This window comes from Ylistrum balloti, unplaced genomic scaffold, assembly GCF_031769215.1.
Source record: "Ylistrum balloti isolate Yb309-2 unplaced genomic scaffold, AGI_CSIRO_Ybal_v1 Utg369840, whole genome shotgun sequence".
Lineage (NCBI taxonomy): Eukaryota > Metazoa > Mollusca > Bivalvia > Pectinida > Pectinidae > Ylistrum > Ylistrum balloti.
This window is the reverse complement of record NW_026781998.1, coordinates 273652-334599: the sequence shown is the minus strand read 5'-3', so window position 1 is coordinate 334599 and position 60948 is coordinate 273652. Positions and strand designations below refer to the sequence as shown.

Genomic DNA, 60948 nt, shown 5'->3' with positions numbered 1-60948 from the left:
CCTTATGTTCACGAAATTGAAATAATGAGAGTTTTCGGACCGGTCCCCAATCAATCAGAACGATGTTCTGGATACAGGAGAGTTACTACAAAATCTTGCAACATGTCGCTTAGCGTTATCATACTGAAAGGTCAAATGGTAAGGAAAGACACAACATGAGGCCCGGGTCTCATCTCGATAGCGTTCAGCCGTTAAATTCCCGTTTATGATCACTACAGGTGTCTTTAAACCGTGAGCCACCACCAGATCTGTGCTCCAAAACACAAGCGTTTACAAGACGCTCTTCTCGACGCCTGTACACACGTTGATGGCCATCTGATCGAAATAACGTGAACCAAGATTCATTCGTGAAGAGCATGGACCTCCAACGTCTCAATGAGAAACTTCTTGGCATATGTGCCATCAACCATCGCATACGACGTGCTCGACGTTGAGGTGTCGTTGGCAAACCAACTCCTTAGCGACATGGGCGTTAATTTGACTCTCGTAGTTTATTTTTTGGATGGATTCGATGGTTTCAATCACCAATCGTTTTTCAAACTAACCGACTTGTAGTCGACTTGTGAACTCCGAAGTTAGTAGCGACCTGCTATTGAGCATTGCGGTAGCCCGTCCTCCATCAAGTTTGGATAGCCGTGGCATATTAAAAAAAAACATTAAATGAACGTAAATATATTGGCTGTCACGAGTCTTTTTGATATTCAGAAATCTACACGGTATATTGGTAATTTAGGCGCACGGATGTGGATAAGTTTCTTTTTTGTCACAAATGACGAATTTTAACATTTATTTAGGGATTAGGTAAGATGCCTTAACATTTTTCATATGGCTATGTACATTCAATAGAAACTATTTTACAATAAACAAGTTGCGTTATCGTTTCAGTATAATAATGGTTTATAGCAGTAATTTTTTAAGAACTACTAAATTATCATTTTTTCGAAAATTTTGGAGAAATAAGCAAGACATAACAAAAGGCAGACATTGTAAGGTTAGGGTGTTGAGGCCATTCGGATACGGAGATGGTACCTGTAATCTCTACATATGTTCTTCAATCCTCCTAGAATCATTAGTCATTCAGTAGCGGGGATTTTTTTTGTTTTTTTTTTTTTGTTTTTGTTTTTTTTTAGTAATTAACTTGGAAAGTGATGCGGGTTCATATAAACGATGTCATTGAGTAGGAGTAAGCGGAACTTCGATTGCCGAAGGTATAGTTTTGCTGGCCATCATGGAGTCGGATGCAATGTGACGTCACCAAAGAAACACATATCACTTGATAATTTTTTTATATGTCTCGGTATCGGCAGTAAAGTTTAATCTTTCCAAAGGTTTGTAAAATATATAACTTATGTGATGAATAGAATCTTTCATTCGTTTTTATTTCATGTGAGATGTACTAAACTCGTCACAAAGTTTTCATTTTACTTTGCCTCTGTCTTTATTTCATAAAACTCACTTGAATGGAAACTCATTTAAGGCTGCCAAATTAGATATTAAATCAATGGCTGCTGGGATGTATAACTTTGACTGGCCCTCTGTATGTAAGTCGGAAACTGTAAAAATCTAAATGTCTATTTTTTTTGCTAGATGAAAGGGTAGACAAATTGTAAAGACCAAAATGTTTAAACCTACAAACATCAGAAATAAAACAAGCTGATATGTAACTTAAATCCACTTTATTACCAATAATAACATAACAGTAAGGAAATAAAACAAATAACAATAAAACATGAACAATTACACACAACATTACTCATTGGTTGGAGTTGGCAGGTTTTCCGCGACTTCTACCGTTGCCGGGTATTGTCTTCCCGACGGACGTCAGTGTTCTAGTGACATGTATAAGTGGTTACCATTTCACATATGTTATTCGCTACTTGCATTGAATGTGTTGATTTACTATAAGGTGGTGTATTCACATTTTGACTTTCTCCACAACCCTTGTCATTGAATAGGTTTCACACAGTATCTATGATTATGGCTGTAATAAAACAAAGGTCTAGATAATAAATATTGAAACATTTGTGCAGGTGACTTCATTATGTCTCAAGGAAGTTCAAAGAATATAGAGCGACTGTATGATGTATGATATCGTATCCATTAACGTGCATGTATTAATTAATTAATGTAGGACATGAAAAGATCGTATGTCAGTGTCCATGAAATTTGAAGAGAAACAGAAAGAAAAGGATACAATGAGAATGGTAAGATTTTGCCAAATGAAAGAAAAGGTAAGACAATAAGCTTTTAAACTAACACAAATAAAGCACGATCAGGCAAACGGACAAAAATATTATATCAATTTGAAAATACATAAGAACTTTGTTGAGAGCACTCTCTGGATTAACGATTCTGGATTTTATATGTAATTTAGAGCTTCTTATGTTGAGTTTGTCGATGATATTATCTTTTTTATTAACATCAGCTATTGTCAGTTAAATCATATCATCACTCATCAGAAGACATCTGTTTTTCTTCCCACAGAGTATGAATTGTCTGCAATGTAGTCTCAGTCTTCCTCTTCGCTATCTCTCTCGTCGTCAGATACACTACGTGGTAGTGTACCTCTCGTGTCTTCACCTGTTTCTCTACTCTCACTATCCTCATCATTTCTCGTGGTCTCCTCTGTGTAGTTAGTGATTTTACTGATTGCTCCATCAGCCTCATCGTTTGCTTGCTTTGTTCTTTGTTCATTGCCGAAAAATACCGTCTTACTTGTTCTTTTGTCGTTATGAACACGTATGCCTTTGTCGGCCTTAGTTACCGGAGTATTAATTGTGACTTCAGTGTCCTGTCTTAGTGTATCTGTAGTCACTAAATGCTTTTGATCAATGCCGTGAAACACCTTTTTCATATTAAATTTTGATGAGTCATTATCATTTTTTTCAGAAGAATTATCATTGTTGAATTCACTAATATCGTTCTCATAAATCTTCAGTCTCTTTTGTGAAAGCATAGTTTCTTCACGTGGATAGTGTCCTGAAAGATATAAAATTATCTAATCCTGTGAATGACATGTTTAACGTACATTTCTCTCTTAATAAATTGATGGTTAACCAAGGGCCAGATCAACACAAACATATTTTGTGAACATGGTAGAACAGAAAAACTAAGAAACTAATGCTGAAGAGAGAGAGAGAGAGAGAGAGAGAGAGAGAGAGAGTTGAATGAATTATTATATATCTATACTTTTAGCTGAATACTGTATTTCAAAGTTATATTCAGAGAATATCTTCATAATAAAGACATTATATTTCATATTTTGTTTCCTTGTTATTCCTTTCTTGGTTATTAACATTCAATGCACTGTATAATCAACATTATTGAATTCTAATTTACAAGTTTGGTAAAATGAAAGTTACCATAATATAAGCAATGTAACATTGGTGCGGATGTATGAGGTTGAGTATAGCTCTTACCTTGATTAGGATTCATCTGAGGAGGGACAAGGGGAGGATTTCCATGTCCTACCTTGTTGATCCCTCTCGTGTTGGGATGTTTTGTAGTTTTCGTTAACTCTGTATCTATGGGGTTAGTTGTCCTTCTGTCATTGGCATTTGTCATTGCATGAACATTTGATAAGTGATTCATTTCCACATTTTTACCCGTAGGTGGGATGTAAACGATAACTCTCACTTGGTGGACAGCACTTTGTCCATGGTCATTTGTCTTTACTATGTTGACTTTACCTGACACAGCATGGTTCATTTCGTCTGTAATGTTTGATGAACGGTGATTTGTCCAGATGTTGTCCAGCGTATTTAATGTTTCTTGTTTTGTCCGCACCTTGTCTGTAATGTTTGATGAACGGTGATTTGTCCAGATGTTGTCCAGCGTATTTAATGTTTCTTGTTTTGTCCGCACCTTGTCTGTAATGTTTGATGAATGGTGATTTGTCCAGACGTTGTCCAGCGTATTTAATGTTTCTTGTTTTGCCCGCACATTGTCTGTAATGTTTGATGAATGGTGATTTGTCCAGATGTTGTCCAGCGTATTTAATGTTTCTTGTTTTGTCCGCACCTTGTCTGTAATGTTTGATGAATGGTGATTTGTCCAGATGTTGTCCAGCGTATTTAATGTTTCTTGTTTTGTCCGCACCTTGTCTGTAATGTTTGATGAACGGTGATTTGTCCAGATGTTGTCCAGCGTATTTAATGTTTCTTGTTTTGTCCGCACCTTATCTGTAATGTTGGATGGATGGTGATTTGTCCAGATATTGTCCAGCGTTTCTAATATTTCCTGTTTTGTCAGTATTTTGTCTGTAATATTGAATAGATTTGTCCAGATGTTGTCCAGTGTATTTAATAAATCTTGTTTTGGCCGCACTTTGTCTGAAATGTTCGGTTGCTGTTGCTTTGTCCAGAATTTGTCCTCTCGAGCTTTGTTGGATGTTTTTGTTACATAGTCATCAACGGTTTGACTTGCGTTCCCTTCGGAATTATGGTGTATTTGTGGTTTTAGTATTGTTTTCTTTTCTATACTCGATTTATCTACTGAACTTTGTAAGAGGTATTTTGTCCCAATTTTGTCGACATTATTTCTTACGCGAAAAATAGGTTTGACTTTGTCGAACAAATTTGTTCCATGTTTATGTATATTTAATTGATCGCCTTGATTTGACATGTCAGGGTGTGTCATTTTTTCCCCTGCGATAAGAGGTACATTCTTATGTTTACTAGTTCTGTTCATAATTCTTGGTACATTATGTTGTGCTCTCAGTGTTTTTATATGATTTTGTACATTATATGGTTTCACTTCGTCAAATTTAATCCGTAATAGATTTTTATTTCTGTCTTCTAGAATACTGTCCCTAAATAAATTAGACATCAGTCTTACGTCTCCTTTATGGCGCTTTGTCTTCACTCTGTTAGAAACGATTGTGTGGGTTTGAGACAACGTGGTTGAGGTAGAAGGCTTGCCTGTAACACTGGATGTGATAGTAACAGGCGGAAATGTGGATTTTGATGAGGTTGTGATGGACGGTACTAATGAGGATGTAGTCTCAGTGGTCATATTTCTTATGACTGAGAAAGTGTACATAGTCTTTGTAGATTTGGTAGTGACCATGGGTATATCTCCAGGATAATTTGATTTAGTTGGTCCATAAAGAATAGTTGTAGTAGTAGGCGTAACTTTAGTTATACGTGTGTTGGAATCATTATGAGTGACTGATGAAGTAGTAGGTATTTCAATAGGTGTTGTAATGGTAGATGCAGGTGTTGCGGTAGTTGGTGTTGTTGTGGCAGTAGATGCTGTTGTTGTGGTAGTAGTGGGTGTTGTGGTAGTAGTGGGTGTTGTGGTAGTAGGTGTTGTGGTAGAAATATGTGTTGTAGAAGTTGTTGTAGTAGTAGATGCTGTTGTATAAGTAGGCGTTACAGTAGTTGGTGTTGTTGTGGTAGTACTTGTTTTTGATGTGGTATTAGACGTTGTGATGGTAGGTGTTGTTGTTGCAGTGGAAAATGTTGCATTAACATGTAATGTTGCAGATGTAGGAATGGTAAGAGTTGTTTTAGAAGGTGCTGCTGAAGCAGGTGGTTGTACGAAAGATGATGTTACAGTAATTGTTTTGGTAGTACACGATGTTGATCTAATAGGTGTAGTTGTAGGTGTTGTTGAAGTAGTAGGTGTTGTAGTAGTGGCAGGTGTATTTGTAGTGGTTGTTGTGGTAGCAGTGGGTGTTGTGGTAGTAGGTGTTGTGGTAGAGGTATGTGTTTTAGAAGTTGTAGGTGTTGTTGTAGTTCTTGTTGTGGTAGCAGTAGATGTCATTGCAGTTGTAGGTGTTTTTGTTGTAGTTGGTGTTGTTGTAGGAATAGGTGTTGATGTAGTGGAAGGTGTTGTTGTATTAGTAGGTGTCGTTGCGATAGTGGGTTTTGTTGTGGTTGCAGGCGTTGTTGTGGTAGTGGGTGTTGTTGTAGTAGGTGTTGTGGTAGTGGGTATTGTTGTAGTGGGTGTTGTGGTAGTTGGTGTTGTTGTGGTAGTAGGTATTTCAGTAGTCGGTGTTGATGTTGTTGCAGGTGTTGTTGTAGTGGGTGTTGTGGTAGTGGGTGTTGTTAAAGTAGTAGGTGTTGTAGTGCTTGTAGGTGTTGTTATAGTAGTAGGTGTAGATGTAGTAGGGGTTGTTATAGTACTAAGTATTATAGTAAAAGACGTTGCTGTAATTGTTGTTATAGAAGCAGGTATTGATGCAATTTTATGTGTTGTTTGAGTTGTAGGTGTTGTTGTTGTAGTCGGTGTTGATGTTGTTATAGTGGGTGTTGTTGTGGTAGTATTAGGTGTTGTAGTAGTATTAGTAGGTGTTTCAGTAGTCGGTGTTGATGTTGTTGCAGGTGTTGTTGCGGTTGTAGGTGTTGTTGTGGTAGTAGAATGCGTTGTTGTGGTAGCAGGTGTTGTAGTAGTAGAGGTTGCAATAGGTATTGTCTTACTTGTAGGTGTTGTAGTGATGGGTGTTGTAGTAGTAGGTGTTGTAGAAGTAGGTGTTGTAGTGATGGGTGTTGTTACAGGGGTAGGTGTTGTAGTAGTAGGAGTTATAGTGGGGGATGTTGTAGTGGTAGGGATTGTAATAGTGGTAGGTGATGTTATAGTGTAGGGTTTTGTAGTGGTAGGTGTTGTAGTTGTGGATGGTGTTGTGGTAGTAGGGATTGTTATAGTAGTACGAGTTGTAGTGGTGGATGTTGTAGTTATGGGTGTTGTTGTAGTAGGGGTTGTTGTAGTGGGTGTTGTGGTAGTAGGGGTTGTTGTAGTAGTAGGTATTGTAGTAGAAGACGTAGCTGTTGTTGTTATAGAAGCAGGTGTTGATGCAATTTTACGTGTTGTTTGAGTTGTAGATGCTGTTGTGGTAGTGGGTGTTGTTGTGGTAGTATTAAGTGTTGTAGTGGTATTAATAGGTGTTTCAGTAGTCGGTGTTGAGGTTGTTGCAGGTGTTGTTACGGTAGTAGGTATTGTTGTGGTAGCGGGTGTTGTAGTAGTAGGCGTTGTTGCGGTTGTAATATGTATTGTAGTACTTGCAGGTGTTGTTATGGTAGTAGATGTTGTAGTAGTAGGTGTTGTAGTGGTGTGTGTTGTTAAAGTGGTAGGTGTTGTAGTGATGGGTGTTGTAGTGGTAGGTGTTGTAATAGTGGTAGGTTTTGTAGTAGTAGGTGTTGTGGTTGTGGGTGTTGTTGTGGTAGTAGGGATTGTTATAGTGGTACGAGTTATAGTTGTGGATGTTGTAGCTATGGGTGTTGAAGTGGTGAGTGTTGTAGTGGTAGGTGTTGTACTGGTGGATGGTGTAGTGGTATGTGTGGTAATAGTGGTAGGTGTTGTTGTAGTGATGGGTGTTGTAGTGATGAGTTTTGTAGTTGTAGGTGTTGTCGTGGTAGATGCTGTGATTGGTGTTGTAGTTGTAGGTGTTGTTGTGGTAGATGCTGTGATGGGTGTTGTAGTTGTAGGTGTTGTTGTGGTAGATGCTGTGATGAGTGTTGTAGTTGTGGGTGTTGAAGTCGTGGATGTTGTTGTGATGGGTATTGGGGGAATGGGTGTTGTTATAGTAGTCGGTGTTGTAGTGGTAGATGTTGTTGTGATGGGTCTTATAGTTGTGGGTGTTGAAGTGATGGATGTTGTTGTAATGGGTGTTTTAGTGGTGGGTGTTGTATTGGTGGATGTTGTTGTGATGGGAGTTGTAGTTGTGAGTGTTGTTTTAGTGGTAGAAGTTGTAGTGGTTGGTGCTTTTGTGATGAGTGTTTTGGAAGTGGGTGTTGTGATATTCGTAGGTGTTTTAGTGCTTGTAGGTGTTGTTATGGTTGTAGGCGTTGTTGTATTAGTAGGTGTTGTTGTAGTAGGTGGTGTTGTGGTAGTTGGTGTTGTAGTGGTATTAGTAGGTGTTTCATTAGTCGGTGTTGATATTGTTGCGGTAGTAGGTATTGTTGTGGTAGTAGAATGTGTTTTTGTGGTAGCAGGTGTTGTAGTAATAGGCGTTGTTGTGGTTGTAATAGGTATTGTTGTGGTTGTAAGTATTCTTGTACTAGGTGTTGCTATGATATTAGGTGTTGTAGTGATAGGTGTTGTTATTGTGGTGGATGTTGTAGTGGTGGGATTTGTAGTTGTAGGTGATGTAGTGGTTAGTGTTGTAGTGGTTGGTGTTTTAGTGGTGGATAATGATGTTGTGATGGATGTTGTAGTGGTTGGTGTTGTTATGATGGGTGTTGTAGTGCTTGGTGTTTTAGTGGCAGGTGGTGTAGTGGCAGTACTTGTTTCTATAGTCGTAGTTGTTAAATTATAAGATATTGAAGAATTGTAAGTACTGGTAGTATGGAAACTGTTTGTAAGCGTGGAAGGTTTTTGGGATGTTGTTGGTTTATGCTCTAGGGCTTTGAATCGTAATGTGTCATTAAGTAACTGATTCCTCGTTGTTGTCTGTGGATAAGATCTATCGTCTGAATGAGATTTTAACGAAGGACTGAGCAAGGTGATGATAGCTGGGTTATCCGGGTGTTGTTTGATTTTCACGTCCACTTGTTTGTGTTTTGTTTTATCCTGGTTGTCAGACAAATCTTCCCGTTTGTGCATCCCTTGAGTATGGAAGTACTGTTTGTGTTTTGTTTTATCCTGGTTGTCAGACAAATCTTCCCGTTTGTGCATCCCTTGAGTAAGAAAGTATTGTTTGTGTTTTGTTTTGTCTTGGTTATCAAACAAATCTTTCCGTTTGTGTATCTTTGTTGTCTGGAAATTAATTTTATCTTCCTTGTCATATTGGGCTGAATTTTGGATACCTCTGTACATGTTATAGGAATCACTTTGGTTCCACACTGAATCGTCAACTACATTCTTCGTACTTCGATCAACTTTGTTTTCTTTAGCATGTTCTTCATGGTTCGAGGTTTTTATGTTGTGCCTTATCTTTTCGTGTCCTACGTCTGGTATTCGCTTTCCTGGTGTCAACTATAAAACAATGACACAAAAAATGATTGCTTTGTCTGTAAAATGGACTTTATGAATAATGATCTATGCAGTGTATATACAAATAATCAGTAATATAAGATTATTAACAAGACTATGTTAAATATAAATGTTTTCCTGTAAACGACGATTGCAGAAGCCACAAAAAACTTAAAACACCTTCCGATACAAATTTCGATTTAGATACAGATGAAGTCAAATATTTAATTAAACTGCGTTAGTCCTTCTAGAACTGGTCAGTGGCGTTAAGGGCGTTCACTTTAAAATTTAGAAGACACGCGAGAAAAGCCAGTGAAATCTTGATGAGAACATGTACTTGCGTCTTAATTCAATAAATCTCGTTATTTTGATAAATATATATGTTGTCTTCTGAAGTTCTTTGTAAAAGAGCCTCTAATCTGTGTCTTTTATTTCAGATAATTGTGTATTGCAAGGATCTTAATGCAAAACGATTTTGGCATAGCTAAAGTCTATAAAAACCGGCTCATTAGAAAAAAAAAAAAAAAAAAAACAGGATACACATCAAGCTAGTTTTCAAAGAGGACTATATTGGGCAGTCATGTAAAACATAGTTCATAGTGGTTATGATTATGGTTGTTCAGGATTTGTAATAAACTTTGTCTTGGGTTAATATATCAAGGGCAGTCAAAACAGAAATGTTGAGCTGTTTCAGTTGGAATACCACATGCACAAGATGGGTCATCATAAAGAGTCTTTATGTAGATCATGATTTAGAGAGCTGACAGAGAATGATATTTATTTTTTGTTTTGTCCTCCTTCTTATTCTAACAAGCTGGAGAATTTGCCCTTAACAGAGCTTTTTCAAAGTACCTCACAGAGTGAATATTAGTTATGAGATTACTTATTTTATTAAATTCAGATATCATGTTTGGATAGAAACTATCCATATAGCTTTCAGTCCGACAAATAGGTTTATTAAAGATTCTGTTATTTCGAAGTTGATACCTTGACTCTTCAAAATTGTTAAAAAATGGTTGGATAACATCAAATAAGTATTCAGGTGTTTCTTTGTTTAAGATTTTGTACATTAAGATAGTTTTGTGTTTTTCCTTCTGTAATCTAAGGACATCCAATCCAGCTCTGATTAAAGTTTTTCATGTAAGGCACCTCTGCGTAACCCAGTTGTTGACCTTGTAGCCTCAAGATTTATAGATTCTTATAGTGTTTTAGCATAGACTGGACAGTTATCCCACACAACATCAGCTTACTCTGAAATTGGCCTAATATTGGATATATATATATAGTATTGAAAGGGACTTCCTGTCTAATTTACTTTTTAGAAGTCTCAGAATATTAGTTTTTTTATTTGCTACAAGTCCTATGATCACGCATAAGAATATTTGCAGAATATGAAGTTAATGGCACATCAGCATCAGATATATTAGGTGAAAGATGGGTTTTCGTTACACATAAAATATCAATATCAGACAGTTCAGTATCTAAAATTTCAAGTTGGTTTCTTAAAGACCTTATATTAAGATGTTTATAGACAGGTTACACAGAGGTATTGGATTATTTTTAATATCACTGTATAATAACAGTAAAAAGTATATTAAATAAATGTAGGTGACTTTACATATAGAGATGTATTGGAGATATGATTTACTGTAATACCAATATAGTGAATGGTGATCAAATCCTTCCTTTACTTTCACATGTGCTCTTAATGTCGACAAAATAGGTTTAATCGGGATCGATAACAAAAGAGATGTGAAATCGAAAGTTAGCGGGCACATGTGTGTAAATATGTAGGATGAATAGAAATGCTGGTTATTGGAACTATCAACATTTGAAAATACAGATACAAACAGGGGCAAAGGATACAACATACAGAAAAATAAATAATAGTAGATATACAACACAATTTAGATTTTGCAGATTTCATAGTCAAAGTAAATCATTTGGATAGATTTTTATAATTAATTGAGGCGAGCCAATGCGTTTCGAAAACATTGGATCGTAACACGTGTCGTAGAACAGGAATTGAAATACTAACCTTCAAAAAGCCGAAATATGGATACTCATTTTGTTCCAGTATACTATTACTACTGCAGACGGAAACACGACCAGATTCATCATACACGATTAAGAATGAACTGCAGTTCCTTAAAAAGTTACATGTATACACGAAACTTAGTAAATAGTCCCATGTATTCAATCTATACCGATGGGAAACTATCTCAATCCCAAAACTAAATACACCATAGCTTCGAAGACACATCGACCAAAAGTCACCTCGAAACGAAGCCTTTTGTGGCCATTTTGTAACTGTGGCATCGGTTCTTAGTCACGTGATTTTCCCGCTGTGAATAACCAATGACGATGCATTTATCTGGACAAATTAATATAGAAATATGTGTGAATTCGAATAAGTGAGTAGTGTGGAAAATGCATATCAGTATGTAGTTTGATTCTGTTTAGGGTTCTTCCAATCCAATTCACATTTAAGGAAAATTATATAAAAAAAAAATATATAAATTTTACCCTTTCAGCTAATGTGTTCCTATCATTAATGGAATGACGACCAAGCAGATTGCTGATAGCAACTGAGGGACAAGGAATTATATTAGGTCTAGTAGCACAAGCAAAGGTAAGCGTAAAGTTACAATAGACTACATACGTACGTGCCATTATAGGTATTTTATCAAGAAACATTATGTAACTTCCCATATGAGTTTAAGAATATGCCATACCAATATGTAACGATGATAGTATTAAAACAAAAGACTTTCGTTAACAAAATCCATTAGGTGAGTTTGACTGCTCCTATTCTCATAGAGAGTTCCGTTGTTTTTTTTTTTTTTTCATTTTTTTTAATGTAATATGAATAACGTTTATTTAAGTAGCGTTTATTGATGTATGTTGTTAGATAGTGACTGGACTTGTTCCTGTTAAACAATAAACTGTCATAATATATGACTTAGTAACGTTTACTGATGTCTGATGACAAAAATTGTTAATAAATAAACTTTAAATAAGTAATTTGTCAGCAGTGGTAACATCTTGTGTTTCCCCGTTCACCCTAAGGTATTCTTACAATATTGTTCGAGTAACAGTTGACTTTTTCGTTTCCCAAAATAATATTTTATATGTTATATAAACGATGATAAATGTTTTATCAAAGACATGTTAAACATAAAAGTGGGATTGCAAGAGTAATGACACGAATTATTACAATAAAGTCCTATTTTTAGCTGTTGAAAAAAACCTACCTGTGATGTTGAATGAAAATGATTTGATATCAACACCGAACATGTAGATATTCTGTTTGTCTTTTAACATGACCTGTACGGTTTTTGTTTTGTAATTTTGTGTGGCATGCGATACATGTTATGACAAGCATGGCGTTGAAGTATTTTTTAAGGAACAATGACATGTGTCATATAAGAGCTTTACTAAAGTTTGTATAATGAAGGTCTACACGTGAGGTATCATCTAGATAATTCAGTGCATAACTTCAAGGTCTTGTTCTTTGGCTGATCATGTCGTTATCCAACGTCGTAAAATGCACATCAGACATATCTGCTTTATGAAAAAAAAAATCTTCCTACTTAATCATATTACTGTTCTGACAACGATCGTGATGATATCATTTATCAAAACCACTTGAGGACCTTGATCCTTTCGTGATTCCATTTCTAGGACGATTTTCTGTCTGCTGTTTTCATTATCTCCGCAAAACTAATGATAAACAACAAATATGTAATAAAGATAAAAACACCTTCATATCCATATCTGACAAAAGTTTGATAACTACATTATTTAGATTTCCTTTTCTTTTTGAGAATATATTTTACAGAGATAAATACTTTCCATGTAAATGCTATTTTTCTTAAAAACCTGAGTTTTCTTCCAAAGTGCAATTTCATGGTGTCATAATATCGTCAATATGTCTGGATAAGAAGCATACCACAACATGATAATAAATCATTTTGGCAACCACAAGGCACGTACCGGTATATCGATCAGTGTCAGTCAGGACACTTTTCTAGGCAGATGCGAGATACAGTTTGGAAGGAGAAACTTTTTCATAGATTCCAAAATACGGATTCGTTTCCAGTTAACATAATGGGGACAAAAGGCACATTTCATAAACTCTACATTCAGAAATTATCTTTGTAATTCGGACTCAGACTGAAAAAATGGCTTCTCTGTTTCACATTGGGCATTCAGTTGTTGATTTTCGGAATCAATTAATGAATTCTTTTGTTAAAGCACAGAAATAGAAAGCTCTGACGCTAGGTAAGATTAACATAGCAAACGAATCATAATAGACCGTCTAACTTCATCACTGATATTTTTTGGAACTGCCTTATTTTAATTCTTTAACCTTGCCAAACATTTTGACCTTTGCTATGCCTATATTACAGTACCTATTATTGTTACTATTAATCCATACTTATTGCAAGAGTCGAAAAAAAGCCTCTACTAGAGCATGAATGCAAAAATATCTAACATGGCTTTTAACCTAAAATGACACCAATTTATCCCAAATTTGAGGAAAGAAAAAGAAAATAAAGCGATATGTTAGCATTTATGCAAAGACTGCTGAAAATAGTAAAATATTTGACAGCCAATGAAGGAAATTGACAGAATCATCTTAATGTTTAACCAGATAAAAAAATGCTTCACCAGATAAAAATCAGGTGGATTCCTTCTAAGAATCCTATGAGCGTTAGAAAACAGAAAGAAAAATCCTAAAACAAGGTTATGTCTGATTCAGGAATATTGTCATAACAATCCAATACATTAAGATGTTTTCTACTCTACAATGCACGAAAGATAGTAAAACAAACAAACAAACAAAAATTTAAAAAAAAAAAAAAAAAAAAGCAAGCAAAAAAATATTTGACCAATCATAACGGTCCCTACAAACACTACTGTAAAGTTACAGCGCGACAGTATAACAACTACAAATTAATAGTGTAAAGTGACTCAGCAGCTTATAAATATAACAATACAATATAATACAACTACAGGTTTAACCTTTTACTGACCAGAGATAGCACACATTAATGAGATTTATGTAACATCATACGCTTCATAACCTTTGCTTCTTTAAAACTACAATCACTTAAATATTTCAATAAATCAACTGGCTAAATGGTGGCGCAGTAGTACTTAATGCATAAATCGGAAAATTGGAAAAGGTGCGAGTGACCTGTACGATTTCTCAAGAGTACTCTGATTTCCTCCCAAAGTGAGACAACCACGCGTTTAAACCGTGGTCATGAAACCTTCCAGGCACTTCTACCGTGGTCATGGGACATCCCACACACTCCAACCGTGGTCAAGACGATTGATTAATACCATTCGATTTAATTTGGTTTTTTGTTGTAACATAAAAATATAATTTACACTATCATTTTCTGTAACCGGAACATAACCATAAAATGACATGAGAAAAATGAAATAAAAGGAATTGTCATAAAATAGCTAAAAATAAAGATTTCAAAACCTTAACTATTCGTCGATAAACATGGAAGAGCTGTCATCAGAAATCAGCTGGCAGTATTTTTAGCTTTATCATTTGTTCACGCCATTTTTCAATACTCGTAAAGTATTTATTTTATATAATGTATTGAATACTCAGTATTTGAGTAATGTGATATCAGATTATCGTGATCGTGACGTAATTACCGTGACAATGGGTATTTATCTTATGTAAGCTAGAAATTTAATATAAATTGATCCTTTTAAAAGATATTCATGTTTTAACAGGTAGGTTAAGAACAAATGTATATTGAACTTACCATAGGAATCTCCATTTCAAAATTAACAATTGGCACTGTGTCAGCCACATGAAAGAATGCCAGCAACACAACAAAGCGATAACCTAGCCGTGCCATTCCGTTTTTAGACTTGAAACGTTTAGTTCGAAGTTTCAAGTTCTTATTTATATATAGACAGAGACCGAGAGCCTTAAAATGGATAAATCTAGCAATATTTGAATAATGTATCGTTTGAAGAGGATGATATTTTGACCAATAGATACATGCATAATTTGTCTAGCCATGGCTTCTGATTGGCTAGAAGGTGTTCCGGGTAATTCCCATATTGTGAAATCCTTTTCAGTAAACGACAAGAAAAGCCAGTAACTGTAAAAAGAATGAATCGTGATCTTTATTATCTTTGATTGTTTCCTGGATAGTTCATTAAGCGGAAAACGTTTGGGAAAAACCATTTTGATGCAGGCAATTACAGGGACATAGGGTTCCAATATTTGATAACAGACGGCGCTTTCAGTATATAAGTTTATATATAAAAATATATATAGCACAAAACAACCTTAACTGAATCATGCGGTTGTTTTGTCCACCTAGAGCTCCTCTGTAAGGAAAAAGAGCCCGAAATGATAGAAGGCGAGCGATGAAAATCCAAATTGTCTGCGATCAATGTCAAAATACAGAATAGGAGCTTTCTTTAAAAAAACCAAAAAGAAAATACCAACATGTCAACATAAGTATAATGCAGACTTCAGTAAAACAAAATATGAACGCGGGAAAGAATTACACGGAGACTCCTGAAAAAGAACAAGGAGAATAAGCCAAACTTACATTACTAAATTTTAACCTTACGAATCATATTTATTACGAAAATCTATTTTCAAAACATAATTTTCAATTTCGAGCCGACTTAAACATGACATTTTATACTGAAAATTAAACAACTGTGGACTTAATCACTGATAACGACCCATTTCAAAGTTATATATCTTATTTGACCAGATGAAAGTTTGAAAAACATTTTTTTGACTCTAATGTATAGATTTTTGCCATTATAGATCAATTAACCGTTATGGATTTTTACGTGAAAGAAAGTTTGTTTTGCAAATGTTTTTCAAGAGATATACTGAAAATGTAGCCTAAAATATCTTGTTAACAAATAACGTAAATAGGACTTCTACGGTAAATGATAAAACTAGAATACACATCGAATAAGACTGATCGGTTAGGACCGCAATGAAATATTTATTTCCTTCCAATACTAACCCTATTGATATTTAAATGGAAGAATTAATTAAATTATCGGGTTGCTCCATTTCTATATTACGTTACGGTTTTTGCAAGACAAAACGTCTTAATATGCAGTTTAATTATTAGTTTTTGACATACATGCTGTAAAATGTATCTATTTATTAATTTCTCTTGAAACGTACAATTCACGTTAATATGTGATTATTAGACTCATATTCAAATGATCGTCGAAAAAATGTGTGCAAATTCTGTGGTCATGTTGAGCATTCAACTCAATCAGTCAACCTGAGTATCAAATATACTGGTCGAAATTGTCATTATTTCAAACCTTCAAGCATTAAAAATTATAAAATGTATACAATTATGGATGGGTACGCCCCTCTATCGAATTTTTGACGTTGAATTTGGTCAATATTGGATACACATTAGGCGCTTCCTAATATTTTAAACCTCAAAATTACTAACGACTCCTAGAGAAACAAAACAGCTTCATACGGAAATTGATTAGAATTATTGAATGATTGGTAGACTCCCGTCTTTATTTTTGTTTTATTTTCCTATGTCATTATTTAACCTTATTTGGCTCATAGAATCACTGACGAGTCCTAAAAGGACGAAACAACTTTATAATTAAGATTACTTCATTATTTGGCTATGCTATTTCCAATTCTTAATTTGTATAGAAGGATATTTTTTTACATCTCAGTCTTTGTACATTTTTTGGAAGAAAATGATCAACCGCGATATGCGTTCAATATATCCATCCGTCTAAGTATTGTCTTTTGTCAGGTCATACAGAACAAACTAAATTCCAAACAATCATTTTTGAACCTTATAAAATCAAAATGGCTTTTTCTTGCATAGTATCGTGTATTGAGACATAGAAGTTCATGGTGATATATTTCAGTTTGTATCCGTGCTTTATTTAACAGTTTTCATAGCTGCACGTAAAAATATTTCTTAGGCAAGACAACAACTTATTTTATTTGCATCTGTTAGAAAAAATATTATGTGTCTTTTTGAAAGGAAAAAAAATATGAAAGGTGTATTTGAGTCGTTCACCTTACCTTATTGATGAGACGTAGTATTTTGAAAAATTAAAAATGAAATGTCAGTGTTAAAAAATGTAAGATGATGGAACTAAAACTCATAAGTCTAAAATCTGTTGAAGTACATTTCAAACAACTTATATCAAAATAGTACAAAACGGATCGGGAAACCAGACTTATATCATGGAAATATACTTTGATAAACAATCTGTAGAACGTTGCGAACTTGAGGAATTGTAAGAAGTTTAAACAATTGTAGGAAACTGGATTTAAATTATTGAAATATTTTTAACGAACAAACATGGGCAACAATACAAAAGTGAAAACATATTTTGAAAAGTTCTCTTTGAGTTTTGGTACAAAACTGTAAATGTATATACAAAACATATACGTCTTTGTATTTATGAAAACCTTCACTGATATCACAATGAATTAAAATTAACAGAAAAAAATATATTAAACAATTAAAAAACATAAAAAGTAATACACTTTGTTTATGACTTAATTAACAGCAATATGTTTTCTATACATTTTGAAGAAGCAACGGTCTGAAGATTTGCTGTTTAATAAAATTGTGGTTGAGCTTTGAATTTTCTATGCAGTTTCAAAGCACTCTGGGAAAAACGATCTTGAAAACAATAAAGAAAAAACCAAAGGTCAGCAGAATCAAAAGTCAATCTCAGTTCTATAAAACTAGGGCAAAACATTATCAAAAGAAAGACTCACCTTGCTGCTCCTGTAGAAGTACAAAAAGAATTAGACCAGGTGATGCAGAAGAGTAAGCTTCTACTGCTTCATCGACGACACTCGCTATGTAAACCTTGAGATCACAATGACGGCCGTGATACTTCCACACCATTTTCGCCAACCTACATATTTCGAACCCTGTGTAGAGAGTCTACACTCTGTCAGGCAGTTGTCGACAACTTGCTAAAATCGTGATACTATTAACAAGACTTTGTACATTGAATCAACTGCCCAATCCTATTGCCACCTTTGTGCAACAAAGCATGTTTAAATAAAAATACCGTGACATGTAAGCGCCATATTTTGTTAATACAAGGATACCGATATCAAAAATGGAAAATGTGTAACAGGGAAATTAGACCATCACGTTTAGCATACATCTTGATAAAAGGCTGTTCCTGTTTATTTCGCGCTGGGAAACGAGAAAGGTAAGCGGCTGATGCAAAAGAGATTGTAATATCCTTGATCTTTGTATTCTGTTGGGTATCTACGATTGACATAGGCAATAAATTTCTTAATGTAAAGGCAAAACATCGTCAATATAAATGAAAGAGGGGAATTGAAGGACATCGCGAGGTCTTTGTGACCAGTTTGAATAAGATCGCACGTTAATCAACCTCGACAACACAAGATATATTGTGATTTTTCATCATTCAGGGTTTAAAGGTAGCTGTGAAAAATAGTTAAGGTCTGAATTTTTACAGTTTTAGGAAAGTAAAGGGAATGACATATTGTTTACAAAACTATCGATAATAAAGTATTTCTTTTAGTAAATCTCATTCAGAAAAATATCTTTTTCCTATTGTGGATTTTTCCATTTCTGGAGAGGAGAGCAATATCCCTGCATCCCGAAATACGATGTTTATATGTCGGCTTCGTTCGACATTCAAAGGAATGCTTCAAATACAACGATTTTCAAGCAAGTAGTCGGTAGACAACTTAAAGGCAAACTCTCGAAGGTTTCGAGATATGTTGGGAACTATTCTCGTTATTTGTGAGATATTATTTTAATTAAAAAATAGCTTTATTAATGAAATAAAGATAAAAATGATATACCACGGTTTTCAAGCAAGTTGTTTTCAAGACAACTCACAACACAAGGTTTCGCGATATGTTGGTAACTATTCCCATTATTTGTCCGATATCAATTTAATAACAATATTGCTTTATTACTGAGATAAAGATAAAAATGCATAAATAATTACAATCGTAAGCATTGTATTATCCCTCCCATGTCATTTCTGATGATGCACACAGTAACCAGAATTATACAAACTATACACAAATGAGTAGCACCTTTCGTTAGAAATTTAGAGTTAGGTGCAGTAAGGCCAAATAAGGAAATTTATCTTAAGTCGTACAGGTGCACTAACTACATAATTGAATAGATTTAGTAATTTTCATACATTTGATTATTAAAAATCAAATCGTAAATTACATGTAGCTATACTGAACCGTGACACTATTGGAATGATGTAAAAGGTGGTACGCGGGTTACGACAAAACTCGATAAAGAAAGGCCTCCAGGCTTATCTACCATCTGCAATCACAAGGTCTGTTAAAATTTTACGGATTCACACAAGTGAATAGCACTCTTTAGCTTAAGTATAGAATGAGATACAGTAGAGCCAAATAATAAATTAACTGAATCAGACATTTTTTTCGTGTCGTCCGGACTAGTTAGTGATGTTAAGGGACTGAATTATGAAACCTTGCAAGAAATTGATCGAAAGAAATGTCGAAAGCTATATTGGGAGATGCAGAAACCCTATATATATTACAATGGGCTTATTCTAAATCATAGAAATATCTTTTCATGGATCATTATTATTGAATATTAAAACAAAATGTATATGTTATTTTAAATAATTTCAAATTGACCAATGACATTAGCTTGCCGATCCTCTTGCTTTTTAAAGACACATTATTTGTTTTACTTTCCTTTTGTTTGTATCTGCATGTAAAGCATGTTTTAATTTTGATTCATGTTTTTTTCTTCCTTATATTTTACCCTTTTATATACGAGGAACCTCTTTGCAAATATTTTGATGAGATGTATTACCTTATCAACAGTCAAGATATTTTGTCAAGAAAAAATATTTACAAAGAAAATAATAATGTTAAATCCTTTATACACAGAGCCGTTTTATACATCACTATTTATATGTACATGGCAGATTACTTTCTCTTGATTTTAATGGACTAGCTATTGACAGTAACATCTATTATGTCAACGACACAATGACATCAGGTTTAAATTACGTTTGAATATTAATTATTAACAACAACAAAATTCAGGCGTTTTTGATAACGGTATAATTGAGATAAGTTATGTTAAAAGCAAATATCAGCAAATAAAGTGCAAGATAAGACAAATTTATCAGTATGTGTTAAGAAGTATAACTCTCCGTAAAAATGGATCTAAAATAAAGCAAAAGAAAGAAAACAAGAGAAAATAAGTCAACCAAATCAAATTCAAACTCAAAAGTTTTCCCGAAATAGTGGATTCCATGTCCGAGGAACTCATATTTCCCCCTGTAATGTGTAAATGATTGCTATGGTTTATAGAAGGAAAGAACATTCTGAAGTACATTTTTCTGATGCTTGTAAACGGTCTTAAATATCTGCTGATGTATAAATAGCCCAGACATAAAAGAACCCATTTCAACACAAATTTAGGATACAGAAGACTTAAAATGAATCAAACGAATTAAATATGAGTGTAAAGTAAAGGAAATATATTGTGAACCTATAAGGCGACCGAGGAAAACTAAAATTTAAAGCCAAACTCAAGAATTACATGTCGTTGATGAATTCCCTTCCGGAACACCTTATAATATTCTTGTACGTTATGCAGAAGTCTCCTTGTAATTTTTCTTTCGTTCAAATTTGTCCTAGTGTCGTCGAATTCTAGTTTGTATTAAGAATTTGTTGACGTGTTGGTATTTTCTTTTTTGTTGTTGGTGTAAAATCAAGGTGGAGAGGTGAATTAGCCTCATAAACTTATCAACAATGTCACCATGCATTTCGTATACATGCTCTAAAAATTAAATAATTTCCAATATGCTTTCCACCAAAATGTATGATAAGCATGATGATTTTAATTTCCCCATCGTTAATTATCAATTTCTAGGTAGCAACATTCCTGCATCCCCAATCTATGTTGTTTAACAGGTCGCAGTTGATTCGATATTCAAGGGCCTGTTCTCATTACTAAAATTTTTGTGCAAGAAGTCATCAGTTGACGGACAAACTCGTAACACATGGTTTCAAAAGATTCAGGTTGATAAAGATTATGGGGAAGTTGTACGGTCGTTATAAGAAATACTATAGTTATTTTTGCAATATGAAGCTGGATGTGTTTGATGCGCGTCAGTTTGCCTGTTTGTTCCGTTGTTGCATACCTTGTCCTCATTTGAGAACGTTTCATTACATGGCGGATGCCGTCGATGAAGCAGGAAATGCTTACTCTTTCGAAAAACCTGGTCTACTTTTTCATGAGTCTCCGTGTGAATCTTTCTTTTGTTCATATTTTAACATAGGTTTATTCAATTTGAGTTTGGATTATGATGATGTTGACATGTTTGTATTCCTTGTTGTTTTTCCTTGCAGCTGTACATCTAACTTCTATCTGCATATGTGATTATGTCTTGTGTTATGATATCGTGGTCAAAAAAATACTCAATACAAAAAGGCAATATAATCCCTCGGTAACGAATTGAAATTTTCTTTGTGAAGACATATTTAAATAAGATGAAGCTGAATTAGTTGAAAGGTATATAATCCATGATAACAGATGCACCAATCATAACAAAGAAGTACATTAACCGACGCGGGTGATGTAGGTTAGAATAAAACAAATCTAACACTGGACAGAGATTACAGAGAAATTCTCATTGATCCCATTGATGCTAAGTTTCCAAAGAGAATATACCAAGGGTATGAAAAACAAATCGCTGATAACTTTCGGAGAACATTATTTACGTGTGTATAGTTTAAACCCAGCCACTAATCGGTTTTAAGTCGATAGAGTTCGGTCTACAATAGTTTTTGCGAAGCCTTGATGTGGTTAACTGATGTATCAAAATATCCGAGACCCCAAAAGAACATTCATCACTATAGCAATGCTCCGGAACTTCCCATCCTCCTGACATCTTTACTTTTTCTTCCACACGTTTATTTTGCCTGTTTTTTTTAGCCAGGTACATGTCTTTATATGACAACTCATGTATTGTTACTCCATGCACATAAACTCTGGTACAATTACAACAGGTAATTCAGATCAGAAACCTCCAGATCAACAACATAACTGTATATGATGCATTGTGTTCATTCGTTAATATTTTGAACACTGTAACACACTTGACGAAGGTAGATAATTTTTGACTTGTGAGATATTATACTTTTAATTAAATGTGCAATGTCATTTAGACCAATCTTTCTTGGTTTAACAGTAGCCAAAATTTGTGTTTTCCAAATCTAGACCTTAAATGGATATTTGCATGAGATTTTCCACATTTATCGTGAAAAATGTATTTCTAGGACAAGCATTGATCCTCTTCAGATCAGAAATCGTTCTTTCACATCTAAAAACCAGAGAACAGGTCAGTGAATAAAAGCATCCTTGTTAATTCTACGTACAGATATTTTTTACCTAAAACATATGCATGCTTTACATCCATGTGATTGCCATTAATAAACTATATATAAAATTACCAAATATATATTTTATATTATAAAAAGATTACAAACTTCACGAAAACATACTGCGCTCGGATATTTTTATTAAACGCTAACACATATATTACCTGTAACCTTATTAACCTGTTAAATTTATTGTCATCGCCAAAACGTTCATAAATGGTTATATGAATTATGTATAAGGCATTACATAAGGCAATACGGCGACAAGAAACGAAAATTTGATATTGCACGAGGTCTGAAATGTAAACCTGCATACAATATAAAATAAAAAGAGAGGAAAAAGTTTAAAAAATATCACGACAACATGTTAGAATGTTGACAAGGTGTGCATCTATCAACGCTTTCGTTGAGATGGTCACCTGGAAATGTAAATGCTCAATAAAAGATATGTAAATATTATGCCTAAACAAATATTTTCTTTATCAATATAATGTCATTAATCTTGTTGTGATGGGTTATTCAGTACTTGAGTGTTTTTCATCAAGAATATTCATTCTTATTCAACTTATTTACAACTAGGATCGTACTAGGAATACTAATTTACAAGACCTCAATAGGTTAAACCAGAGTGCTGTAAGTTGAGAAAAAGACATACATATGTCACCTGTAAATTGCACAGCTACATACATACTTAATAATCTGCCGTCAAAGTATCAAATTCAGAGTACCTCTGATCCTGCATTTACCCCGACCCATTTGTCGCCTCTTGTTTAATACATTGAGTGAGATAAAGTAGGGTTTTCCTTTGTCCTTTATATATTGCACGATGTCGTTCCCACCACCCTTATCCCGATTCTGTATTTGGAGTGTAAATCACGACATTTGATGCGTGCTGATACGGAACATCCACTCGTTCTGTACATTAGAAGATTGAATTGATCGAGGTTCGCAGATCGAATCAAATTTGTGTCAAGACCTGATAATATTTTAGCCCATAAACTTCAAGATAGAATATTCAATGCAGTTTTTTATTGACGTTATTTTGGTAATTTTCATATGATTTGATAAAAGGAATATGAGCATGTGTACCACGGATGATTTCAAAATATATGACGTTATCAGTCGTCGTTTTCATAAGATGATTATGAGCCACTGTCAAGTTAAGACGTTAAAGTATATAAATACAAATGCTTGTATTTGAGGAGAAATAATCCGGTTTTTTGTGAAATAGATAAGAAGTAAAGACATCAGCAACCTAATGCTCTGCAGAGTAACATTCTAAAAAGGATGATCACGTGCACTTTCATGAGACAATCGGAAATTTGAAGAAAAAATTACCTTTATTAACTCTTCAAGGTATATTGAGTCCAAGTCCAAAAGAAATGTAAAGATTAAGTAATACATATTATTTCATCATATGATTTAAATCTCTTTGCTCTGAACGTTATCTAATCAAACAGACGTTCCATGGTTGTGCATGAAATATATTTTTATAGAGTTATCCTATATTGTTGTCGTTTATAATACAATCTTGTTGGTTTCAGTAGGAGTTATCTCCCTTGTAATTTCCTCTCTAGCCGTCAACCTCGACAAGTGTTATGGAATTTGTGAACTTTGATCTGTTTAATTCAGGTGATTATGTTCTCCATCAAAATGCGTTATATAATCTACCAAATGCTACTTCTAATTAATTACTTAACGAGGTCTGTTTTACTGTCGATTTAGAGTATAATGGTGGAAACCAGTAACACACTGTAAAGGACAGGGAACAAATACAAAAAATCATTCCACATTGGTGTATATATTTTTTTCATTTTTTCTTCTTTGGATATTGATTCCTATCAAATCGCCAATACCAATCGATCTAGCACTTTATCCAGATCCAATGGAAATCATTTTAGTAAACTTGATTTGTTTTACTGTTGTATCCTATCAATCTCTCCACCTTCTTTGTTTTACTGTTGTATCCTATCACTCTCTCCCCCTCTTTGTTTTACTGTTGTACCCTATCAATCTCTCCACCTTCTTTGTTATACTGTTGTACCCTATCAATCTCTCAACCTTCTTTGTTATACTGTTGTACCCTATCAATCTCTCCACCTTCTTTGTTATACTGTTGTACCCTATCAATCTCTCCACCTTCTTTGTTATACTGTTGTACCCTATCAATCTCTCCCCCTCTTTGTTATACTGTTCTACCCTATCAATCTCTCCACCTTCTTTGTTATACTGTTGTACCCTATCAATCTCTCCACCTTCTTTGTTATACTGTTGTACCCTATCAATCTCTCCACCTTCTTTGTTATACTGTTGTACCCTATCAATCTCTCCACCTTCTTTGTTTTACTATTGTATCCTATCAATCTCTCCACCTTCTTTGTTTTACTATTGTACCCTATCGATCTCTCCACCTTTACTTTACTGTTGTATCCTATCAATCTCTCCATCCTCTTTGTTTTACTGTTGTATGCTATCAATCTCTCCACCTTCTTTGCTTTACTGTTCTACCCAATCAATTTCTCCACCTTCTTTGTTTTACTGTTCTACCCAATCAATTTCTCCACCTTCTTTGTTTTACTGTTGTATCCTATCGATCTCTCCACCTTTGCTTTACTGTTGTACCCTATCAATTTCTCCACCTTTGTTTTACTGTTGTACCCTATTACTCTCTCCACCTTCTTTGTTTTACTGTTGTATCTTATCAATCTCTCCACCTTCTTTGTTTTACTGTTGTATCCTATCAATCTCTCCACCTTCTTTGTTTTACTGTTGTACCCTACCAATCTCTCCACCTTTGTTTTACTGTTGTACCCTATCACTCTCTCCACCTTCTTTGTTTTACTGTTGTATCCTATCAATTTTTCCACCCTCTTTGTTTTACTATTGTATGCTATCAATCTCTCTACCTTCTTTGTTTTACTGTTGTATCCTATCAATCTCTCCACCTTCTTTGCTTTACTGTTGTACCCTATCGATCTCTCCACCTTTGCTTTACTGTTGTATCCTATCAATCTCTCCACCCTCTTTGTTTTACTGTTGTATGCTATCAATCTCTCCACCTTCTTTGTTTTACTGTTGTATCATATCAATCTCTCCACCTTCTTTGTTTTACTGTTGTATCCTATCAATATCCCCACCTTCTTTGTTTCACTGTTGTATCCTATCAATCTTTCCACCTTCTTTGTTTTACTGTTGTATCCTATCAATCTCTCCCCCTTGTTTGTTTTACTGTTGTATCCTATCAATATCCCAACCTTCTTTGTTTCACTGTTGTATCCTATCAATCTCTCCACCTTTGTTTCACTGTTGTACCCTATCAATCTCTCCACCTTCTTTGTTTTACTGTTGTATCCTATCGATCTCTCCCCCTTGTTTGTTTTACTGTTGTATCCTATCAATATCCTCACCTTCTTTGTTTTACTGTTGTATCCTATCAATCTCTCCGCCTTCTTTGTTATACTGTTGTACCCTATCAATCTCTCCACCTTCTTTGTTTTACTGTTGTATCCTATCAATATCCCCACCTTCTTTGTTTCACTGTTGTACCCTATCAATCTCTCCCCCTCTTTGTTTTACTGTTGTACCCTATCAATCTCTCCCCCTCTTTGTTTTACTGTTGTATCCTATCAATCTCTCCCCCTCTTTGTTATACTGTTGTACCCTACCAATCTCTCCACCTTCTTTGTTTTACTGTTGTATCCTATCAATTTCTCCACCTTCTTTGTTTTATTGTTGTATCCTATCAATATCCCCACCTTCTTTGTTTTACTGTTGTATCCTATCAATATCCCCACCTTCTTTGTTTCACTGTTGTACCCTATCAATCTCTCCACCTTCTTTGTTATACTGTTGTACCCTACCAATCTCTCCACCTTCTTTGTTTTACTGTTGTATCCTATCACTCTCTCCCCCTCTTTGTATTACTGTTGTATCCTATCAAGTTCTCCACCTTTGTTTTACTGTTGTATCCTATCAATAATTCCACCTTTGTTTTACTGTTGTATCCTATCAATAATTCCACCTTTGTTTTACTGTTGTATCATATCAATCTATCCACCTTGTTTGTTTTACTGTTGTATCCTATCAATCTCTCCACCTTTGTTTTACTGTTGTATCCTATCAATCTCTCCACCTTTGTTTTACTGTTGTACCCTATCAATCTCTTCCCCTCTTTGTTTTACTGTTGTACCCTATCAATCTCTTCCCCTCTTTGTTTTACTGTTGTATCCTATCAATCTCTCCACTTTCTTTGTTATACTGTTGTACCATATCAATCTCTCCACCTTCTTTGTTTTACTATTGTATTCTATCAATCTCTCCACCTTCTTTGTTTTACTATTGTATCCTATCAATTTCTCCACCTTCTTTGTTTTACTGTTGTACCCTATCAATCTCTCCCCCTCTTTGTTTTAATGTTGTATCCTATCAATCTCTCCACCTTTGTTTTACTGTTGTATCCTATCAATCTCTCCACCTTTGTTTTACTGTTGTACCCTATCAATCTCTCCCCCTCTTTGTTTTACTGTTGTATCCTATCAATATCTCCACCTTCTTTGTTTTACTGTTGTATCCTATCAATCTCTCCACCTTTGTTTTACTGTTGTATCCTATCAATCTCTCCCCCTATTGGTTTTACTGTTGTACCCTACCAATCTCTCCACCTTTGTTTTACTGTTGTATCCTATCAATCTCTCCCCCTATTGGTTTTACTGTTGTACCCTACCAATCTCTCCACCTTTGTTTTACTGTTGTACCCTATCAATCTCTCCCCCTCTTTGTTTTACTGTTGTATCCTATCAATCTCTCCACCTTCTTTGTTTTACTGTTGTATCCTATCAATCTCTCCACCTTCTTTGTTTTACACCTTCTTTGTTTCACTGTTGTATCCTTTTACTGTTGTACCCTATCAATCTCTCCACCTTTGTTTTACTGTTGTATCCTATCAATCTCTCCACCTTCTTTGTTTTACTGTTGTATCCTATCAATCTCTCCACTTTCTTTGTTTTACTGTTGTATCCTATCAATCTCTCCACCTTCTTTGTTTTACTGTTGTATCCTATCAATGTTGTATCCTATCCACCTTCTTTGTTTTACTGTTGTATCCTGTTGTATCCTATCAATCTCTCCCCTTCTTTGTTTTACTGTTGTATCCTATCAATCTATCCTATCAATCTCTCTCCCCCTTTGTTTTACTGTTGTATCCTATCAATCTCTCCCACCTTCTTTGTTTTACTGTTGTATCCTATCAATCTCTCCACCTTCTTTGTTTTACTGTTGTATCCTACCTCTTTGTTTTACTGTTGTATCTCTCCTGTTGTATCCTATCCTTCTTTGTTTTACTGTTGTATCCTATCAATCTCTCCACCTTCTTTGTTTTACTGTTGTATCCTATCAATATCTCCACCCTATCAATCTCTCCCCCTTTGTTTTACTGTTGTATCCTATCAATCTCTCCACCCTGTTTTACTGTTGTATCCTCTCTCCATTCTTTGTTTTACTCTCTCTCTCCACCTTCTTTGTTTTACTGTTGTATCCTATCAATCTTCTCCCACCTTCTGTTTTACTGTTGTATCCTATCAATCTCTCCACCTTCTTTGTTTGTTGTATCCTTACTGTTGTATCCTATCAATCTCTCCACCTTCTTTGTTTTACTGTTGTATCCTATCAATCTCTCCACCTTCTTTGTTTTACTGTTGTATCCTATCAATCTCTCCACCATTGTTTTACTGTTGTATCCTATCAATATCCCCACCTTCTTTGTTTTACTGTTGTATCCTATCAATCTCTCCACCTTTGTTTTACTGTTGTACCCTATCAATCTCTCCACCTTCTTTGCTTTACTGTTGTACCCTATCGATCTCTCCACCTTTGTTTTACTGTTGTATCCTATCAATCTCTCCACCCTCTTTGTTTTACTGTTGTAACCTATCAAGTTCTCCACCTTTGTTTTACTGTTGTATCCTATCCTCTCCACCTTCTTTGTTTTACTGTTGTATCCTATCAATATCCACCTTTTTGTTTTACTGTTGTATCCTATCAATCTCTCCACCTTTGTTTTACTGTTGTACCCTATCAATCTCTCCCCTCACCCCTTCTTCTGTTTTACTGTTGTATCCTATCAATCTCTCCACCTTTGTTATACTGTTGTACCATCTCTGTTGTATCCTATCAATCTCTCCACCTTTGTTTTACTGTTGTACCCTATCAATCTCTCCACCCTCTTTGTTTTACTGTTGTATCCTATCAATCTCTCCACCTTCTTTGTTTTACTTTGTTTTCAATCTCTCCACCTTCTTTGTTGTATCCTATCAATCTCTCCACCTTCTTTGTTTTACTGTTGTATCCTATCAATCTCTCCACCCCCCTCTTTGTTTTACTGTTGTATCCTATCAATCTCTCCACTGTTGTATCCTATCTTCTCCACCTTTGTTTTACTGTTGTATCCTATCAATCTCTCCACTCTTTACCTATCAATCTCTCCACCTTTGTTTTACTGTTGTATCCTATCCTCTCCTATCAATATCCCCCCTTCTTTGTTTTACTGTTGTATCCTATCAATCTCTCCACCTTTGTTTTACTGTTGTTGTATCACTCTCTCCATCTTTGTTTTACTGTTGTATCTATCAATCTCCCCCTTTGTTTTACTTTGTTTTACTGTTGTATCCTATCAATCTCTCCACCTTTGTTTTACTGCTGTATCATATCACTCTCTCCACCTTCTTTGTTTTACTGTTGTACCCTATCAATCTCTCCACCTTGTTTGTTTTACTGTTGTATCCTATCAATCTCTCCACCTTTGCTTTACTGTTGTATCCTATCAATCTCTCCACCATTGTTTTACTGTTGTACCCTATCAATCTCTCCACCTTCTTTGTTTTATTGTTGTATCCTATCAATCTCTCCACCTTTGTTTTATTGTTGTATCCTATCAATCTCTCCATCTTTGTTTTACTGTTGTATCCTATCAATCTCTCCACCATTGTTTTACTGTTGTACCCTATCAATCTCCCCACCTTCTTTGTTTTACTGTTGTACCCTATCAATCTCTCCCCCTCTTTGTTTTACTGTTGTACCCTATCAATCTCCCCACCTTCTTTGTTTTACTGTTGTATCCTATCAATCTCTCCCCCTCTTTGTTTTACTGTTGTATCCTATCAATCTCTCCACCTTTGTTTTACTGTTGTATCCTATCAATCTCTCCACCTTCTTTGTTTTACTGTTGTACCCTATCAATCTCTCCACCTTGTTTGTTTTACTGTTGTATCCTATCAATCTCTTCACCATTGTTTTACTGTTGTACCCTATCAATCTCTCCACCTTCTTTGCTTTATTGTTGTATCCTATCAATCTCTCCACCTTCTTTGTTTTACTGTTGTATGTGGTTGTTTATATATCCGTCAATGCAGTGGTCATCCCATGGATTATCAGTGTTCTGGCTTTTTGTGCTTCATTTTTGAGTTATCTCCCATTGCCTGGCTTGTTTGGAAGAATATGAGGTATGCTAGTATATGGATTAGTATATCCATTTGTCCAATGATTCACAAGAGTTTTCTCTTAATATTTTGTACAGTTTAACTTTACATATAAATTCCTCTTACTTATTTTAGTTATACACCACAGTTTGTATATTACATGCTCAATATTCCGTCAACAAGTTACAAGTTTGGTGGATGTTCACTGCCTGATAAGTTTGTATAACGGTTTATTATCCACACCATTGATTGCGGAAAATTACCCTATCATTTGGCTATTTACCAGGTTGTTGGGCATTAACTGTAGCCATTATTTCTACTCTTCTAATTTAACTATTCTTAGGTCTAATAGGAGTTTCCGATTTTAGATTTTGTTTAATGAGTTGAACTGGTATAGAATGTCAAAAGCTAAGGTCAAGTCTAGGAGGCTGGAACCAGGGAGCTGCCAACTCAAGACAATGGACAGGGTGAATAGAGGGCCACAGGGGACATACTATTCAAACCTGGACCCGTATTCCATGTTGCCATGGCAATGACTAATGTTGCTCTACTGAGGTCCTGAATTGTCACAAGGCTGTAAAGGCCCAACATTTTGTTTATAAAAATACAATATATATATAATATCTATCATATTGTTATATAATCATTATGTTATATGTTATACCTATAAAGTTTGAAGTGTGTAACTAGAACTATGTGACAAGTTCATAAAGACACGGGAATTAAGATTTTGATTGTTAGAATAACATTGATAAGGACTGTGTGGTATTGATCTGATTTATTGCATACAATACCGTAATTTTCAAATGTTATCTCATTTCTTGATTTCAATATATTTGCAAATAATGAACTGTAGTGTGTGAAATATTTTTCATTCGATTTCCCTTTCTATTGAAATGGAGTTGGTTCAGTACATGTACCTGCCGTTCTGCTAAAATTAAGATATATGAAAATTATGAAATTCAATTATAGTGCTCTCCAGATTCAAAATCTAGGCCCTTAGTATCACTGTCGAGTCTAGAAGTTGATTTCGTTGTTTAGCTCCACTGTATGTAATTCTTATTTCTTTATTGAAATGTGTTACTCACTTTTGTGTTTATGTAAAATCTTTAAAATAATCTTCATTGGGCAAAAGGCTATTTTATTTCCTAGTGCTACAAAATTTATGTATAAATATTTCAATTTCCCCCCTTTTTTCTCTCTGTTTCTAATTCTCTTTATCTATTTCTTCCTTTTTTCCACACACTTTCACATCTTTTTTGATTTGATGAAGGTAGTGACTGGTTAATTCCCGAACTCCGTGTGTGTGTGTTTAAATCGCCTTTATATAAGTTGTTGTAGTAATAAGTCTGGTGTTATTAATTCAGTTAATCACAAGAAATCTTAGTTATACACGGATAAATCAATATCTCAAAGATAAAATAAAAATTTATACGACATATTAGCATTTATACACCCTATTCAGATTATAAATCGAGCAATGCACTCTACCTGTGATTATGAAAAGCACACAGTACGTGCGATCTTGCACTTTACCTATACGTTTGAGTATGCAGATTGATCACGTGTGTTATTTTGTGACGGCCGTCTGAACTGCGTACAAGGTCGGTTTGCTTGTTAAGTGGAAACTTTTTCTTTGTTTTTACAGCCATACAGATTGTTTCTCAAGAGATTCACAATATACTACTCAGCTCAAGTATGTTTAAATCCTTTCTTTGCATGATACGGCGTGGAAGTTCTCGCAGAAACTTTCTGAATTTCGTAGATTTGCCAAAATGATGCTTACATTGGGGCTTAAAAGTGTTGCTTTTAAACACAACACTTTCTAATCTATCAAATGATAAAGGGGTTTTCATTGATATTCATGTATTGAAAGAACATCTTGAATATTATCTAAATGTGTGTCTTTTAAGTGAGCCAACATGCAAAGCATTGCCGTAACGTAGATCAGCTTGGCGCCAAAATGACGGCATTGTTCACCCTGGTTGTGGTTTTAAATGTACCTGTTCTCCTGGGAGCACGATCCTTCTTCACACCGAGTTGATGGAGCCATAACGCAGAATTTGAATATTCATTTTCTGTACCCAGGAGTCAAATCATCATCGGAGGTTATGGATTACATTTGCATAAAAGCAATAAATCTTTATCGTGTTTTTGCCGACGAAATCCAAATATGTTACCCTGGATTCCGTATACATGTTTTTGACAAATAATTTCCACATCTGTCCTATTTAATTAGCTCGTTGGCATGTCTAGGTACCGGTATCATAGAAACTGAATATCCAAAAATACCTTTTTTTTAAAAAATCCATTCCGCTTGAGAATGGTTTTAGGTCTAACATTACCCAACCCTGAGCATGTTCTATGTTGAATTATTCTATCATACCCTGTGTGTATTTTTATAATTGTTTTTTTTAAAACAAATCCATTGTGGTCAAGATGTAAAAATAGTGGTTACACAATTCTTTTCTGATTTTTTTTCTGCTAATAAATAATTTGATGATTTTTTTTTTACTTTTCTCGTGAAATGCTGATATTCTCTTGAAAGACATATGTTATGAATTGTACGAGTTCATGTTTTCAGACAGTAATATTTCTGCAATTATGTATTATAAAGTTCTGACAAGAGGTTATCGTAGCTGGCCATTAATTACATTACCATTGATAATTTTATGGGCTTCTCTTGGAACCTTCTCGTCATATTCTCTCCTAAAAAACAAAAAATGAAAATAAAAAACAAAACAAAAAACCACTATAACTCATATTCCATCTCTCAACCTTTTCAGTTTCGAATAAAGAAACCGTATTAGTATTAATACTACGGTCCTTCTCTCTTCCGCCGGATCCGGAATGGACATGCTGGATTTTATGGCATCTAGAGAAAGTGCTCATCACCAGTAATCTGGAATTGTTGTAGGACAGCAGTTCGGGGTTTATCGCAGACTCTGGGAATTGAGTGGCGTAAGGGGTGACACTGAAGCCGGGGATTGACGGAGGTTGCCAGGGCGTCGGATGGCGTGCTGCGAGCAGGGAGATGACACGGTGATAAGGGTTCTACTTAACTGACTTAATTAAGTTTGGAGCAGTGGAGATTGACATTGTTATTGATACCAGCGGCCGTGAGTCTGAAGGTGAATAAACCGGAGCCGGAAGGAAATCCATTTCACAAAGATTTGATATAAAGGGATAAGTAACGTATGTGACATATTAAATGCACATTTACAAATAATAAATAATCACATATTTTGCACTGAAGGACACGTTACTACTCAGTTAAAGAACACGTTGCTGCATCGTCTAAGAATGTTATAACCGGTTTTGCAGAGAATCTCGCCCAGTAAGGGTTGCATTGGATCAAAACTAACTTTTCATCTTTAGTTGTAATATAAAAATTCTCCGTGATATCATTATGTACCAGCCACAGCATTAGACCCGATGTTCTAACTATAAGTGATCAACAGAGCTACGAGGAGTTATTACTCTCATGTAGATATGTGTGGCATTGTCGTTTTCAGTTTACAACAAACGAAGCAGAGACATACTTAGGATATCAAAAACTTGCAAAAATGGAGATTTCGACTCGAAATTACGTCTACCGATGTAGAATTCACAAAGAAGTCCACTGTTGAAGAATAATTTTATGCAGGACCAAAAATATCACAAGAATATTGGAGAGTTATTTAATAGCTTCATGCTGTTTTGTCGTTCTTCGGATTTACTTGATAGAAAGGATTACACAGCCAGATAGTGAATAAACTCAAACGGTAAAATATTACATCGAATAGATAAAGAAATCATAATACAACGTCTTTATTAATATAGCAGTTAATAATCTATTTATTTATTGTTTTTTTTATTTAATTTATTACTTATTAATTTTATCGTTTTAACTATTTGTTTATTTATAATAGAATACTTAAAAGGTATTTGTGTAGACACGAGTATGTAGTTCTTTTAAGAACATAACAAAACACATTATAATTTTTATACTTTATTTTTTTTCAAGATAAGTTATGTCAAAATCATAACGGTAGTTTTTACTAATTTTTTTCTCTCTTAAATGTCAATGAGTTTAAAACGTCTCTTAACATAGGTATATTATATAAATATTTGCCATTTTGGTGACATTGACACTTTGATGCGATAGATGTCTAGTTTCACAGATAGATGTGAATTTCGTGTCTACGTATGAAAAGAAACCAGGTACAAAAAGGAAACTTTATCGACACCTCCATTACGACACTGTCCTGGAACTCTACTGTACTAAAACAAGAGACTCGTAAGGCCTGTATCGCTCACCTGTTTCCGTTTGGTCACAATATTATTCAAACTGAAGGAAAAGAATCTTAAATGTTACGCCCATTTCTGTATTGGATCACAACACTCTACTTACAAGGGATTTGACCGTTGATTTTCAAAAAATTTAATCCTCTAAACCCAAGGATGCCTGTGATCGAATTTGGTCCCACAAAATTCCTGCAGAAGAACAACGGTTTTAGATTTATTATTTCTATTGGTTTGATCTCGTTCTTGATGCCTGAAACCTGTCGTTTATACATGTGTCAGACCAAATTTTGTCAAAATCCTTTCATCCAAACTGGAGAAGAATTTTAAAGCTTTATATCTTTCCCCTCCTTGTCCCCACCGCTCTGGTCACATGTGGGCTTAGCCCATCTTTAACAAAAAAAGTCCCTTTTACTCAAAGAAGCTTCGGACAAAATCATAGATTTCATGAAAAAGAAGAACGAAATATTTTAGAAAACCTTAAAATTCCCCTATCTGGCTTCGCTCCTCAAACGGATGGGCGAAAGAAGAGGACGAAGGCAAAGCAACGCACCATAAGCTTACACGGCCCTTGGAGCCAGGTGAGCTAAGTGCACGCACGTAATGACAAGATCTCTAGTGATAGAGTTCACAAGAAAACGTCATAATGTTGTACTGGGGATTCGACCAGGAAATACTGATCCGTGTAACACCTAGTAAAACTTTCCATCTGATTAGCATTCTCCACTTACTCATTATTTATCGGCCAACGCGGAAACACATGCATGGGTAATATAATATATATTTATATCTTTTTTCTCCTTATGAAGGTCATTCGGCGTCCATCGGCCGAAGGGGTTATCGAGACATCTAAATTTACACTACACGGTTCTTGACTATAGTATATTACTTAGTCTTTGTTTGATGTTCTATGTATATTATTTTATCAATGTAATTTTTGTGTCTTGATAGAGTGACAGATTGCCTCGAAAATCTGACAGTTTACTTTTTGGTACTGTCGTTATTACTTCATTGACCATATGTATATTATATAAATGATAATTCGGAGATTCCTTTGAAAGTCAGAAAAGTCTCTCGACCTCTTCAGAGCTAAACTTAACGATAAGTTAAGAGTGACAAAGCTTGACAAACATTTTGCAACAGCTTATGCCAATGCTTTGTCATAATCTAATCAAAATAGAACGAAATCAACAGGTTCTTGCATACAACAGGTCCTGAACGACGACCTATATACATCCTACAAGGGTCATGTGATATATAACACCGCGAACACTGGCCTTGAAATTAAAGTCATTGTAGATCCAGGCTCGAAAACATTCAACAATTGGCAGCGTGATATGAAAGGGTAGGGAACAGATGTAAAGATTTCGCTTGTCTAATGTGTAAAGTGTATGTTTTGTGTCGCAGACATATCCATTACTGCTTTAGTATAATATATGTACGTAGTTTTGATTACTTCTGTCAAGAATCAACTTTCCAATTAATTTTTGTTGTGACCTGCGTACGATTCCTTACCAAGAATATATGACTTGTTTCCAAAACCGTCTGACATAAACACCGGTTTGTTTTCGAGATGTCAGGATATAAAAATCACTGTAAGAGTGCGTGTAATTATTTCTATGGTGAAAACGGTGTGTTCTTCAATAAATAAATAGATAAACAGAACCGGTTTTTTTTCGTGAGCAAAACCATTGTTACAATGATAAAGTTATTTCTATTCTATGAAATTAATGTTATTATTTCAATCTCACTCAAGTCAATCCATAGTTTAAATAACAAAAATACAGATTATTAAATAAAAACGCTCTCGAAACGTGGTCTTGATACTGTCGGGAAAAGGAAGATTCATGCCGCAAGAGAATTTGATATCAGTTATACTGTAAATATATATGTCGTGGCATATATATTCATCGTTTATTATTTGTCTATACTGTATCTAGTTCTGAAATGACAACAAGTAGGTTACATTGTTGATGGATTTGAGAGGCCTCGATGTTTGTGGTAATCAGCATGCAGTTCAGAATATATACATACATAGAGCATTAAACAAATACAAAATTATAAAGTTGAATCGAGAGCAGTATTGTAACTTTAGGTGTCTCGATAATCCCTTCTGTCGATGGACGCCGAAGGTCCTTTATTAGGGACAAGAAATCATCAAAAGTTGTAGGAAGATGGTGATTAAAATATCAAAATGCTATAAATAAATCTCGGTATATTTTGCACAGTAGATGCTGGGCTTACATGTGATCGCAACGAAAACAATTACAGTAGCCTACCGGTACATTTCGGTTACTCTCTAAATAAGGAATTGTTTGATTAAAAAATGAGAAAATTTATTGTAAAAAGAATTAATAAAGTATGTGTAGTTACAATAAAAAGTATTTTGATTAAAAAAAATCCAATTAAATGCACAAATATATGACACTCTTCACAAAACCATAACATTCTCCAAGAGAAATTGATAAAGATTATCAGCTTCAAACTAAAGCTAGTCAACACTCGTTGTTGTGTCTACCACTTATTGCTTCTTGATCGAATATCACGTGACCTTTCGAAGCCTCGTTTTAATCCACCGTTTTGATATGATTTCTTAATTATGTAATTAGCCAAAACTTAATTTGCCAGCAATGTCTAAATTCTTACTTTGTAAAATGTCCTCTTGCTTCACGCTATATGCGTGGCAGAGCGAAATAAATAGATTTGAATTAATTTGAATGAAAAATTGCATGTGCAAAGACATTTTTTTCACTCTCCAAACTATAATGATATGAATTAGTGTTAAGTCGCTCAGGACTTTTTCATTGAAATTGTTTGAGGTTGTTAAAAATGTTATATTTAAATGTTCTAATGCTTTAAATCAGTCATGAAAAGAATATCTAATCATTTAGTCCTTTTGGCTTTTCAAGCGCTCACCAAATGCAGCTATTTCTACGGAATACCGTGGGTTACGCCCCCTTAGCGTTTATCGAGTGGTAGGCACGAGAGACCAGATGTACAGCGTTGCTAGCTCAGCAGAAATGTGTAAGCCAAGACGAGGGGTGTGGGGGCCGCCTTGGCCCCCAGCGGGTCCAGAGCAGGGCCCTGGTAGAGGAATCAGGGGGTGGGGGGGGGGGGGGTGGGGGGGTGGGGGGGGGGGGGGGGGTGGGGGGCGAAGCCCCCAGTCGGAAAATTAATTTCATGATTTTAAAGATGTTTTATATCGTTTTCTTTGACAGTTTTTTTTTATCTATTTAACAACAAACTTCAACCCCTGACTAAATAAAAGACTATTTTTTTTGAAAAACTTGTCGATCGACGTCTGTAATGCAGAAGCCTTCTTCATTTTGAAAATTTACACTTTAACAACATTATAATTAGATAAGTAGGCCGATACTATTTTCAGATAACTTTATTATCCAAAATGATGGAGGTCTGAAACATACAAAAAGTAACATTGTAAATAAAATCAACTATCTGTTGGTAAGACATAAGTAATAGACTAACAAGTAAATACATAATCCTCTATCCCTCCCCGAGTCATTTATAAGTATTTTAAATGACTGATTTAATGTTTTTGTCCTTGTGGGAAATATGGATGGAATAAGTCTATTACTGTTCATTGTCACTGAAAATGTGATATGCCTTAACACTGTTATTACATTGTGAGATCAAATTATGTATCAATTAACAGTAAATGTAACATACAAAGAAAATGATATTAAAATGATAAGGTACTATTTGTACATTAATTAAAAAGTAGAAAAGTAGAACTGTCATTGGGCAGACTACCCTCCAGTTCGGGGATTATTCTGCCCCATTTAATGCTCATAATCACTAAGCCATTTTGGCTCTTGTCGTTGTCGATTAGGACGTCTTGGGGTAAGGTCAACGGATAGTTGCTCTGGTCTGTTTGTCACGATCCTCCTGGGTGTGACTGGTGTTGCAGGTGAGGTAGTTGGAGGATGTGGTGACGGGGGTAGCCTGGGCGATGCTGGAGAGGGAGACGAATTAACCATTTGTGGGGATCCGTCCAATGCCAAGGGTGTTTGCGGTTTAGATTGGACTGTATGAGACGTCCTATCCTGCACAGGAAGTGGACTGTTACTCAGATCTTGTGAAGCTGGTGCACGCTTACTGATCCCTTGTGGATTGATGTCCAGACTGGGCTTCAAAGGATTTGCCGGGACCACTGGAGTCCCGCTCGTCGGTGGTGTAAAGTTTGGAATGTCCCTTTTGAAGTAATGTTTCAAGTCCTGCTCTATGGATTGCTTTCCAGGGGGAGAATACACAGGTGTATACTTGCGTAGAAACTTTCGATTGCGAAGCGTGATTCTGCCCGACCCGTCGATACGTACGACGTATTGGTCATATTGGTGAACCTCTATAACAGTTCCGGTTTTATCCCATTTTCTCGGATATGGTCCAGTTTGGTTTTGAATCCTGACGAGGTCTCCAACTTTTAGTGGCAGCAGACGCTTCGTATGTTCAGCTAAGCGTTCGGCGGTCTTCATGTGTCTGATACGTAAAGCCTCTTCTCTCAGGGTAAGCGTATCACTCCATGTCTCGTGTGGCTTATAGCGGCCTGGTAAGATTGGGATGAAGTCTCGAATGGCTCGCCCAAAAACACACATTGCTGGCGATAATTTCGTATCCCTGTCTGGAGTGTTACGGTATTGCAGCACTGCACGCTGGAAGGAGTCTGTGTCCAATTCACCATTTGGACCAGTGTTGTTTGTGATCATGCGCTTCACAGTCTTCACGCCAACTTCTGCTCTACAATTGCTATGAGGAAAGGCTACAGAAGAAAGCCTGTGGTGCACACCCCATGTTTTTAGGAAATCTCTGGTTGTTGAAGCTGTAAATTCCGGGCCGCCATCAGAAGACAGTTCATCTGGTATTCCAAATGTGACGAATGTGCGGCGTAAGCAATCAACAAGGCCAGATGCGCCATCTTGTGCCCTTTCAACAATTGGCCAATTTGAGTATCTGTCTACAATCACCAGGTAATTACCGCCTTTGTAGTGGAAAAAGTCGGCACAAACACACTGAAATGGATATAAGGGGTAGACAGATGGAGTTGGCGGGGCGCTGGGTTGGGATGGGGCATTTCTGTTGCAATGGTTGCATGAGTTTCTAAGCTTGGTGATGTCGTTGCATATGCCGGGCCAAAACACAGATGTTTCTGCTCTTGACATCATGGATGAAGTGCCTTGGTGGGCTGAGTGTAGCGCTGTCAGCACGTCTGTTCTCAATGAAGGTGGTATCACTATTCTGTCCTTATATATGATGACTCCATCGATAGTGGAGAGGTTGTTACGGAACTGATGATATTCTCTCAGGGGAACTGGAAGATCGTTTCGTGTTTCTGGGATGCCACTTTCAATCATCTGTACGAGCTGGAACATGTACTCGTCGCTTGTTGTGGCAGTCCTTATTCTATCCCAGGTTATACACTGAAGTGAGGTGACTGATGACAATGCTGTCGAGTAGAAGATAGCTTCGCTACTTTTCAATGGGATTTCCAGTGTATCATCTGCGATTTTGTGATTATGTGTTTGGATGGTATGTTGCGCCTCATTCTTGTTGCAGATATGAACAGAAGCAATATCATCGATTAAAACCATGCTATCAGATTTCCCAACTGGGTGACGAGAAACGGTATCAGCAGCTCGATGTTTGGCGCCGGGCACGTGTAACATTGTGAATTTGTAACGTAGAGTTTTCTCTTTTAGGTTACGAAGTCTTGAATTAGGAATATCTTCTAGTGATCTGTCACCAAAAAGTTTGATTAAGGGCTTGTGATCCACAGCGATGATTAGCTTGTCACATCCGAGAACAAAGTATCTCGCTTTTTCTGAAGCATCAGCAACCGCAAGTGCTTCGCCTTCTACGGGGGCATATCTGGATTCCGTGGCGCTAGTGAACCTGCTCCCAACAAGAGTTATTTTCCATCCGTCTCGGCAACAGAATGGCACGGTTTTGGAGCAATTGCAATGTTTTTGGAAAAGCCAATATCCGATGCCATTCTTTGACCAATCTGTGGCAAGACAAGTTGGTTTATTCTTGTCAAATATCTGGACGCCGTGTTCTATTTCACTGATAATAACTGCTTTTGATTCTTGAAAAAGACGCTCTAGAGTGTCATCCCAGCAAAATGGAGTTCCAGGTTTGAGCAGTTGTCTGAATGCTTGCATCCTGTCAGTCATGCTGAATGCATATGACACTTGATTTACAAGGCCGAACCAAGATCTCATATCAGTTATGTTCTTAGGTGAAGGGAAGTCCAGAATTGCTTCAAGATAACGGCTGCATGGTCGCACACTGTCACGAGTAATTTCAAAGCCAGCAAACTGAACAGTATCTTTTGCAAACACAAATTTGTCAGGGTTCAGAATGATACCATTTTTTCCACAGGTTTCTAGCCAATTGCACGATTGAAAGAAACTTTGCTGGATACTGTCCGACCAAAGAAGAGCATCATCTATACACTTTGTTTTGTCAGGAATGTCAGATACAATTTCGTCAAAGCGGCGTGTATATCCATCTCCGGAGGCTATGTATCCTTGAGGCGCTGTCTTATATCTGTATCTGCCCCATGGTGTGATGAAGGTGGTCAAGTGCTTGTCCTCTTCACGGATAGGCACACTATGGTACCCATTCCAGGCATCGAAGACAGTCTTTTTAGTGTGACGTGGAACAGAGCGAGCTTGATGAAATGGGGATTGTGTGTGGTGAGTTTCCCTCACTGCATGAACATTTAGTGCCTGAAAGTCTACTGTCCGTCGCGGTTTGCCATTCTTCTTTGCACAGACGACCATACGATGACACCATGTAACTGGTTCCCCGACCGGAACAGGCTCAATAACGCCGAGTCGAACATCTTGATCTAAGCCTGCCTTCACTTCATCCTGCCAGTGTAATGGTACTGGGACTGGTGTATGATGAGCAACAGGTGTGGCGTCAGGGTCCACCATGAGCCGCATCGGTGGGCCTGACATGTGCGGAAGTGGTTGGTGCTGACATGTATTGAAGGTGCTGGATTTGTACCAGTCTAGTAAGTACTGTTGCAGTTTCTCCCTGTTCGCTTCGGTTGCTGGGAACGGCAGAACCGATGGTGCAGGCAGTGGTGTTTCGCGTTTAGGACACTTGCAGTCGTCACTGTCTATACGTAATGTGGTTGTAGAATCCACAGAAGATGTCGATTGTGAACCGTGGTGTGCAGAATCATCTTGTGTACTTGGGGAGGACACAGATTCGCTGATGGTCTCTATAATTTCGTTGTTGATGTTACGTGCTTCACCAATAGTTGGAAAGTTCGGTGTTATCATGCCAAGTGATGCACACGCTTCTCTACTAAGAAACACTTTGTCAGAGTTATTGGTAACGTACACAATTTGGGGAGCTTCATAAGTTTCACCTCTCGTTCCTTTGCCAGATATGCGGAGGATGACTGCCCCAAGGATTCTTATGCTGACGTTGTTAGCAGCATGCATCTTCATAGTCACTGGGATCAAATGTTTCTCTGAGATGCCAAGACGATGTAGCACCTTAATGCCGGCTAGGCAGCTTTGGCAACCTGTGTCAGCCATGGCGGTGATGGTAGCTGTCTTTGGTTTCGGTATGATCTTTGGGTCAATGCCGAAGTGGTCATAGTCTTTAGGGTCAACACGAGCAGTCACATGCATAAAAGGCTGAGGCTGTGACGGCTGGCGAATCCAAGTATCTGATAGCTGATTGTAAAGATGATGATCAAGTTGAACAACATTTCTACCATAGTTATTGTCATGACTGGTTGCGGCGCAAAGTGAATCAAACACAGCACTTTCCTGTTCAGTCTTAGTGTTTGTCACATTTTGTTTGCCTCTGCATACAGACTCAAAGTGGTTCATTCGCTTGCAATTGTTGCATGTATGACCATATGCTGGGCACTCTTTTTTGCGAGTTTGTGGCGTTGCTTTGGCACCATGACCTTTATTTCCACAATAGGTGCACAGTGTCTCTTGTTTTTCAGTTTTCTTAGTCACTATACGAGCTGCACTCTTATTGCAGCGATATAAACTGCTAGCTTCTTCTGCTCCTTGAGAAACAAGTAGTTTAGATGCAGAACGTTTACCCGATTCTTTGGCTTCAACGAATTGAAATGTTTGTTCAAGTGTCATGTTTTGATTTCTTTCCCCAAGGAGATCAAGTTGAATCTCAGAGTCGTTGAGTCCACGAATAAGCACATCACGTAAGATTGCGTCAGTATAGTTGACTTCGTTGTCGCAGCTGGGGCATGGTATTAAAAACTTGCACACACCTGCTTGTCCGCGTAGTCGAGCCCCAAATGAGCGCACAGTTTCTTCACGGTCTTGTGTCATGTTGTTCAGTGCTACCCGAGCTACCATGGTATTCTCTTCACGCACAGCTAGGATCCTGATGGCTGTTAATACATCTTCTTGAGACTTATCCGTCAGCGAGCCACCAGCTGATCTTGTGAGGTCTCTCCGTAGATTCTCATCGCAACACTCAAGAAGCTGTATAACAAGTTCCTTTTCCTTTATTTTAGTCGCTTCTACGTAGTCTTTCCATCGTGAGAGGAAGTATGACCAATCTTCACTCGTGCCAGCGGATGTAATGGTGGGCCGTTTGACTTTTTCCACTTTATTACAGCTTGCAGAAGTCGAGGCTGCTGTGTGTACTAGCCCATGGGTAGTCAAAAGTGCAGCAACGATTGCAGCATCTAAGTCATCTGTTTCAAAGTCACAGTCTGGGATTGGACACTTCACTGAAGGCATCTTGTTTGTGTAGTTGTTGCTGTTATGTGTTGTTAGTGGTCTCTCAGTGGATTGAATCCTCCATCATAGATAAGTAGGCCGATACTATTTTCAGATAACTTTATTATCCAAAATGATGGAGGTCTGAAACATACAAAAAGTAACATTGTAAATAAAATCAACTATCTGTTGGTAAGACATAAGTAATAGACTAACAAGTAAATACATAATCCTCTAATAATCGGAAACGTTGAAATGATGGTAAGAAGTAGAATAGTATGACGTGTATAAAGTTCCGGAAAGCAATGCACAAGGCCTAGTTGTTCAACGGTGTTCTATCTATGTTCTTTTCATTTATCAAAAATATTAGATATTGATTTTCAACCTTAGTTTTGTGATTTTGTCCGACATACTCTATGTATGTGTAAGCCCGGGCTTTTTCTTTCTATGGAAGCTACGCCCCTGGTTTTCTTCAAAAGCAGCTTATGAAATCCTCTCTTGAGCGGAATATATCTTTTAAAAGTATCCTTTTTTATGATATTGGACTATAATCAATTGTTATATAATCATATTGACACGACTACTAATTAACATACACATTGGGTATTATGTTTATTAACCAGGCTTAACATTCAAGGAACACGTATTAGCTTCATCGGATGTATGATATGCTGGACAAACGGTATGATATGCAATATAATATATATCAGCCGGAAGTTTTTACTCAGTGTGACAGATTCCTGTAGTGTGGAAGGATTTCTAGAGTTGTTTAAGATTGTTGTCTCAGTCTTATATCAGCAATAATAAAACGTTGACTTCAAACTTCATTTACACTACACAATATTGGGTTTATTGTCATCCTATCCAAGTGTTTATTAATCTGATACAGTGAATTGAATAAATCTTGCTTTCTATACCAAGAAAGGAAATACCAAAATGCAAAATGCATCATTATTCAAACAAGTGGATGAAAGATTTAAATGGAGACTCCTGAACATTATGTAACAGTAAACGTCTTTTGCACTATCAACAACACCCATGACGTAAAATCTTGGTCAATCCAAGTCAGTAATGTCAGTGATGTATAAGTTACGTGGTATGAGTGTGAGAGATGATGGGAATGGACCAAGGGAGGTAGCTAATTGAATTCTCTGCATTACTTCTGTAATTAATTAATTAAGACTTTCTGTACTGCGCTCCAATCGTGGAGAAGTTTAAGCTATACATGTGGTGATCATGATTCTGTTTCTTCGAGAACTACAACATGTCTCACGGTGGAGAACCTGACATGATAGTCTGGTACTTCGATATTGCAATTCATGTAACATGATTTTTTTATCGATTATTTTGACTGCAAACATTTGAATGCGCATATTCAACAATTTCAGAATACCATTCCAAATTTCAGGAACTTACAGAGTCCTTCCGAATACCACATTATACATTCTCTATTGACCTTTCCTTGGGATTCTTTCAAATAGGTATTGACAAGGAGTCTTAACGTTACACGTCATTTAATTTGTACTCCTGGAACCTACCAATTTAAATGTGTGCCTCTGGGTTTATCTACTGCACTAATTAACTCTCAGATAGCAGGTGGTAGACACTGCTGGTAGACTTTAAGTCCCCGAGGTTAGTCGTAAACTGCATGCCATGTTTTGATTCATTCGAACAGTGGTACTGTTCCAAAATTATCTGATAAACTGGAATTACGAAATTCATTTTACTGGAAAATCTACAAAAGACCGATGATTCTCATCATGATATGGTTCCTTTAGAGAAAAAAATGTGCTGATAGATGGTTCGTTACCCCAAGAACGGATATAATTGCCAAACACGAAATATGACCAAGATTCAAACCAAATCTACAATTACAAGCTACAATATCCCATCCGTTCGAAGCGTAATAAACGGATTTTTATTGACCATTAACAATATCATCCGAGGGAAACACTTGTTAACTGCAATAGATATGTTCACTAGATACATATTTGTGTTACCCCTTCTTGGAAATGTTTAACTATGTCGTAGAGCCTATTTTCTCTATTTACTCAGTCGGGAGTTTGTAATTCCATGGTCAGTGATCAAAGCACTGAGATTATGTCATGTTATACTTTGTGTCGACTTCATTGCATCTCACAACAATTTAATCCAGCATTTGTCCATCATTGCATAGGATCAGTTAAACGCTTTCATTGAACCTTTGCAGGACACCTGACACCCTTCGTCTCTCAAGGGAAAAGTTTGAAGCTGGTCTCCCAGTTGTCCCTGCTGTTGTTTTAGTGACGACAAATCCGTTGAACAGAAGCACTGAGTACTCGCTATTTGACCTGCTATATAACCAGAGACCCTGGTTTCCGCTCTATGATATTACTACAGATTTCTCTAGATTTGTCGGCTAACGAAACAGATGCGTGGGCAGTAAAGTCCACCGGATATGTCTATCCACATATATGTATAATAATCAACGAATTCAAAATAAATCACTCTAGACCACACATTGTACATGAAAAACAAAGCCAATATATATCTATGTTTAATTGTATATTAGTATTCATCGTTACTGAGTTTGTACACTTACATCAAATATAGCGTTACCAGTTAATCAACGCTCCTCTTAATGTTTTGTGTCACATGATATCATTACATACAATGGACGGATTTTCCGTATAGTAATAGTACCTCGTAATAATTCCTACTAAATTATGAGTAATCTTTATATTGCTTTTTGATGCATACGACTTTAACAAAGATATCTCAGTTACCTGGTGTTGTATTTAGATCAGATGTTCACACAGTATGCCATCGTTTTAGGTTAAATAGATTTATGTTTTAAATATTACACATCCTATTCAATATTGTACTACACGTGTATGGATTATAATTAAAAGTTGATCGTTTGTTACTGTTGTATACTCCCTATATATAATAGAACATTGCCAGTTCTCACTGTATCATACCCTCATTTCTTTACTTTATGAATTGTGACATTAAACATTGTTATCTTGAGATTTATACAATGTCACTTTTAATACTGTTGTATATATGCAGAAACATTTCCTGTATTTTTAGGATAATGTTATGACAGGGGGAGAACAATGGACACTTGTTACAGGTAAGGCTATAGTCTGTTTTATAAAAGTGACCGATTCTCATGTAACAACTTACATGTGGAATCATTTTGATTCTACCAATATGTATATTAAGATTTACATATGTAAATCACAGTAAAGATATTGATGGTCAATAACACCAAACCTTCAATTCTAACATATTTTTTCAATTACTACTTAATAATACTACCGCATGTCCATTCCATGACATTGGATACTAACCAATCAGGTAGCTTCATCTTATTGACATGTCATTTTACAACATGCAAAACTATTTCTTAGGTAATCATCAATTATCATTATCAATTGGTATATCATTCAAGCATTTCTGTTTCATGATAAATCTAAACAGTGTGTCGTTGATTGTCTGTCATTTCATTATGTTCTATACAGCGTATCGTTGTATGTCTGTCATTTCATTATGTTCTATACAGCGTGTTGTTGTATGTCTGTCATTTCATTATGTTCTATACAGCATGTCGTTGTATGTCTGTCATTTCATTATGTTCTATACAGCGTGTCGTTGTATGTCTGTCATTTCATTATGTTCTATACAGCGTGTCGTTGTATGTCTGTCATTTCATTATGTTCTATACGGCGTGTCGTTGTATGTCTGTCGTTTCATTATGTTCTATACCGCGTGTCGTTGTATGTCTGTCATTTCAATATGTTCTATACAGCGTGTCGTTTATTGTCGTTTCATTATATTTTATACAGCGAGTCGTTGTATGTCTGTCATTTCATTATGTTCTATACAGCGTGTCGTTGTAAGTCTGTCATTTCATTATGATCCATACAGCGTGTCGTTGTATGTCTGTCATTTCATTATGTTCTATACAGCGTGTCGTTGTATGTCTGTCATTTCATTATGTTCTATACAGCGTGTCGTTGTATGTCTGTCATTTCATTATGTTCTATACGGCGTGTCGTTGTATGTCTGTCGTTTCATTATGTTCTATACCGCGTGTCGTTGTATGTCTGTCATTTCAATATGTTCTATACAGCGTGTCGTTTATTGTCGTTTCATTATATTCTATACAGCGAGTCGTTGTATGTCTGTCATTTCATTATGTTCTATACAGCGTGTCGTTGTAAGTCTGTCATTTCATTATGATCCATACAGCGTGTCGTTGTATGTCTGTCATTTCATTATGTTCTATACAGCGTGTCGTTGTATGTCATTTCATTATGATCTATACAGCGTGTCGTTGTATATCTGTCATTTCATTATGATCTATACAGCGAGTCGTTGTATATCTGTCATTTCATTATGATCTATACAGCGAGTCGTTGTATATCTGTCATTTCATTATGATCTATACAGCGAGTCGTTGTATGTCTGTCATTTCATTATGATCTATACAGCGAGTCGTTGTATGTCTGTCATTTCATTATGTTCTATACAGCGTGTCGTTGATTGTCATTTCATTATGTTCTATACCGCGTGTCGTTGTATGTCTGTCATTTCAATATGTTCTATACCACGTGTCGTTGTATGTCAGTCATTTCATTATGTTCTATACAGCGTGTCGTTGTATGTCTGTCATTTCATTATGTTCTATACAGCATGTCGTGGTATGTCTGTCATTTCATTATGTTCTATACAGCGTGTCGTTGTATGTCTCATTTCATTATGTTCCATACAGCATGTCGTTGTATGTCTGTCATTTCATTATGTTCTATACAGTGTGTCGTTGTAAGTCTGTCATTTCATTATGTTCTATACAGTGTGTCGTTGTAAGTCTGTCATTTCATTATGTTCTATACAGCGTGTCGTTGTATGTCTGTCATTTCATTATGTTCTATACAGCGTGTCGTTGTATGTCTGTCATTTCATTGATCTATACCGCGTGTCATTGTATGTCTGTCATTTCATTATGTTCTATACAGCGTGTCGTTGTATGTCTGTCATTTCATTATGATCTATACATCCTGTCGTTGATTGTCATTTCATTATGATGTATACAGCGTGTCGTTGTATATCTGTCATTTCATTATGTTCTATACAGCGTGTCGTTGTATGTCTGTCATTTCATTATGTTCTATACAGCGTGTCGTTGTATGTCTCATTTCATTATGTTCCATACAGCATGTCGTTGTATGTCTGTCATTTCATTATGTTCTATACAGTGTGTCGTTGTAAGTCTGTCATTTCATTATGTTCTATACAGCGTGTCGTTGTATGTCTGTCATTTCATTATGTTCTATACAGTGTGTCGTTGTAAGTCTGTCATTTCATTATAATCTATACAGCGTGTCATTGTATGTCTGTCATTTCATTATGTTCTATACCGCGTGTCGTTGTATGTCTGTCATTTCGTTATGATATCAACCGCGTGTTGTTGATTGTCGTTTCATTATGTTCTATACAGCGTGTTGTTGATTGTCATTTCATTACGTTCCATACAGCGTGTCGTTAATTGTCTGTCATTTCATTATGTTCTATACAGCGTGTCGTTAATTGTCTGTCATTTCATTATGATCTATACATCGTGTCGTTGATTGTCATTTCATTATGTTCTATACAGCGTGTCGTTAATTGTCTGTCATTTCATTATGTTCTATACAGCGTGTCGTTGTATGTCTGTCATTTCATTATGTTCTATACAGCGTGTCGTTGTATGTCTGTCGTTTCATTATGTTCTATACAGCGTGTCGTTGTATGTCTGTCATTTCATTATGTTCTATACAGCATGTCGTTGTATGTCTGTCATTTCATTATGTTCTATACAGCGTGTCGTTGTATGTCTGTCATTTCATTATGTTCTATACAGCGTGTCGTTGTATGTCTGTCATTTCATTATGTTCTATACAGCGTGTCGTTGTATGTCTGTCATTTCATTATGTTCTATACAGCGTGTTGTTGTATGTCTGTCATTTCATTATGTTCTATACAGCGTGTCGTTAATTGTCTGTCATTTCATTATGTTCTATACAGCGTGTCGTTGTATGTCTGTCATTTCATTATGTTCTATACAGCGTGTCGTTGTATGTCTGTCATTTCATTATGTTCTATACAGCGTGTCGTTGTATGTCTGTCATTTCATTATGATGTATAAATCGTGTCGTTGTATGTCTGTCATTTCATTATGTTCTATACAGCGTGTCGTTGATTGTCATTTCATTATGTTCTATACAGCCTGTCGTTGTATGTCTGTCATTTCATTATGATGTATAAATCGTGTCGTTGTATGTCTGTCATTTCATTATGTTCTATACAGCGTGTCGTTGTATGTCTGTCATTTCATTATGTTCTATACAGCGTGTCGTTGTATGTCTGTCATTTCATTGATCTATACCGCGTGTCATTGTATGTCTGTCATTTCATTATGTTCTATACAGCGTGTCGTTGATTGTCATTTCATTATGTTCTATACAGCCTGTCGTTGTATGTCTGTCATTTCATTATGATGTATAAATCGTGTCGTTGTATGTCTGTCATTTCATTATGTTCTATACAGCGTGTCGTTGTATGTCTGTCATTTCATTATGTTCTATACAGCGTGTCGTTGTATGTCTGTCATTTCATTGATCTATACCGCGTGTCATTGTATGTCTGTCATTTCATTATGTTCTATACAGCGTGTCGTTGTATGTCTGTCATTTCATTATGATCTATACATCCTGTCGTTGATTGTCATTTCATTATGATGTATACAGCGTGTCGTTGTATATCTGTCATTTCATTATGTTCTATACAGCGTGTCGTTGTATGTCTGTCATTTCATTATGTTCTATACAGCGTGTCGTTGTATGTCATTTCATTATGATGTATACAGCGTGTCGTTGTATGTCTGTCATTTCATTATGTTCTATACAGCGTGTCTTATTTATTTATTTAGTATCTATAAAGCGTGTCGGTGTTTATTTGTATTGATAAAACATCTATATATTTTGCGCAAAGTCTGTAAAGTGTGGCAATTTATATCTACCATTTCTTGTGGAATCTGTAGACACGCACGTAAATAGCACTAATTGAAAATTAGATATAAGACATTTTGTCCTTCTATGACCATCAATGATGGAAAGGCTGAAATGGTGGAGACCTTGGAAGTGATTGAGGAACAGAAATCTTGAGCAAATTAGAGGTTAAAAAAATCAGATGGGGACGTGCACTGATTTGTAAAGTCACAATCAATGGAGTTTGTTTTTAGGTGATTTAAATAGAAATTATTGTTTCTAATTTTTCAACACATTTATTACGCAATATAGCCAGCACATCTTTAAATACGGTATTCAAGCTTCGCACGCCAGAGGTATTGATTATGTTTCATTGTTCCATGTAAATACTTCATGCTACTGGTATTTCGAATTGGATTGCCTCAGGAATTCGTCCAGCGATGAATCCAGGCCCGCAATAACGAGTCAAAGATTACACTGACGTAGGGTGGAAGTTTTCTTTCCCGCCCATAGGACGCTTTGGAGAGCAGAAACACAGACACAATTTCCGAAGATACAGAAATACAGTCTGTGACTGTGTAATTCTGGTTTGTGAAATATCGTTATATGTGTTAAGTTCTGTATCACTGGCAAGTGGACATATGCAAGCGGGAAGTCAAAGTAATATCTTCAGCATCGACCATTTATTTATTTCTGTATTTAAACTAGAAGAAATTAGAAGGAGGCGGTGATTGGTTCATCTTCATAAGACCATCCATAAGGGGTTTCGCTGCGTTGTTCGCAGCAGCCTTCATATTCAATGTATTCATAATAGGCAGATCTATGTTATTTGGAGCTGCCACGTTTACATTCACACTCATTTGTCGGAACTGGTAATTCATCTGAAATTATAAAAAAAAGATATCACAATCAAAATATATTTGCCTTTTGAGAATCGCGTTCCTTACAATGTAGTACATCACGGTACCCATTCCACATAATAAAGTTACAAAAATAAAAAGATGTAACATCGGTATATGTAGGAACAAGTGGCCCCAGAGCATCACAAGCTTGACAGACATTTCATACTGATTTCTATTTGTTGCGTGAAATTTGAACCTGTCTGATATTTTAAATGCATAATGATTAATGTGTACTACTTTTCACTCCAACAAAGATAATGAAAAAAGAACACAAAATGAGTTATTGTCAATAGGGAAGATTCATTTCCCTTCTCGGAAAAAGGTGTGCCGGACTTGAAAACGCTAAAAAAAAAAAAAAAAGGATTACACTATATACCGCGATATTTCGGGGGCGATTGACATCGTTTAACAATGGACTATTTGTGCGATGCCACAGCAATTCCAGTAGCAGTTAATCTGAATTAGTTTAAATGCTTTACAAACTTCATGGCAGAGGTTTAATTTCATTCTTTAGGACTATATCACAGTGCATATCGAGCAGACATTGTTACCGAAATTGTTGACCGAAAATGAAAGAATTTCAGAAAGTTTAGGATAAGATCATACATGTGCAATGTATTTGTATTTTCTAAAGTGGTATCTCTTTCAATTTTGAACGTTTGAAACAAATATCTGCTAAAGTTTTGATTATTGGTGAACTCAATCATCTTATACAGAACGTAACCGAAGAGGAACGGAAGTACAGAAATTGGTGTATTTCATCAGATTCTTTTTTCTGTTAATCAAAAGATTACATACAATCAAGCAGTATCTGAAGTGTAACGTATGTTGTTTGAATACATGTATTATGTTGGCTAAATGAGTAAACTTACAGCTGTGATGAAATTTTCTCTAGTTCTTACGGCATCAAATATGTCTTTCGCGCGCTCCAGACGAGCGATGATAGGCTTTGCACCGAGTTGAACATAGAACTCGCAAACTGGAAAGCAAATAAAATTCAATGTATAAGTATGAAAATAAACAAGTGATCATATGTCATAGATTTCTGACAGCATATTCTAAAATTTAAAAAGATGCTACAAATATCAGTTAAGAAACACCAATGCTCACTGACCATCGTTTATCATAGGTTTGGTAGGATCCGGACACGACGTTGAGACAGAACACGCATCTATAAGCGCTCTGCATTTCCCTCGACCACATTTGAGGGTATCTGAATCTACAATAAACACGGAAGATTTAGTACAACCAAGATAAACTGACAGATTGCTTTGCTTCACAATATGATTTATGAAATAAAGGTTTTCAAAATGTCACTTGTTTAGCAAGTAATAAATCACATCACAAAGATATTGAGCTTTGATATATTATGTATTTTTCATTCAACTGCCGTTTAATTCAGTAAATATAACCTATCATGTGATATATTTGAGTATTGCCTCATGTAATATAAACTCTTGTGACGTCATGATTAGATATTGAAATGAGGTCACGCATTCGCAGATTAAATTGTAACGTCACGATGGCGACCATAGATATAGAGACGAGATGACTTGAGTGACGTAAGAAAACATGTTTCCTGTAAAATTTGCCAAAATAAATGATGGATTGGAAATGAGTGTGTATGTAATCAATGAAAAACTTGTTGTATTATTTATGTTTAATGCTTAAGTATTTCTAAAAAGTATACATATAATATTAAATTCTGTCATTGGCGTCAACAGGGCATCGTCCACGTTAACAATCATAATTAACTGTACTGTCAAGCTCTCAAAACTGGTGGTTGCGTATTTCGCATGCATTAAAGGTTAACTGTAGTTTACAACAGAGAATAATAACGTAAGCTTATTAATGTCGCAGCTGTTCTTATAAAAATCATCCCTGTTATGCTATTACTTATACATACTGGAAATGGTGCTTTGCGTCCCTCTACCCATCATTGGTACTACAAAATAACAAAAACAATATGTCATTGTAGATTTTAGAAATATTGTGGTGACGATTCTTATTTTCTCCCAAGAAAGAAAGAGGGCAAATAACATCATCCCGATTAAGAGTTTCAAATATGAAAGATCCTGTGAAAAATTGAAAAATAATAAAACAGTAATTCTATTTGCAGAAAAACCAATCATCTTGATGAAGTCTCCACTGGTCTCATCGCCGACATTTTCTGTATAAACTGTATGTTAAAGTCTTAATTAAAAACATGTACAAGATGCTCTTGATTATATATACAACCATTGAACAGGTTTGGTGATGATAACACTTGCAACTTAATCGAACAAATTGGAGCTTAAGACAAAAGCAGACGACACCGCCAGAATAGTAACGCCGCTAAAAAGGCAACGCCACTGCCAGAAACGTATCGCCTACGACTCGTTTCGTAACTCCTTCTTTGCTATGAATGTTAACAATAATGATTGATCAATTCTGGAAATGAAATCTAATTTAAAAAAACTTCACTTTTTACAGTCAAACTTTATGACTACATATTAAAATTAGAGGTCGATTTATCAAACATGATACTCTAACCACTTATTGAGTATTACTTACCGGTGATCGGGATGTGGTTACTTATCTTCCCCAACGTACTCATTATTGTGTTAGAAGCGTTCGTAACATTAAAACTTTGCATGATGCCTTTGACCATATTGATCCAACGTTTTGTTCTCACAACTGAAATAATAAAGATAAAAAGTCACATGTTAAAAAGTAAGAAGATTAATTACAAAAAAAAATAAAATAATAATATTTCATGTATAACAAGGGATGTTTCTATAATTATTCTGTAATTATTGCTTATTCCTGAATTTCCACTTCCATGAAAACAGAAAATTAAATGCCATTGATGAATGAAACTGCTTTTTCAACGTACTCAATTATGATCGTTTATATCAGTTGTATCTCTCGTGGTAGTGGGTTTCTGAATATGAACCATAAGATACTTCGTACAGGATGTATAGTCACAACCCTATACTTAATGATACAGTGATATTCCCAATATGCTATATTGTAGATAATGTATTAAATGCCATAAACGACCATTTCATTTTGCAAGAATTACCAAAACACAACGAGAACATCATTTAAGAAATGTGGTATGCTACATATAAACATGAAAATTAACTATGACCGAGTCTTGACCTTTACGAAAACAGCATCGTATATCTTTGTTAGGTAATAATATCGATTAAATTCACTTACCAACGGGAGCTTTTTTCGCAGACGACCTCCTTTTTCTTGGAACTGGCATCTCTAAAAGAAGATTTTTGACGAAAAATATAGAAGCAGAAAATTCATCGACATTTCTTAGTGAGACTTTTTTGAAAATTACGTGTTCTATTTTCATAAGTGAAATAAAATAAACCGCCATGAAATTCCATATTTATGCTTCATGCTATAAGACACCATATATATAACGTAACATTAATGTGATTGAAAACAAATTGCAGTTTAAATCTGTTCAATAAACCTACCTTTGGCATACTTCTTATATTTTTTCATGTAAGACTTGTAGTCTTGACTTGCTTTCCTTACTTCACTAGGCATTTGTTCAAATACAGATTTGAGATATTTGGTCCACCTTTTTATCCTTCTATATTCTGAAAATAGCAAGGCTGATCATTAGCACATTTTTGACATTTGTGAAATTATACAATCGTAGAAAATGATATAGTTTAACAGAAATTAGTATGTCATTTCCGGTTTATGAATGTTAACAGTTATTAAAATATATTCCCCGAGTTAAAACTACATATCGACGATATCCTGATTACTAATACGTTTAATGATAACAAATAAACGACAATTTATTGCAGGCTTTGATTATGTAAGCTTTTGTCAATTACTTATTTCCGAATTACTACATTTTTAGGCAATGCGTACCTGTAGTGCCTGTTCCATCTGATCGTTTTTTCCGCCCTGGAATAAGATTTATATCTTATTTCTGATATTTCAAGAAAACGTAACAGATTACAAGGTGGTGACTGTATAGGAAAAGTGTTTGCATCACATGAGACTTACGGAAACATTGTGCATTTTCAATCAACACAATCTGCTTTAATCTAAACAAACACTGACAATTAATGTTATATTTAAATATTCAAGGTTTTTACTTGGATAGTTTGATGATTTAAACATCATGTAAAATAGCACTATGTGTAAATGTTGAATTATGAAAGATAAATAATTCAGCGATTCGAAAAAATGTACTTACTGTCTAAATGTACACATAGCTTATTGAAAAATATTCAAATATGTGAAATGAATCTATAGGTAGAGAGGATTACACACGAACTGCAAGTGATAAATTATTTCATAAAAACGTCATAAAGATTCAAACGTGGCATAGAGGTTATTGTAAACCTCGGTAACTAAGAGTTCACTAGCAGTGTCTACAACCTGCAATCTTAAAGATACTAAAGAAGACACACAGAAGAACATCACCGTTCAGTTCAAATACAGAGTTAAATACGAAGAGTAAAAAACCAGACGTCAAAATGGAGAATTGGACTACTTCAGTTACCATCTATTACATTCATTTAAAAAGGATGATTTGTTTACTTAATATATATATATATATATATATATATATAAAACAATGAAATAAAAAAATCAATTGGTTGTTATCTCTCTTCAAATATCAAAAATAAGTTTTATAAACTCAAATCTTCACTAAAAAAGGCCATCAATTATGAAAACATCATATTGAAAACTGAACTGATCTAATGATCATCATTCAACATGATTCAGACTTAAGCATTACTACTCTACCGTTTTAACTTAAAATGAGTTGAGTTGATGGAAACAGATAACCATGCAAATTTGAAAAAAACAGAACGAGCGGAAGCAGATAATCTCAACTTTTGAGGACGAAAGCAGATACTTTGGAACATTTTCAACCCCCAAAAATGAGGGGGGGGGGGGGACAAATTAGGGAGATACCAGGGCAGGTATTCAAAATGATGAGGAACGAACGCAGATACCCAAATGAAAAGCAAAAGCGGTATTTATCAATGCATACCTTGTGGTGTTTGTAGGGCCACTTTTGCATCACTAACAGATTTTCTTACGTCAGCAGCAGATGAGGATACCCATGGCTCATTCAAGAAACCTTGGAAAACTTCTAGAAGCAGCTCAGAGTCTTTAGTGGGGTCCAGCACGGAGACCAGTGTACTTTGAACCTTTTTCGTTGCTCTTGTCATAAATTCTAAAAATGGCTGCTCCTGATCTATGATTAGCTGACATATTTCATATCCGACATCGGTGGAGGAGCAAAGTGACATCAGGGCATTATTGACTGAAAGAGATTTGCTCGGTTTTCTGAAATGACAATTTCAATTAAAAATTCAATTAACGAAAAACATACGATTAATACAATCAGGAAAGATATTGTATTCATGATAGATGCAGCAGCCTGATCGGTCATCTTTCGAAAGTTATTAATTGCTGACAGAGATCTTGTTTATTCTTCTTATACGTATTGTGTATAATCCTACATACATGCACTAACTCCTTACATTACACCGGTTCGGGATGCATAAATACTTATCTAAGATCTTATCTCTTTATATTTAAGGTTGTTAGGATTTTCGTAACATTAGTTTTCAATAAGCATACATTTGGTAGCATAACACATTAAAGATTCAGTGATTACCATCCCAAACTGTGCCTTGTAGACATCTCCAAAATTTTCAACAATTGTTAAGTTCTGCTGAAGCTACAGAAATACGCCTTTCTTGTTTGGTCATTCTTTTGCATGTTAGTTTATGATTTTTGCTTCTTTCATCAGAGAAAAATAATACACGTGAATTTTATTACAACAATAATTACAAGGAACATATCTTAATAATACATTATATGCAAATGATGAAGAACGATACCCTACTATCTACCTTAAACTTTAAGTCGGCATAATACAATAACTAGACATAGGATTGCCAATTGATCTCCGAGCGACCTACTGTTAAGATTTCTAGTGATTCGTAGTTGGTGATTCAGTATCTTGAGTAATACTTCAGAGCATGACTAAAATAGGAAGGATTGACATTAATGGCATGGAATAATTAGGGACTTGTGACAGGTTTCTTCGTTGGTGAGATTAAGAAATTTGTTTTTCATCTTGCGGTATTTCGAAATCCGTGTGTGATCATAAACCCGATAAATAGTCTTCAGATAATGACATCGTTTGTGTCCCATCAAGATCCACCATTGGGATAAGTCACCTGTGTATTTTGACCTTTCAACAACGAGAATATTACAAATAAAAAGATCAAGTATTACTTCCTAAACCCATCTCCTATGACCCCTTTCTTCCCTAATCCCTGACCAGTCACCTGTACATAAAGTATAATATTTATCATAACAGATTTTTCAAATTGGTGTAAAGTCTAACAGCTTAAATAGTCTTGGGACAACGATGGTACATTCTGGTACGGGTTGCGCTACATTCTAGGCATACAATTTTACACATAGGGAAATATTTTTTTTCAAAACAATGCATTAAATGAATATTACTTTCATAACAAGAAATACCTTTCCGTAAACTTGGAACTCAGGCACTTGGCACATTCTTGGTATTTGCTGCTGATTTTAGTCTTGCATTCATTGATCTTGTATACTTTAGGAACATCCGTTTTAATTGATTTCAGCTGAAGTCCAACTTGTTTCAGCAAAGGTTTACGAAGGGCTTTGTTAAATTCTGAAATACATAAAACAAATGTATTATTCTATGATATGATAAAATACGTTTCTAATTATCAAGTCTACGGTATCTTAATCAATACTCAAAATGAAGGAAAATAAAGAGGCCATTTAAAATTAGCATTGGTTCTTTATCATTCGCATTCAAATGTACTATATACATATTGATGTACTATCAATTTCTCTTCGTGACAGTACTACCTGAAGCTGTAACCTCGATTTGATAGGAATGTTGGTGTACAAGTAAGACGTATAAGAAACAGGTTTGGTTGAAAAACTTGACGAGCCAGTAAGAAAACGCTGTATATATAGATTCTAGTAAGGTTGATTCATCCAGTGTGAAGGAGTGGTGTCCGTATCATCATTCACTGGTGATCACATTGTCTGTCATAAAGATATTCACCATTTACTGATGAACTAGTATGCATCCTATTATTTTTGTCGCTGTTACCTTTGACTTTATCGCTCTGAAGGAGCATTTATCGTGACATTAAATGATAATGTATGCCTAAAATAAAAGCAAATGCACAGACCTCACAGTGAAAGACGGTAATCATACTAGAAGAAAGTTTCATTACTGTTAAGTTTTACTTATGAAAAGCTTGGCAGTTTAGTGTTGGATGATTACGTGTATGTACGTTTTGGTATATTTTACAGAAGGAAAGTGAACTGTAATCAGAAATGCACCGTACGCCGAACAGATGCGTTTGTCATATACAGCATATTACTTTCTGTCACCTGAGGAAGAAATGTGTATAAAACATTGAGTGACGTGTGACACAAATTGGTATAATCAGTATGCAGTGCACAAAAGCTCATTTAAAGAAACCAAAACGAAGATACCGACATGTTAACAAAATCTTAATTCGAACTTAAATTGGATGAAATGAGGGTAAAATATGAACAAGAGAATGGTTCACATGGAGACTCTTGAAAAGTACAGTGTTCATAAGATCAGGTGTTTCGGAAGATCAAGCGTCCGAAGCTTTATAAGAAACACCCACCATGTTAATTTGTCAAACCAAGTAAAAAATGTCATATTCCATTTGACAACAAGGTATACAACATCTGAAACCTTCCATAATTTTTTATAATTACAATAACGGAATAAAATATTGATTACACAGTCCTACAGTTCCATCAATCCGTTGTCAGAAAATCAATTTTTTTTCGTATGCCTATAGCAAATAGTAAGTAATTTTGCAGCCTTCAACTCTATTTCTAAACACGGAAAACCAAATTTGTATCCGAATGTTCAAAATAGAAATACTAATATACGTACAATGTTGCTTGTATAAATCATACTGACTCCATTGCTAGTGTTTTCACATATGGCATAATGATTTACTTACAATATTGCCTTTCAAAGATCGTACAGAAGACATGCCTATGAATAGTACATTTAAACACAAATTTAGAGTGAGATACATTATAGTAAAACAATGACTCAAACAACATCATACAGCTGTTTCGCCCTTCTAGGCCTCGTCAGTGATGCTACATCATACAGCTGTGCTGTTTCGCCCTTCTAGGCCTCGTCAGTGATGCTAGAGCCTAATTTGAAGCCTCGAAGGTGACTGGGGAAAAACCAAACTAATCGAGAGAAAAGTCAAAACCTAGATGGAGAGGTGCACTAGCACTATCATTCAATAAATTTCGTAATTTCAATATAAACCTACTCCGGATTAACTTAATAACTAATAAGTTACAAACCTATGCGTTTTTGTTCTTGTACCATCCGTCCGTAGTTGACACTCAACAGACTTGAGAGAACGCATGCTGACAGCAGGAATTGCCACATCTTAACTCCTCCACAAGATGCACAATGATGGTCATAGTGTGTACAGGAACACACTATCATATATATGCTACAAGCCGGGTTCACATTATGTAGAACTATAACACCACCACAACTTACCACGTGATTCATATTCATATGTCCTATAGTTCTTAATCATTTTCGTGTGATCTAGAACTTTTAGTACTTTTTATTGAAGTGATACAGAAGTCGTTTTCTGTTACGACAAATCAGTACACCGTAGAAAGTAATATATGGTTCTGACTAAGTTTCTGACTTAATGAGTAAATGAAACCTCGATTAATATGTAAAAAAAATAGAATAAATATGAACGAGTAACCGATATAACTGTTTTAGTACATAGAGAAACTTCAAGATGTTTTAGATTCGTATCGCGAACATCAAAATTTGGTCCGAGTTTAACAAGATATCATATGAAATGAAAAATCAAAAGTACTTCTTATGATATAACTTAGAAATTTGAACTTTTGGCAAATTATAAATCCAAAATGTGGAGTATAAATTCAAATTGAAGACGTAATTTTGTAGCGACATTCTCAATTATGACGTAACGTTATTGTCCGTCTTATGACGTCACAACTGAGTTCTGTCGGACTATATTACACTAACGATATATTAAAAAAACTGTGCATCAACTGGATAGCATGCTTATTACGTGACAGATTAAATCAGCTTGAAATCATATATGAGATTGTGTACAACAAATATAATTTAATATTCAAGCACATAAAATTAGAATTTTTGTTTTTAAGTAATATTAATCATATTAAAAATATGCTAAGATTTAATGATACTTGAATTTGCTTGATCGAGTAGAACACCGAAATAGGTTTGCTTTTTGTTGTTGGAATACATTCCATTACAATGACAGAAGATACAAATGACATTTTCACCATAATGTGTGATGAAAGTGTTGACAGTAATAAAGTTATAAATGTACAAGAATTTATTAACCTGCCCTACCGGCCCTATTTCATCACGATTTAATTTTGTTACCATATGTAAATACTTTACGCTGTCTATTGTGATTCGCTGAATGTTGACTTTAGCTTCACCTGTGCATGTGGCTTAAAGAAAAAAATAACACACGAACTAGGTTTGAATATTGAATATTTGAATAAACATAAAGACACTACATACATTTTAGCTTGCAATCCTGCGACCACCACACATGAATCAGTCGATAAATATTACTAGATAAAGCAGCGCTTTATCAGTCACCACGAAGTTCTCGCCAGCTCTTCTTTTCTAACCTTCACCAAAATCATAACTTGTATTATAAAACAATAACCAATTATCCTGTCTTTGGTGATACAAACATTATATATATCATATATTAGATATAGTATCGATGTGATGAAATCTAAGTGACCGCAGTTGTTATAAAAACCTGGAGTGGAGTGTGATGTTAAATCTAAGGTTAGCTTAATTATCTAAGATGACAAGTGCCGACACTCTTAAACGTAGACTATAATGAGCATAATTTGTCCCAATAAATCCCAATGTTAAAAGCACATTTCAAAATAATGATTTCTGCAACGGTTGAATGGATGAATTCTTGTCAATTAATATTCCACATAACATCAAGTTTTAAAGATAGATGAGGAATATTTTAGTAAGAGATTATTTAAACCTGTAAGAAATTC

The 60948-nt window shown here is 35.5% G+C and overlaps 2 protein-coding genes across 2 annotated transcripts; both read right to left on the bottom strand.

Annotated features, from left to right (window-relative positions):
* Nucleotides 1-2509: 2509 nt before the first annotated feature.
* Nucleotides 2510-14804, bottom strand: LOC132545308 (mucin-2-like). Its single transcript, XM_060208988.1, has 3 exons — nucleotides 14709-14804; nucleotides 3472-8916; nucleotides 2510-2845 (listed from the first exon to the last, which is right to left on the bottom strand). The coding sequence occupies exons 1-3, from the start codon at nucleotides 14802-14804 to the stop codon at nucleotides 2510-2512; spliced, it is 5877 nt and encodes a 1958-aa protein (XP_060064971.1).
* Nucleotides 14805-50583: 35779 nt separating this feature from the next.
* On the bottom strand, nucleotides 50584-59284 carry LOC132545307 (uncharacterized). Its single transcript, XM_060208987.1, has 9 exons — nucleotides 59197-59284; nucleotides 57316-57481; nucleotides 55805-56103; nucleotides 54258-54383; nucleotides 53986-54036; nucleotides 53335-53457; nucleotides 51896-52000; nucleotides 51654-51760; nucleotides 50584-50760 (listed from the first exon to the last, which is right to left on the bottom strand). The coding sequence occupies exons 1-9, from the start codon at nucleotides 59282-59284 to the stop codon at nucleotides 50584-50586; spliced, it is 1242 nt and encodes a 413-aa protein (XP_060064970.1).
* Between the last annotated feature and the right edge of the window lie 1664 nt (nucleotides 59285-60948).

What these genes read in the sequence shown, in the direction of transcription:
- LOC132545308 (XM_060208988.1), bottom strand. Translation starts at nt 14,804, where the DNA reads ATGGCACGGCTAGGTTATCGCTTTGTTGTGTTGCTGGCATTCTTTCAT. An exon ending in TTGAAATGGAGATTCCTATG is followed by an intron (nt 8,917 to 14,708) that starts GTAAGTTCAATA and finishes ATTGTTTTATAG; the next exon opens with TTGACACCAGGAAAGCGAAT. An exon ending in ACACGAGAGGGATCAACAAG is followed by an intron (nt 2,846 to 3,471) that starts GTAGGACATGGA and finishes AATATGAAAAAG; the next exon opens with GTGTTTCACGGCATTGATCA.
- LOC132545307 (XM_060208987.1), bottom strand. Translation starts at nt 59,284, where the DNA reads ATGTGGCAATTCCTGCTGTCAGCATGCGTTCTCTCAAGTCTGTTGAGT. An exon ending in AGTTCCAAGTTTACGGAAAG is followed by an intron (nt 56,104 to 57,315) that starts GTATTTCTTGTT and finishes TTGTCATTTCAG; the next exon opens with AAAACCGAGCAAATCTCTTT. An exon ending in ATATAAGAAGTATGCCAAAG is followed by an intron (nt 54,037 to 54,257) that starts GTAGGTTTATTG and finishes ATCTTCTTTTAG; the next exon opens with AGATGCCAGTTCCAAGAAAA.